General features: G+C 36.9%; 3 protein-coding genes and 1 long non-coding RNA gene across 6 annotated transcripts; 3 read left to right on the forward strand and 1 right to left on the reverse strand.

Moving 5' to 3' along the window:
• Window positions 1-34,356: 34,356 nt before the first annotated feature.
• LOC145169273 (uncharacterized) lies at window positions 34,357-35,491 on the reverse strand. The gene is made up of 2 exons (XM_079087842.1): window positions 35,242-35,491; window positions 34,357-34,663 (listed from the first exon to the last, which is right to left on the reverse strand). The coding sequence occupies exons 1-2, from the start codon at window positions 35,344-35,346 to the stop codon at window positions 34,577-34,579; spliced, it is 192 nt and encodes a 63-aa protein (XP_078943968.1). The 5' UTR covers window positions 35,347-35,491; the 3' UTR covers window positions 34,357-34,576.
• A 458-nt stretch (window positions 35,492-35,949) lies between these two features.
• LOC145109869 (uncharacterized) lies at window positions 35,950-37,819 on the forward strand. 3 transcript variants are annotated; one of them, XR_013709282.1, is made up of 6 exons: window positions 35,950-36,104; window positions 36,306-36,396; window positions 36,474-36,676; window positions 37,150-37,206; window positions 37,292-37,450; window positions 37,526-37,819. It is a non-coding gene; the product is annotated as an uncharacterized LOC145109869 (long non-coding RNA). The 3 variants fall into 3 exon arrangements; XR_013709281.1 differs by having other exon boundaries at window positions 36,306-36,384; XR_013709283.1 differs by having other exon boundaries at window positions 36,306-36,384; window positions 37,347-37,450.
• Window positions 37,820-49,980: 12,161 nt separating this feature from the next.
• Window positions 49,981-54,990, forward strand: LOC145104084 (uncharacterized). Its single transcript, XM_079041366.1, has 8 exons — window positions 49,981-51,295; window positions 51,461-52,396; window positions 52,469-52,555; window positions 52,604-52,721; window positions 52,781-53,027; window positions 53,078-54,406; window positions 54,837-54,893; window positions 54,976-54,990. Exons 1-8 carry the CDS (start codon window positions 49,981-49,983, stop codon window positions 54,988-54,990), a joined length of 4,104 nt encoding a protein of 1,367 aa, XP_078897492.1.
• Window positions 54,991-62,345: 7,355 nt separating this feature from the next.
• Window positions 62,346-64,444, forward strand: LOC145104085 (replication protein A 70 kDa DNA-binding subunit B-like). Its single transcript, XM_079041368.1, has 9 exons — window positions 62,346-62,492; window positions 62,557-62,827; window positions 62,907-63,003; window positions 63,100-63,224; window positions 63,366-63,444; window positions 63,506-63,638; window positions 63,725-63,882; window positions 63,951-64,071; window positions 64,145-64,444. Exons 1-9 carry the CDS (start codon window positions 62,346-62,348, stop codon window positions 64,442-64,444), a joined length of 1,431 nt encoding a protein of 476 aa, XP_078897494.1.
• Window positions 64,445-72,089: the final 7,645 nt, after the last annotated feature.

The following is a 72,089-nucleotide window of genomic DNA, read 5'->3' on the forward strand; positions in this document are numbered from 1 at the left end:
ACATACCATCAACATAGTCAGGGCCGGTCCAAACATATATGGGGCCCGGGGCAAAAAGAAAAAAATGGCCCCTCAAAAACAAATATAATAAAGATACGAAAAAAATATATCATTTATTCTCCATAATTCTCCATTATAGACGTGTAAAATTAGCAATAACAAGCAATCCGAATTGTTTATCTTTTGAGCTAATTTGAGTTTGAACCAACTTTAGGACTTAACAATCATTTAGTTAATATTTTTTTTATATATATACACTATATAGCCCAGAAAATTTGGGCCCCCTGGAGACGTGGGCCTGGGCGGTCGCCCGGGTTGTCCACCGTCTGGACCGGCCCTGAACATAGTCTTCTAAATGTCTACAAGGCTCGTCAATCTCCACACTAGATAACACTGCATGTCTGCTACTAAGATAACCATATATAAAAATTATGTATTAGGCTTGGGAAAGGTGGTGAATAATAACATGGTTAGGTAAATATAAACATTATATAAAATAAAACAATTCTAATTGTACACATGACCTTGGCTAGAGTAGTTGCTTCACTCACGGTAACTTAATATATCCAGGGTTGCTTTTTAACTTATTGACTAACTTTCGTTGCCTAATCCTAGACAGGGACAAGGAATCTTTAAAAGATCATATGGTCTATGAACGTGCATTAAACTCCACATCGGCCAATTTATCTTTCTTCATAGTAAGGAAATCTTGTCCGGATCAATTGAATTCAACAACATTTGGAAAAGAAACTGTTATGGAGACCAATCCTAATTACACGGTGTGTGATAGCTAATGATGCTCATGTACGTATGTTACTTCTATCCACTATATCTGAGGCTTACTTTATACATGTTCAAGGCTCTACATCTCGAGATATGTGGCTTTCTCTTGAGCGTACTTATGCTCCACACACATCCTCAAAGGAATATACATTAAAGACTCAACTCCTGAAACTCGAGATGAAAGGTGACGAAACCTCATATACTTATCTGAACAGGGCTAAAATGTATGCTGATGCCCTTGCCAATATCGGTGAACCTATGAAAGAAAAGGACCTAGTCATGCTTGTTATCTCTGGCCTTCGGGACGAGCATAATGGTCTCAAATCTACCATGGCCTTCTTGGAGATCACGGTTATATGGAACAAAAATCTGTCCCAGAACATGAAGTCTCTCCGGTTCAAGCATTCACAACCACCATCAATACAAGTCGAAATCACACACCACTCTCAGCGCCCTCTTCTGACCAGTTGCAAGCATTATAACAACTCTTGTCTCAACTTGGCATTCAAGCTCAGCCAACCAATAACTTAAATCCTCAAGCTTTCTTTACCAACAGGTCTAGCTGGAAACAACCGTGGCTGAGGACAAAATAATAGATGTGGACGAGGCAACTGCAATCACAACCAATGAGATTTCAACAATAAAAATCAAGGCAAATGTAATCGTAGTCGATTTTCTTGGGCTTCTAATCAGAATACTATTTTTAGGACATGCAATAGGTGTGAAATAGGCCATGTCCCGTCTCAATGCCCAAACCGTGATCCTACCACTTTCAGGAGACCACCACCCTCGGCCAACTATGTTGACTACCGCTCACAAGCATCGACCTCCTGACTCACTGATACAAGATCCAGTCATTATGTTACTCACGATCACTCTGGCTTTGACAATTCCGAGCCCTACTATGGCGAGGATAACCTCCATGTTGGCAATGGTAAAGGCTTACCCATTCTTCACATAGGTTCATCTAAACTTTACTCACCCAATAAATCCTTTTCTTTAACAAATATCCTTCACGTCCTTGATATCAAACAAAATCTTATCTCTGTTCAAAAATTTTGCACTGACAATCATGTTTACTTTGAATTTCACTCTTCTTTCTTTGTTATAAAGGACATGGAAACTCACACTACCCTCCTTACGGGTCCAAGTAATGGAGGGCTCTACTCAATCAAGCTACCCCAGATTCAACCACTTCCAAAACTTGCTTTTTCTGCTGTTCGTGCTTCTTCCCAGACTTGGCATCAACGACTTGGGTATCCTCATCCTCAACTTTTACAGTCTATGATATCTACATATAATTTACCTTTATCAAATAAATATTCTAGTTATGTTTGTGACTCATGTTTTTGTTGGAAAATCATCTAAATTACATTTGTTATCTTCCTCTTATAAAAGTTCACATATTTTGGATCTTGTTTTTTGTGATGTTTGGGGTCCTGCCCCTGTTACCTCTATTGATGGTCATCATTATTTTCTTCTATGTGTTGACCACTATTCTAGTTTTATGTGGTTATTTCCTTTAAAATTGGAATCTGATGTCTTTCCCACTTTAAGCGTTTCCTTTCCATGACAAAACAACGAATTTCAAACAAAACTCAAAATTGTTCAAACCGATTGGGGTGGGGAGTTTCGAAATCTCTCCCCATTTGTATCCTCTCTCGGTATCATTCATAGACTTTCATGTCCACATACGAGTGAACAAAATGGATTTGTTGAACGACGCCATCGCCATGTGGTGGAAACCGGTCTTACCCTTCTCGCCCAATCTCATGTTCCCCAAAGGTTTTGACACTTTGCATTTGAAACTGCAGTATATCTCATTAATCGGATGCCCTCTCGTAATACTCATAACACCTCTCTGTTTGAACATATCTTCCGACACAAACCTGATTTTTCTTTCCTTCATGTTTTTGGCTGTCGGTGTTACCCCCATCTCCGTCCTTACAACAAACATAAAATGGATTTTTGCTCCACTCCATGTGTCTTTTTAGGGTACAACACTTCCCATCATAGATACCGATGCTTTGACCCCTTGACTGAACGTATCTATATCATTCGTCATGTGAGTTTTGATGAAACCACTTTTCCCTTCTATACACACCTAAACACTCAATCCCAACCTATTTTCGAACCCTATATTTCCTCATATCCCAATCCTATCCCACTACTTGACCCTCCTGCTACTCCTACTCCATAACCAGAATCTTCCCTGTAGCCGCAACTTTCTACACAATCTCCACCACTTGTCCAACCACAACCACTTCCTAAACCTCCCCTCATCCATACATACCAACGCCGAAACAAAACAACCTCTGTTTCTAAAGCCGAACCACCACCTCCACTGGTCTCAACCAGACCACCCAACTTGCGACCTCATCCAAAAAAAACCAAACCGTTCAAATCTTTTCATACAACTACCAACTATCATGACACTGAACCTCCAAACTTTACCATTGCTAATGCTCATCCCTAATGGAGGTTAGCCATGTGTGTGGAATATTCCGCGTTGAAGAAAAATGGAACTTGGTCACTTGTGCCATGAACCAAGCATATGAATGTTGTGGACTGCAAACGCGTGTACAAACTAAAAAGAGATCAGATTGGCGCGGTAAAACGATACCAGGCGCGTCGCGTTGCTAAGGGATTTAGACAACAACCGGGTATTGATTACCAGGAAACTTTTAGCCCGGTTGTTAAAGCAACGACAGTTCATGTTGTTTTTTCCTCAGCTGTTGCACAAAAATGACTGTTACAACAACTTGATATTCAAAACACATTTTTACATGGGAATCTAAAAGAAACCGTATACCTACAACAACCGCAAGGCTTTGTTGATCCAACTAAACCAGATCATGTCTGTCTTTTACACAAGTCTCTATACGGCCTCAAACATGCCCCTATGGCCTAGTTTCATCGGCTCTCTACTGTTCTCTTGGCACTTGGTTTTCGAGGATCCTAAACTGACTCATCACTGTTCATTTATTCATCACAAGGTATTCTAATGTACATGCTTGTCTATGTTGATAACATTGTTTTGACAGGTAATAGTTCTCAGGCAATTAATCAGGTGGTACACAACCTTAGTAAATCTTTTGTAGTTCAAAACTTGGGCGCTTTATCGTATTTCTTGGGTATCGAAATTCACCATCAACCTGATTCCATAATCCTGTCTCAACGAAAGTATATTCTCGAGTTACTTCAACGTGCACGTCTCTCTGAGTCCAAACTAGTCCCATCTCCAATGACAACGAATGCTAATCTTGCCATTGGTGACAACAAGGCTTTTGACAAACCTGTTCAATATAGACAGATTGTTGGTGCACTTCAGTATTTTACACTTTCAAGACACGACATCACTTTCGTAGTAAACAAGGTCTGCCAATTTATGTACTCACCAACCGAGAACCATTAGTCAGCAGTCAAGCGTATATTACGTTACCTTATGGGTACAAACTCTTATGGCTTTCGGTTACAACATAATTCTGATCTCAAGTTGCATGCTTATACATACACTACTCCTCCTTCCATTACGGCTTACTCTGATGAGGATTGGGCTGGTTGTCCCGATGACCGTCGATCCACCGGGGGATATGAAATATACCTTGGTTCTAATCTTGTCTCGTGGCCTGCTCGCAAACAACGCACTGTCTCACAATCATCAATAGAGTCTGAATACAAAGCTCTTGCAGATGCGGTAGGTGAACTCACTTGCCTGCAAGCTCTTCTGGGAGAACTTTAAGTTCCTCTCAAAACTGTTCATACTTTATGGTGTGATAACCTAGGCGCCACCTATCTTTCAGAAAATCCAGTCTTTCATGCTCGTATCAAACATGTCGAGGTTGACTTTCACTTTTTTCGTGTAATGGTAGCACAAGGGAAGCTCTCGGTTCAATTTATCTCCACACACGATTAGATTGCAGATGTCTTCACAAAACCCTGCCCTCTTCTCGATTTCTTCTATTACGGTCCAAGCTACGGCTAGCTTCTCGGCCTTAGCTTGCGGGGGAATATTAGACAAATAATAGTATTAGATAGTAATAGTTAATACTATAGGGGTTAGTACGTAAATGTGTAAATGTCTTGGACTATATATATATATATATATATATATATATATATATATATATATATATATATATATATAGTCATTCCCTATACACTTTGGACTTAGGGCCCATATTAGGCATGGAATGTATTTTTGACTTTGGGCTAGTTTAGAGTTGGGCCTTGGTATGTTAGGCCCAATTAGGAAAGGGTTAAGCAGCCTTTTACCCTGGAAGCTGGGTTTGGGATTTAGACTTTCAGGTAGGGTTAATGACCTAATTGCTAATTAGGGTTTTATTATTTGTGATTTAGTGAGAGGACTTCACGATTCAGCAACCTGAGTGTGATTTGATATCTTCAGACTGAAGTGAGTTTCCTTTACTATACCTGTAGGTCGAAGGCACCAATGTCGATCCACTAGACTATGTTGGTAGGATGATAATTGTCTTCGTGACAATTTCCTGTATTGCCTGTATATGCTAGTTGTCTCTGTGACTCTTACTGTTATGATTATGTGTTAGATGTAGGGGTGAAATAGACCCAATACCAGTTGAAAGAGACCGCAGGCGTTGAAATATACCCAATACCGGTTGAAAGAGACAAAAAGGGTTGAAATATACGCAATACTGGTTGAAAGAGATTGACGGGGTTGAAATAGACCCAATACCGGTTGAAAGAGACCGAATGGTTGAAATAGAACCAGTTATGTTTTGCCTGTTATGTATGTATGGTATGTGGTATTTTGGGGAGCTCAAGAAGCTTTGTGTTTACGGTTTTCAGTTTGTGTTTCAAGTACTTTCAAGTCGAAAGGAAGGGACCCGATTTGATCGCACTGCATCTGCCCGTGTTTTTCCGCATTATGTGTTTTTGGGATTTGTACTATGATATTATTTTCATTATGATACACTTTCGGTTGTTTGGACATGATTATGAAATGTTTTGAAATGAATTAAAAACAAAAATTTTGTCTGAAATTTCGAGATGTTACAACTGAACCCTATTTTTAGATGACCATGTTCTCCATATCTAATGCACAAATTGAGAAGCTCAAACGCCTCACTATTAAGATCCTCAAAGCATCCAAAAGGAACTACTGACCATAACAAATCCCATACCTAACAGCTCATACCGAGAGAGCAATATATGCATTTTTTGGAGACATAAGCCTAATGGCAACTTACTCTGCACCACGACCTGATCAATTCTTAAAGTCTTTGCGTCCATGGAGAAATCTGTCGGGTCCCTACGAAATGCCACTAGTAACTAGTTGATTACCTCATGGGTAACCTAGTTTCCTTCCCGATGCCTTAATAAACGTGAACTAAAACCTTACATACTTGAACCGCGGATAACTTGACCCCTTGCACTGCAACCATAAGGTCATACAGTATGACATCCTTCTAATTAGAATACTCAGTTCTCAAATGGAGACCTCAGAGCCCAGAGGCTTACCTCATTTTTAACCTCGGAAGACTAGATACCATCATTTCTTGAAGGTGCCACTCCCGAATCGTGTGACATTGGTCCTTTCCTGCCATTCACTAATACCACACTTACTGCTCACAATGGAGAATCGACACTGATGTGTCCCACCTGATTACAACGATAGCATATCAACATATCATGTTTACAATCTCTATGGTAGTGCCTCTCCATGCCGCATCTGCACCATCCTAATATTGGAAACACTCCATCGTGGGCCTTCCCGTACTTGTCACACTTTGAGAACCTCTGGATTTTTGATTCCGGGCTAGAAACCTTGAGTCATTTAGTTATCGACTAAGTAGGGACCTGGTACCGAACTCGTTTCTCCATATCTTCCTTGATTCCCAGTTCCACTTCTAGAGTCACACTGTTGGTATCCACAAAAAACGTTTTCTCCTCCCGGAACCGGGTCGTAAACTCATCCCATGTCATGGTCTCCATTTCCGCGATCAAAATAGACTACACTATCAACTCCCAACAAATCTTTGCTACGCGAAACGAAAGGTTTAAGGCGAACCGAACCCTTGCTTCTATGGGGGCAGATATTGGTGCGGAAGGCAACTTGGATTTCTTCAATCGAATGTATGCTAAGAATCCTAACATTCCTTCCATCTATGATAAGAGGTTGATAAATGGAAATGTTGAGGCAAGTAACATCACTACCCGACGACTTTTTCGATGCACTTAAGGATTCCAATTTCTTATCGATCATCTCATTTACTTCTTTCTTGATACTTGCAAACACAACTAGTACCACCTCACAAATGACCTTGAGATTTCTAAACTAACTAACTCGAGCAAGTCTGCATCACTTGAACTCGATTCATCATGATCGTAAGGTACCGAACCACTCCCCACTTGCTCGATCATCACCATGCTGAAAACAGGCAGGAGATATGTCAAGAAAATCAATTTTCAGTGCTAAACGATAATACAATTAACTACCTATTTCTTAGAGTCATGTGCTTCTAGTAGTACGTGTCCATACTACCTTCCGCACCTACTTGTATTTTTCTCAAGGATTACCACGAAGTTCCAAGGTCGTTAGGCCTAAAGCAACTAGGGTACTCATACGCCCTATACCTACTCTCTCAAGAGTAACTATTAATTCCTTACTTTTGTTGGCACTCTCACAACCACATCTAACTCATGAAACATTCACTAATTTTGCGGTCATCATGTGTATGCTAATTATACATAACACTCGATTCGATAAACAGTCGAATAATTGATTCTACCCCAAAGCCACAACCAAACAAGGAACAAGAAATAAGGCTAAATCAAACATTCCTAGGCATAAAATCTTAGTTATGTACAACCATGATGCATACACTTAACAACTACAGTAATAATGGAATTTTCATATAGCATATTACGAAATCCCCTAGGTTATCAGGCATCATAAATCAGACAATTTTGTCATATAATTCCAAAAGATCTCTAGCCTATGAACCAACATTCAGTTCTAACATAAAAAGTGTGGGTATCTTGGGGAATAACTTTTACTTGAGCTTGGCTGGTTGTACACATCGCATCCTTTCCTTTAGTTATTTAGAAATTATTAAAATCTTTTTGCAGATCCATAGTTTGAGCCTGGAATCACACAAGTGTTCATCCAAATCCCATAAACCAGGGCTTTGATACGAACTTGTAATATCCCAAAAACCATGACAAAAATTTTCATTTTTCAAAAGACATTTTCATATAACCATAAAGAAATTAACCAATGTTTCAAAACAAAACCATAAAAATCAAAGTATCAATATTATCTCTCAAACATAAATCAACAAGAGGATGTGTACAATCACGCCTTCGCCTTGTTTCGATTATCTAAAGTACCTGAAAAAATTTAAATCCATAACTGTAAGCCAAAGCTTAGTGAGTTCCCCCAAGATACCCCACACAACAATACACATAGAATGCATGCACACATGAGCCTACAGTATGCCTATACCGCATCGCAAGGCCTACATGATGCCTGGACCGTTCTACCGAGCCTAGAGTCTACTACCCCGCCTCGCAAGGCATATAGTAGCATGACCACTCCCTTGGGCCTATAGTCTGACTGGACTGCCACGCGAGACCTACTGTACACCTGACCCCTGGGTAACTTGGCCTACAACACAAAGTAAGACCGCCTCAACCCAACCAACCACAATATGTCGACATATGCATATAAACAAGAAAACAGATAATAGCTGGCCATATAGGTAATCATAACAAATCTACCAATCTAACAGACCACTACAACATACCAACATCCTACTCTCAAGGATACATACTGCAGTACAAAGTATAGTGAGAAAACTCACCTCCCAGTCTACTAGGTAACAACACAACTCTCGCAAATCCAAAAACTGGTGCCATATGTTAGCTACAATAAAACCTCTATAAATTACTATTGTTGGGACTGGGATATTTTCTTAATTTAGCAAGATATTATTATATCGATAAATTAATAAATTATTAATTTAAAGAGTTGTCTTATGAGAATACAACTCTTCACAACTTTTTGGTGCAATACGAGAATACAACGCCTCAACTCTTAAGTGCAATTGGGAGATTTAAAGATGAAATCAATATAGATTTGAAGTTCACAAAAAAACAAGTGACTATAGATTCAATTTTTACTAGACAATTCTAGAATTTTGGAATATTTTAGTAATTATTAATTTATAGTTTCGGTAAGACCAATATATTTACATTGGTATTTCAAAAAATTGTTATTTTATTATTTTATCGATTGGGGTCCAACTTTGTACTGGTCCCAAGTTGGAACCTGTGAGAACAATAAAGATCGATAGATTCTATATTTTCAAGATGAATTAAAGACAAGAAACGAAAATGACCAAAAAGGTGCCGAATGATTATTAATCACAGCAATAGAATAGTTCTTGAGGTGGAACTACTCTGTACATGCTTCAAAAAAGGCGTAACCCTAAAAGTTACATGCATGCTATTTATAGACTAAGACTATGATACTAATTCCAATCATGGATAGGCCCATTTCGAAATAAACAAAACTCTAATAGCATACATTTGATACAACACAATATTAGACCTAACAATCTCCCCTTTTGTGTCAAATTGGAAGAGAGTCTTATTGTTGTCTTTGCGCGTCAAAAATCTTTTGGCATCATCTTCAGAAGTGTGCCTCGAACTGACAAATACCAACATATCATATCCGAAACACATTTTACGTCAGCATCAGAATTGGCTTTGTGAGCTTCATCAGAGAACAAGATTGTTTTGAGAGCTGAAGACAAGTAAAGGTGTTTGTCCCTTAAAAAGACCATGCAGTTCTCAACCACTTCACCTTCCTTTCTCTTGTAAATAATACTCCAATGCTTCTTGCGAATAATCCATGCCTTCAAGTGCCGAATATCTTTTGGTTGTTCTCCTGGCTTCAAAATGGGCTTCTTCTTCAGAACTGATGCGATCTCAACATCCATCTTCGCAATTTCAAGGATGTAACATTTGATCATCCTTTTCAAGTGCCCAATAACGGGTTCATATTTCTGAACATCCTTCACCATAATGTAAAATAGAGATAACCAACCATAGGGGTTCATGAATGGAAAGTTAGCCAATGTAAACTCATGAAGCACGTGATTGGCACCTCGAAATCCTTTAAACTGGATATTCAAGAAATGTTCAATCTGAATCGGCAACCCAACCTTCAATGCCATGATTCTCTCAAAGCTCCATGTCTCATACTGCAGTTTCGCGTTATTCAAGTAAAACGAAAAGAGATTTCGGTTTACTGCACTATCAGAGATCAATATTTCTCAATCTTTTCGAAACACCAAAAGAGAAATGCTCTTGGAGTGATGGGAAAATCGAACTGACATTCCACATCAGTGTTTAAATCAAAAGAGATTGTGGGCTCTAGCCAGTAGAGATTCGGATCATCTATGGCTTCTTTCTGAATGTGCTCATGAGACCAAGCTGGAAATAAAGATTTCTGAGTTTCAAGGACAACTTTCGCATTCTTGGCCTCAACTTATTCTGCCTCGAATTTCTTTCGAAGACCATTGAGCTCGTCAGGCTCTGTCTCTTTTCTCCATAGTAATCCTTTCTGATTCAGTCATTATCGAATTTTCATCATTGTCATCTTCAGAAATCCCTTTTCCTTTGTCTTTGCCTAAACCGGAAGCTTCATTATCCTTCCGATCAGTTTCAGTCTTTATCTTTTCTTCCTCGTCTCCCCCTTATTTTGCTGAAGCCCTGCTTCCCGAAACACCCTGTATCTGATTTAGCATGGCGAATACAGGTTGAAGCTTTTCAGAGAGATTTTATCTAGCAGAGACAGTGAACAAGGAATCACGAGTTTCAACGATTCACATCAAGTATTGGTTGATGTCACAAATGCACCCTTTAACTAAAGATCTTTCTTCTTTAATTTGGGTAATGTTTTGGGTAGCATTCTTCAGCTTCACAATAAGAACCTTGGATTTCTGAGTTTACTCAGCCAATTCATCCATGATCTTATTTTCTATGGCCAAATCTGTTTGTAGTTTTTCAAGCTTGGTGGTAATGCTTGAATTTAGTTCGGCATTGTCAACCTTGATGTCAACACAAATTTTATATAGAGCCTCTTTCTCAACTTTCAAGAAAGAACGAAATCCCTCGATCACTTTGTTCATATCGGCAATGTTCTTGTCTGAAGAAGTTCTGAAGTGACCCATAAATTCCTTTACTTCTTGATGTAGTTTTTGGACTTTTTAGATCGCTTCATATATTTTATGTTCATAAGCTTTGGCTGCCTTGGATGACTCTTCAATAACTTTGGTATTGGCAGAGGTGAGCATTTCCACAGTTGCTCGGTGAGTAGTCAAAAGATTTTCCCACTTCGTAGAAGAGAAGGCTTGGGAATACTCTAAAATAGAGTCAAGCTTTTCGTTCAACTGCTTGAATTGTCCCTTTTTCATGGGAGCTTCATCTTCATGACTATTGATATTGATAGTGAATGGGCTGAAGACAAAATTAGTAAACGTTTCTTGATCGTCTCCGAACATGATTTCTTCATCCTCGTTGAAAGGAGGAGCAGTTGATGTGGCTTGTTCGGAAGTCACACCGATATTGACATTTTCCCCCGCATCAGATGCGTTGACAGGAATGCCTGAAGTTTGTCTCCTCCAAAACGGATTTGAATACAGAGACTTCCGATGGAGTTAAGACAGTTGAGGTTGTGGGTATCGTGGAATCGGTAAAGATTGTTGAAGAAAGAGGAACTGAAAGCGTAGGTAGTAAGGTTGGAAAAGAGGTTGTTGTTGGGGCATTTGAGGGTAAGGGTGGAATGGATGGGATCGGAATTGTTGTGGGGATGGGTGATGTTGTCATTGGTACGGTTAGTGGATTAACAGGTGGTGGTGGTGAAGTAGTTGTGAGGTTCAGAAATGGTTCTCGAAGAATAGTATCAAAAATATCAGAAGTGGGAACGGAGGAAGTTGGTGGAGAAGATACCTTCAGAATACTTTCTGTAGGAGCAGGTTCTGAATTTGCAGCTGTATCTTCCTCCTCATTTCGGAGTGTGTCATCCTCTTCAACTTTAGTAAGAGTTATTTCTTCTGATTCATATTGAAGAACCAGAGATGGAGATGTCGGTTTCTTTACTGGTTTCCTTGTTTTCTTGGGAACTTTGACACTTTCCGAAGGAGCAGCCTTTGCCTTCCTCTTGCCTCCCCTTTTCGGTTTGTTTCCATCATCAATCATCTTCCTTAGTGCGTCAGGCATCAGACGAACACCAGAAGAGGGTAACATTCGATACTCCCTCAGGATGACATTGTCAAGTGGAACCCTTTCCAACATTGTGTCTGGAATTGAACCAATAAAATCAAATCTTTTGGGCTCCGACATCACTAATGTAGATGTTTGGTGTGTCATAATTTCTGCCATTACGAAATCTTGCATCGAAGGGACTTTGAAATGACCTAGGGCTCTGTTGACCACTATCGACCAGAAACGGGCACACGAGATTTCTTTGTGGCGAGAAGGGGAAATGGTGCTTTGAATCATTTGAGCCCAAATAATAGCCCCATAGTCAAGATTGATATCGTGGTATAATCCATATATTAGGGTGTAGAACAACTTGCATGCGTTATCAGAACAAGAAACCCGTTCTGACAAAATCTTGAACAATAAAGTGAATAACCCATTCCACATCGGAGGAAGGAAGGATTTCTTGAACTTGGATAGCAGTGAGATGTCGCCAGTGTAGCACATTTGGTAAAATATCTCAATCAGGGAAGTGGTTGGAATCAACTCAGGATCAACATGGACTTCAGGCATAGCAACCCCTAGAAGTTTGCAGAAATTGGGCTTTGTGATAGAGGTCTTGTGATTCGAAACTTCAAAGTTAATCAAGTCTTCAGTTTTGTTGTAGATAGCTGTGGAGAAGGATTTAGAAAGATTAACCAGAGGAACTTCTTCAACCGTTGTTAACGCCTTCACCAGTGGCGAGAACTTGAGACACTCAATCATAGGCTTGATTAGGGCATTGTAATGTGAAGCATCGAGATCGAAGATCAGGTTCTGGTTGGGCTTAACTGCAAGCATGATGACTGAAGTAGATTTATCAGCGAATGAAACTTGCTCAGATGATCCAACCATTGATGTTGTGAGAGAGACAATGAACACTAGAGAACAAGAGTAGTTTTTGCTTTGAGACTTTGAGAATTGTGTTTGCGGTGAAGGAAAATAAACTATTTGGTGGCCTTTTATATGGTATGTGATGAGTGGAGAGAGAAACCACCGTTCCATATTCCTATAGCGTTGAATAATTTCATTATGAATTGAAACCAGACTTGGTAAAATCACAATGATTTTAGTGCAAGAGTGTGCCAAAGAAAAAGAAATAAAGCAAATATAATATGTAGATCTCTGTGATATCAAATAACTTTGATATGAAAAGCTGGTTGATCCCGGGCAACGATCTCTTCCTTCTGAGTCAAGAGTGAATCCGAAGTGGTTGTGTAGTTTCCCGTTGAATTACGATGATCAGTGTGTTGAGAAACTGTGAAAGACTTCTTTTATTAAGGCTTAAAGGGTGGTTTCAGCTTCAACCAAATTCCGAAACTTAACATAAGTTTGAAGATCTGAAAGAAGTACTTGTTTGACCAATGTAGCCATAAAACAAGTAAGCTTGGGATATTCTTTTAAAGTAGCTGGATATAATTGAAATCTCAAAGAAAATAAAAACTAGATCTTGTTGGGAATAAATGTCTTAGGTCGAGAACATTTCATTAAGATCACTCAAAAAGAAAAAAGAGATTTCAAACACTCAAAGGTGCAAACCAAAAGGTTTTATCCGTCAATTCATTGGGTAGATACCTAGAATAAAAGAGTGTTCACCGTCAATTCAGAAAAGGAATTCGGATTTTTGGGTTTCACTCAAAATCATGGTGACAACAATTTCAAGATCATAAACACATATGTTTTTTTAACCTAAACCTCAGTAGTAAAACCTGAGAGTCTTAAGGGTTATGATACAAAATTAATAGAATGGTAGTAGAAAGGTTTGTAGTTTCACAAAAATCATGTTGACAATGATTTTGCGATCATTAACAAGAGTTTTGTAGCCGTATACCGAAACTAGTTTTGTTTCGATAGTCAAGGAAACTACATGAAGGTTGTGATAAGATATGGTAGAAAGAAGTGATAAAGTCGACCGTCAATTCATAGTTGTAGACTAAAATTCACTTGTAAATTTACCATCAAGACTTAGAAAATAAAGTGTTTTTGGTGTTTTTAATTTTTCAGAACACAAACAACAATTTTTTTTTTGAGATTTTTGAATTTTTGAAAAGAAAATACAGAAACAAATAAAATATTTTTGGAATTTTGATTTTCTGAAAAGAACGAAGATAAACAATAACCTCATAATGAAAACAAAGAAGTAAACAAAAGAAAATAACAAAAGACTTACAATGATACAAGGTACCAGAATCATAATCAACAGTAACTTCAGAACCATTCTGCCGATCAGAGAAAGTCGGAAGTAGACAGAGAATTTCGCACCATTCTGAAGCTCGGAACATGTCGGAATATGAACAGTGAATTCCGAACCATTCTGAAGCTCGGAACCATTCGGAATGTGAACAGTAACTTCCGAACGATGATGATTACGAAGAGGATTTCGGAACTGAGTCGGCTTCAGTCATTCATAACCCTTGTAAAATACGATTGAATGATGCTTCAGGTAAGGCCTTTGTGAAGATATCAGCTAACTGATCTATTCATGCTTATTATAATGGTGTATTTTATTTTGAAGCATTACCTTGTGATGACGTGTATGAAACTGTGATGGTTGTAGAGAATTTAGGAAATAGTGTGTTGTAAATTGATTCGTCTAATGGTTTAGACAAAGCGTGCTTGTGGAATTGTTGTCTTGGACATGTCAACAAGAAACACATTGCCCAACTCCAAAAGGATGGAGTGTTGGAATCATTTGACTTAAGGTCAGATGATACATGCGAGTCTTGTTTACTTGGAAAGATGACTAAATCACCTTTCACGGGTTCTTGTGAAAAAGGTGAGTGATTGTTGGATCTCATACACACGGATGTATGTCAGCCCTTCAGATCCACCACAAGGGATGCAAATCGATTTTATGTGACTTTTATCGATGATTATAGCAGATATGGATATATCTACTTAATCAAGCATAAGTCAGAAACCTTTGAAAAGTTTAAAGAGTTCAAACATGAAGTCAAGAATCATTTGGGCAGGAAGATCAAGATGCTCAAATCTGATATGGGAGGTGAGTATCTTAGTATCGATTTCCACGACTACCTCAAGGAATGTGGAATTGTTTCACAATTGACACCTCCTAGGACACCACAACTTAATGGTGTGGCTGTGAGGCGTAATCGAACCTTCTTAGACATGGTCCGTTCCATGATGAGTCGAGCCTCACTTCTAATTTCATTCTGGGGGTATGCCTTAGAGACTGCCGCCCACATTCTTAATCTTTTTCCAACAAAGAAGGTTGCCAAAACACCTCACGAGATGTGGACAGGGAATGTTCCATCGTTGACACATATCAAGGTTTGGGGTTGTGAAGCTTTCGATAGATGAGAGACTCATGACAAGCTTGAACCTCGAAGTGAGCGATGTATTTTCATCGGCTATACAAAAAAGTCCTTTGGATACTTGTTCTACAGACCTAGTGAGAACGTGGTTTTCATAACACGAATGGGAGTCTTTTGAGAGAGAGAACTCATATGCAAAAAGGACAGTGGGAGTGCAATTGATATTGAAGAAATTCAAGAGCCAAGCGATGAAGGAACCTCTAACACTAGCAATCAACCTAAGGAAGAAATTCATGTTGACCTGTTGATGAGTCATTACCTCTTAGACGTTCCACTCGAGTTAGAATGACACCAAAGTTTTGTGGTTTCCATATAACTACATATGGTGATACGTTTATCAGTGATAGTACACTGGTAAATTTGGATGAGCCTTCTAACTACAAGGAAGCCATGGCAGGCCCTGAGTCTGCTAAATGGAAAGAGGCAATGGACAACGAGATCCAGTCCATGTATGACAATCAAGTTTGGAACTTGGTTGAAAATGTTTCAGGCCGTAAGACAGTTGGGGGCAAATAGATCTTCAAGAAGAAGAACAATATGGATGGAAAGGTGCACACCTTTAAGGCTCGACTGGTTTCGAAGGGATTTACTTAAACCCCAGGGATTGACTATGATGAGACCTTCTCACCAGTGGCTAAGATTAAATCTATTAGGGTTATGTTAGCCATAGCTGCGTTTCATGACTATGAAAGTTGGAAGATGGATGTCAAAACCGCTTTCCTTAATGGAAAGCTAGCTAAAGATGTTCACATGAGTCAGCCAGAGGGTTTTGTGGATGCTAAATACCCCAATAGAGTGTGTAATCTTGAGAAATCAATCTATGGATTGAAACAAGCTTCTCGCAGATGGAATCTTTGTTTTGATGAGAAAGTCAAAGAGTTTGGTTTCTCTAGAAGTGAGGATGAATCTTGTGTATATGTCAAAGCTAGTGGGAGTATAGTCACTTTCCTGGCATTGTATGTTGATGACATACTACTTATAGGAAACAAAATTCCAACCTTGCAGGAAGTTAAGTCTTGGCTTGGAAAGTGTTTCGCTATGAAGGATCTGGGAGAGGCTGGTTATATTCTAGGAATAAGGATTTTGAGAAATATGAGTAGAAGACTAATTGGACATAGTCAAAGTATGTATTTGGATAAGGTGTTAAAGCGTTTTAACATGGAGAATTCAAAGAAAGGGGAGTTACCTATCCAAATTAATACCAAGCTGAATAAGACTCAGAGTCTAAGTACCGATGCAGAAATAGCAAAAATGAGTCGAGTTCCATATGCTTCCGCCATTGGATCGATCATGTATGTTATGACATGTACTCGCCCTGACGTGGCTTTTGCTTTGAGCATGGTTAGTCGATATCAAGGAAATCAAAGTAAAGCTCGTTGGATAGCGGTTAAGAACATACTTAAGTATCTGCGAAGGACTAAGGACTGGTCCTTGTGCTTGGTGGGAGTGATGACTTAAGAGTTATCGGGTATAGTGACGCCAACTTTCAGACAGACAGAAACAACTTCTTTTCTCAGTTAGGTTGGGTGTTTACCTTTAATGGAGGAGCAGTAACTTGGAAAAATTCCAAGCAGGAGACCGTGGCTGATTCTACTTGTGAATCAAAGTACATTGCCACGAGCGAAGTATCGAAGGAGGCTATATGGTTGAAGAACTTCATTGGAGATCTTGGAGTAGTACCAGCTATTAAGGAGCCGATGAAAATTTTCTGCGATAATGAAGGAGCGGCTGCCTTGACCAAGGAACCGAGAGATCATGGTAGATCAAGACATATAGACAGAAAGTATCACTTTATCAGACATCATTTAGAAGAAGGAAGCTTCGTTGTTAAGAGGGTATCATCAGAAGAGAATCCTTCCGATCCCCTCACAAAGGGGTGTGAGGGGTATGAGTAAGATCAAGCACGTTCAACATGCAAGGAGCATTGGTCTGAAGGATGATATTAGTTTTAGTGATTAGATAGATATATAGAAACTTGTAACAAATAAATGTAATTGACATTTGATGATTAAATAATAGAGATTTATTTATGAGTATCGTTTACTATCTTTTGTCAATTATTTATCGTTGTGTTTCGTTTGCATGTTTTACTTCTCGAATAATTAGATTATTCAAATATCCACAGTCAATTATACTTTGGAAGTAAGTAATGAATTAAGGTTGTCATGAATTGGATTATAGATTGTCTAAGTGTTTAGACATAGCAATAGTTTGCTGCAACATTCATGAGTACTTTTGAAATGGGGATTTAGGTATTGGATTAAACCCACGCTCAGTGAATTATTTCATGGAATTTATCACGAGTAATTCTGAGACGATAATATCGTATAATGTTTAAATCGAGATATATGAGTTGTTGTTTACGAGTTGGTTGTGCATTGATAATGGTAAACGCATCAGTAACTTGGTGTTATAAAACGTATTGTCGTGCATGATTTGATGAGTAAATAGTACAAGTATACGAGTCAAATTTTACGTGTTCCCTTTTTCCTAAGGGGAAAAAGCGATATCTTGGGCCCCACGATGATTTGGCGTTGACTTATGTGACGGGCCCGGTCAGGACTGAATTGATGTGTTCAATTAAGTTCTTCGTCATTACAAACTAGAAATTGGGAAACAAACCGTTGGACAATGAGAATGATTTTGTTCCATGTCATTTGTTCATATGATATCTTGCAGAATGGAGGATTATATGATCTCTTATCTTAGGACACGCAACTGACTAGGTCAAAGTTCGACAAAAGCTTTGAGAGCTACGATTGCTTACCAGTTTTTGAAGTCATACTTGCAGTTATAGTTATTAGACTTATCCAAGTGGGAGATTGTTGGATTAGGTGTCTAAGCCCATAACTATAATTGGTACGTACTTGAATTGATAATGACATGGTCCTTTTGGGTTGCCTTCACACTTGCAACTAGACAGGATGATCAATTGAGAAAGAGGAAGAATTTATTAATTTGATTAATAAATTGGAATAAATGATTTATTAATATGTTATGGCAATAATATATTAATTAGTAATCATATTATTAATTAATATTTAATCTGAAATTAATTTGGAATTAATTTTGGGATTAAAGGAATTAATTAAAAGTGAAGGGACTAAAAGTGAAATTGTTCAATAGTTGAGCAAAAGGGTCTAGAACCTTCCTAGGGAAGGTAGTGGATGAAGTTGATGTGTATGAATAAGATTATTCTAGAATTTCTAGAATATCTTATCATATATGGATAATCAAAGGAGGTGGATAATTACCATAATTGAGATTAGGGTTATCCATATCATCCTTGGTGCACTATATAAAGGGTTCTAAACCCTTGGAATTTCCGCCACTCTTTAGAAGAAGCAAGAACTAAAATTTTGATCTCTTCCTCCCCTCTCATATCATTCTCTTGCATTGTGTGTTTGTGAGCCATTCGAGGTGTTACACTTGTGACACTACGTTCTCAAGTTTCAAGATCTACAAGGGAATCATTGTTATTACAATATAACAATCAAGGTATGTAACCAAACCCTAGTTTTATATAGATTTCGAATATTGCAGACACTTCCTAGGGTTTTCCCTTTTGTGTTCAAGTTTGCATGTTCAATTAGATAAAACCTAGATCCAAAGCATTAGGGTTGCATGCACACATATGAATTGATGTTATGCTCAAAACCCATCAGCAACGTGGCACGCTCTTGGGCAACCACGTCAGCGTACACAAGTATTTTCGTAAATCTTTACAAAAACCATAACTTTCACATGCGAGCTCCATCTTCGATGTTCTTTATATGCATGCATAGGTATTTCTGAGTACTGTAACTTTCTTTTAGATATCAATTGATAATTCTCAATCTATTTTACATTCATATTGTTCTAGAGATTACACTATTAAAATCCATGCGAAAATAATAACTCTTTCATACGAACTCCGTTCTTGACTATCTTTATATCGACAAATTTGTATTTATGATATCTTCAACTCTCGTTTGCATTTTTTGGCTAACACCCCAATTTCCAGAGGTGCTATTGACGGACTTAAAGTGTAAACTAAGGAAATGGACTCGACGAGTAGGCACGTTTACTCGCTGAGTCGGAGCGGGAATCTGTCGCGGGTTAAGTGGCCAACTCGCCGAGTCGGCGGCTTGGACTCGACGAGTTGGTGCTGAAGAGAGAAAACCCTAATTCCGGGGGTTGTGCCCTATATAAAGCACATTATAACCCACTCTCAGCCTCTTTACTACCCTTTTGAGATCCAGAAACCCTAATTTTCGTGTGAGACTCCATTGTTGAGGAGATTGGAGCTTGGAAGAGGAAATTGGTGGAAGGAGCTTGAGAAATTAGAGGCTAACATCAAGGGGCTTATGTAGATCTGGAATCTACATCAGTTTGGGGACATCTCAGAGGTAAGGATCCATTATCTTAAGCTATTTCCTTTTTGGGTTCATCCTTGGTGGTTGATTTGGAGTTCCTTAGCTTGTTTGAGATCTATTTCGGGTTTGGAGCTTAAATCTGAGGTTGCTACTCCAGATCTAAGCTTGTGATGGTCCTTAATGTCATAAAGCTCATGTCTAAGAGTTATTGGTGAAGCCCCTTTGTCATAAACCCTAGCCCTAGAGTGTTTTGGGCTTATATCTCCTTGGTTTCACGTAAAGGTTGCAACTTTATGTGAGGGTTAGGCTGTAGAAGAGTGGATCTATGGATTGGAGCCCCTGCATGGCTCGAAAAGCCTCTGTATGGATTGGGAACTGAAGAGACTCGGCGAGTCACATGGGTGTACTCGACGAGTTGTATGAACATGTGCATGGACTCGACGAGTTGAAGAACAACTCGGCGAGTCTGTTGAAGATTGCCTTGGACTCGGCGAGTCTGTTCTTGGACTCGGCGAGTCTGGTCACAGAACCCAACCTCTTGTGGTTAAAGCTTTGGATTAGTGAGTCGGTTGGCGACTCAGTGAGTTGGACAGGATGGGACTCGGAGATCGTTGGACTCGACGAGTCTTGGGGCGACTGGGCGAGCTGAGTCGTGTTATGGGAGTTTCTGAGTATAGGGAATCGACGAGTCGATGGGTTGACTCGGCGAGTAGAGGCAACCAGGAAGGTTGACTTTGACTGAGGACTTTGACTTTGACCAAGAGTTGACCAGTTTGACTTCCAAGGGTATTTTGGTAATTTTAGTATTGACTCTTTGGTAGTGTGCTGTGGTGAAGTTCGTGTCGGTGGTCGGAGCAGCTTGGTCGTATCTCTTCAGTCGGCAATTGCAGGTGAGTTATCCTCACTATATCTACAGGGTCTACGGCACCAAGGCCGGCCCTTTATCGGATGGAAATCCAGGTATTGTTTGTTATGTTATGGATTGCTAGATTTGCATCCTGGTATTTAGGGTGGTGTTATGTTAGTGACCTGGTTAAGGTCGGTACCCGTTATATAGGGTAATGTTATGCTAGTGACCGGATAGGTCGGAATCCTGGTTAGGATGTTGATATGCTATGTGATCTGTTAGACTGTTGTCTGGTTAAGGATTTGTTATGTGATTAAATGTTTTATGTGCACATGGTTGTTTGACGGGGGTTGGGTTGAGGCGGGTCCTGCTTTGTGCTGTAGGCCAACATACCCAGGGCGGACCGGATAATTCCGAAGGCCCAGCGAGCGGTCCGGATAGGCTGAAGGCCCCAAGAGGGCGGACCAGACGTACCGAGGCTCGGAGAGTGGACCAGGCCGACTGAAGGCCGTTGAGGGCGGACCAGTCATACTGTATACTCAGAGAGTGGACCAGGTGGATTGAAGGTCCGGTGCGGGCGGACCAATCACATTGTAGACTCGATGTACATGGCTAGACTCGGATGGTGGACCAGGTGGACTGAAGGCCCGGTGCGGGCGGACCAGTCACACAGTAGACCCGATGTGCATGGTTGTTCTATTTGTGATATGTTATGAGTATGTTATGTGTGGTTGGTATTTTGGGGGTAACTCACTAAGCTTTCGGGCTTACAGTTTCAGTGTATTGTTTCAGGTACTTCAGGAGATCGTGGCAAGGCGAAGGCGTGATCGTACCGCTCCTCATGCTTTATGATTTACGTGATATGGTTATGGTGGATACTCTGATGTTTAAACTATTTTGAAAACGATATGTATGAACTTAATGGTTTTTGAATGAATTAAAATGTTTTAATTTGGCTCAATTTTTATGGGTGTTACAAGTTGGTATCAGAGCCTTGGTTTGAGCGAATTGGAGGAACATTCGTGTGAATCCAGTCTCAAATCAAGGAGGGGTTTTCAAAAGGTTTTTGAAATAAGTAAAGGAGGATGCAGAGGGTACGATCACCCAGAGCCAGTAAGTATACCCCAAAATACCATACAAGTTATTTGATTATGTGATATGTTAGAACAACATGCTAGTACTAGGCTAGGGAATTTCAGGAATTGCATGATAGAATTGCCTGATTATGTGATGCCTACTAGCCTAGGGTTTTCCTTATATGAGATATTCAACTTTCCTCTAGGAGTGACGATTGAGCGCTTACCGTGTGGGTGTTTATAGTTAGAGTGTTGTGGTGATACTTGAGACAAATATGGGTAGGTGTGGAAGGTAGTATGGGCCCGTACTACTGAAAGCACAGGACCCATACGCGTATCAAGGAAGTCACAACTCTCTAGGGTATCGGTTATGAGATAGTTCCCCGGGTGGATATGTGATGTGTCTAAGGGTCTCGTCGGTGTATTGCAGTATGGCGATTACGAGACGTGTCGGGGCAGGATCCGGTTCGGGATCGGGATCAGGAGGGGGTGGTCAGGATGGACCAGTACCACCCGAGGTCATTGGTCAGATGAGTACGTACGAGTTGGACGCCAGGATTCGTGAGATCCTGCATGAAGAGGTGGCTGCCATGTTCCGGGCTGAGTTGCCAGAGATGTTTGGGTCGATCAAGACTGCCATGGTTGAGTACTTTAATGAGCGCTATGCAGCTCTTGCGGAGACGGCTGCCGAGGCAGCTACATCGGCTGTAGCAGCGGCAGGGGGAGGAACCGGTCGAGGTTTTCATTATCGGGACTTCGATAATACGAAGCCCCCTACTTTCGATGGAGTTCAGGATCCGATCGTTGCTATGAGATGGTTGTCAGACGTGGAGGGATGTTTCTTCACGTGTTCATGCCCTGCTGATCAAAGGGTGAGGTGTGCTCTGAACCTTTTGGCGAAGGATTGGTGGAGGTTGACTACGGGATCTTATTCTGATGCGCAGCGGGCTGCAGTTACTTGGGATCAGTTCCGGGAGATGTTCAGTACTCGTTATGTTCCGCAGGTTGAGAGAGAGAGGTTGGCTCAGGAGTTCCTGGAGCTGAAGCAGGATTCAGAGTCGGTGACGGAGATCACCAGGATGTTTACTGAGAGGGCGATGTTTTGCCCGGAGTTTGCTTCGGAGCAGGCTCAGATGTCCCGATATCTGAGTATGCTCAAGAGGGACATCAGGCAGTTTGTGTCCACACAGAGGTGTGATACCTTGTTAGAGTTGCAGGAGGCCGCCAGGCGGCGGGACTTAGAGATGGAGTTGCAGTTGCGAGAGCAGAGGCAGGCCCCGGTGCAGTTGCAGTCGGCGCCGAAACGGTCCAAAACTGTTGACTCCAGGATTGGGGGTCAGAGTAGCCACACTTGTGAGAAGTGTGGGAAGGGTCATACCGGAGTTTGTAGGTCCGGTGGTGCATGCCGCAAGTGCGGGAGAGAGGGACATTATGCGAGGGATTGCCGTCAGTCAGCCCCGGTACATGATATAAGGATTTGTTATCACTGCCATCAGGTTGGACACTTGAGGGCCAACTGCCCACAGTTTGCTGCAGGATCGGTGCAGGCTCCAGCACCGGCCACTTTGACGATTACTGGCGGGAGTCAGGGTGGAGCGGAGCCTCCGTGGGCTCAGGGACACGCATTCCAGCTTACAGCAGAGGAGGTCAGGGCAGAGCCGGATGCAGCTGCGGGTATGTTTCCATTTTGATATCCTGTTATCTTGTTATTTGTGTGGTATTGTAAATCTGTCTGTATCGTTCCGCATGTTTCATAGTATGATTGAGGATCTTAGTAGTTAGGAGTTGTAGTTAGCGTTCAGGAGGACTCTTGGTCGAAGGATAAGGTCTATGATCTCGTTGCTAGGAATAGAAACTGCGATGGGAGAAGTGTTCAGTTGAGATTCGAACTTCCTTGGAGTTCGGGTGTACGATGGCGGAAGGGTTATTCGGTGAAGGTTACTCACTCCCGAGGGAGTCAGTTCATGGTTAAGAGGGAATATATGGAGTAAGGGCGATTGAGCTATGCCGCTTTTGGGCATCGGTGGTTAGTAATCGGTGCACTAAGTGGGGGAGAGTTGGAAAATTCTCTGGTGAAAACAACATGCATCCAAGGATGGTTAGCTGTTTGGATTTCAGCAGTGTTTTGCTGAAGGTGTAGATCGGTGAGAGCAAGTGGTAGACAAGTGGGGCGGAGCACAGACCATGGTTTTCGGAAAAGGTGACTGATTGTTGTAAGGCCTAGGGTTAGGCCGGGAATTTAGTATATGGAATGGAGCTGGAGTTCGGAACCCCAAGAGGGCTAGAACAGACTGCATGGGAGAGATTCCCGGGAAGGATGGTTCAGGGTGACGTACGATAGTTTTGAGCGGTCCGGATAGACTGAAGGCCAGAAGGCGTACCAATTAGACCGAAGGCTCGGGGAACGGTCCAGACAGGCTGAAGGCCCAGGAGGGCGGTCCAGACATGCTGAAGGTTCTGAGAGTGGTCCAGATAGTCTGAAGGCCTGGTAAGGCGGTCCAGTCATGCTGGAGACTCTGGATGTGTTAGTAGATCGGTATGCAGAGAATGAGTGCATACGTCGCCATGCAATAGTAATCGATATGGTCTAGCCCCAAGTATTGATCATGATGATAGAGTTGGATGGAGGTCGTACGTGGGCCTTGTTAAACATGTGATCGGATTCGGAGTATATGGGAGTTCGAGAATAGCGTTTGCTCTATATGGATAGTGTAGAGTGGAGTTTAGCTCAGTGGAACCTATAGGTGCGGTAAGGATTGTTGAGTAGACTTCCTGGAAAGGGAAGGTATGTAGCTCCGGAAGGAGTTTGGGCCCTCTGAAGGGAAGGCAGTGGAGTAAATGGATGATCGAAAGTGCTTGGTAGTAAGCACTAGGATTGTACCAGATATATGGAAGCACATACGGGTTGGATGCCCGTTGAGGTTCTGGCAACGTTGGATGACGCGCATGCATGTTTTCAGTCTCCTTGGAATAGGAGGAGGAAAGTGGTTCCGGATTGGAGATTGGGACAGAGGAAGGTGAGATAGCAGGTTAACAGACTCGGGAGTAGTCTGGACCGGTGCTGAGGACTGTATAAGGATATTACAGTCGGAGGTCAAGGACCTAGAGATCGTGATAGGGAGTTGTGAGCGGGTTACACTCCGTTGTGTCGAACCGAAGGGTTCGAGGGTAACAAAAGGACAAGGTCCTTAGTTCCGAGTATGGTTGTAGGCTTGAGTTATGTATGTGGAGGTATTCCAATATGGGGTATTCCATCATGAGGATTCGTTCCAGGTTGCAAGTTATCAGGGTTATCGCCAATCTTGGGCAAAGGAAGATGGATTAGTGTCTTGGCAGAGCTCAGTGGGTGTTGTGGTATCCTGTGTTCGCAGGGCGCGAAGGTGTGTTCCTAATGTGAAGGGATGGTATCATCGGGTAATACGTGGTTAATATGTAGTGCTATTGAGTTGAAAGGCCGATGGTCGACTTGGAGTAGTGGCAAGGATGCCACGTGAGAATGAGCCATATTAAGAGAGATGCGGAAGTAGGGTTTGTAAGAGCATGAGTTGATTGAGAAATCAGAGTCTGCAGTGCGAGGGGTTTGTTCTGAAGCGTATACTGTAGTAGGCTTCGAGGACGAAGCCTAATTTAAGTGGGGGAGAGTTGTAACATGCCAATTTCCAGAGGTGCTATTGACGGACTTAAAGTGTAAACTAAGGAAAGGGACTCGACGAGTAGGCACGTTTACTCGCTGAGTCGGAGCGGGAATCTGTCGCGGGTTAAGTGGCCAACTCGCCGAGTCGGCGGCTTGGACTCGACGAGTTGGTGCTGAAGAGAGAAAACCCTAATTCCGGGGGTTGTGCCCTATATAAAGCACATTATAACCCACCCTCAGCCTCTTTACTACCCTTTTGAGATCCAGAAACCCTAATTTTCGTGTGAGACTCCATTGTTGAGGAGATTGGAGCTTGGAAGAGGAAATTGGTGGAAGGAGCTTGAGAAATTAGAGGCTAACATCAAGGGGCTTCTGTAGATCTGGAATCTACATCCGTTTGGGGACATCTCAGAGGTAAGGATCCATTATCTTAAGCTATTTCCTTTTTGGGTTCATCCTTGGTGGTTGATTTGGAGTTCCTTAGCTTGTTTGAGATCTATTTCGGGTTTGGAGCTTAGATCTGAGGTTGCTACTCCAGATCTAAGCTTGTGATGGTCCTTAATGTCATAAAGCTCATGTCTAAGAGTTATTGGTGAAGCCCCTTTGTCATAAACCCTAGCCCTAGAGTGTTTTGGGCTTATATCTCCTTGGTTTCACGTAAAGGTTGCAACTTTATGTGAGGGTTAGGTTGTAGAAGAGTGGATCTATGGATTGGAGCCCCTGCATGGCTCGAAAAGCCTCTGTATGGATTGGGAACTGAAGAGACTCGGCGAGTCACATGGGTGTACTCGACGAGTTGTATGAACATGTGCATGGACTCGACGAGTTGAAGAACAACTCGGCGAGTCTGTTGAAGATTGCCTTGGACTCGGCGAGTCTGGTCGCAGAACCCAACCTCTTGTGGTTAAAGCTTTGGATTAGTGAGTCGGTTGGCGACTCAGTGAGTTGGACAGGATGGGACTCGGAGATCGTTGGACTCGACGAGTCTTGGGGCGACTCGGCGAGCTGAGTCGTGTTATGGGAGTTTCTGAGTATAGGGAATCGACGAGTCGACGGGTTGACTCGGCGAGTAGAGACAACCAGGAAGGTTGACTTTGACTGAGGACTTTGACTTTGACCAAGAGTTGACCAGTTTGACTTCCAAGGGTATTTTGGTAATTTTGGTATTGACTCTTTGGTAGTGTGCTGTGGTGAAGTTCGTGTCGGTGTTCGGAGCAGCTTGGTCGTATCTCTTCAGTCGGCAATTATAGGTGAGTTATCCTCACTATATCGACAGGGTCTACGGATGGAAATCCGGGTATTGTTTGTTATGTTATGGCTTGCTAGATTTGCATCCTGGTATTTAGGGTGGTGTTATGTTAGTGACCTGGTTAAGGTCGGTACCCGATATATAGGGTAATGTTATGCTAGTGACCGGATAGGTCGGAATCCTGGTTAGGATGTTGATATGCTATGTGATCTGTTAGACTGTTGTCTGGTTAAGGATTTGTTATGTGATTAAATGTTTTATGTGTACATGGTTGTTTGACGGGGGTTGGGTTGAGGCGGGTCTTGCTTTGTGCTGTAGGCCAACATACCCAGGGCGGACCGGATCATTCCGAAGGCCCAGCGAGCGGCCCGGATAGTCTGAAGGCCCCAAGAGGGCGGACCAGACGTACCGAGGCTCGGAGAGTGGACCAGGCTGACTGAAGGCCGGTGAGGGCGGACCAGTCATACTGTAGACTCAGAGAGTGGACCAGGTGGATTGAAGGCCCGGTACGGGCGGACCAATCATACTGTAGACTCGATGTACATGGCTAGACTCGGAGGGTGGACCAGGTGGACTGAAGGCTCGGTGCGGGCGGACCAGTCACACAGTAGACCCGATATGCATGGCTATTCTATTTGTGATATGTTATGAGTATGTTATGTGTGGTTGGTATTTTGGGGGTAACTCACTAAGCTTTCGGGCTTACAGTTTCAGTGTATTGTTTCAGGTACTTCAGGAGATCGTGGCAAGGCGAAGGCGTGATCGTACCGCTCCTCATGCTTTATGATTTACGTGATATGGTTCTGGGGGATACTCTGATGTTTAAACTATTTTGAAAACGAGATGTATGAACTTAATGGTTTTTGAATGAATTAAAATGTTTTAATTTGGCTCAATTTTTATGGGTGTTACATAGCTCATATTGCGTTTGAAGGATTCTTATTTATTTACGATTATCCTATTTGATATTTAATTATTTGTTACAAAGAATATTTATATTTTATAATCCTTAAAATGTCTATCCCGAATTCGTGGGGCGTTACAAGTGTGTTCTAATGGCTTCTTACATCATTAACTAATTACATTCAAGAGTAACTGAAAACAAAACACAATACGAAATCATCTTTGAACGAAAATCGAACTATGGTTTCATGAAGGTGTTCGGTTGCTTGGTCTACTATAGAAGCACCGAGACCATAAGAGACAAGTTCGAAACGTGAGGGAGGCCCGAGTTATTTTTAGGTTACCCTCGAGGGACCAAAGGATATAAAATTTTTGCCTGAAAATAAGAAAATAATGGTCTCCTGGGACGTGAAATTTCATGAAGATAAATTCCTTTTTTGACCACTTATCCCTTGAAACCACCGAGTTGTTTGAACCTCAGGATGGGCCCATCCATGATGAAAGCACAAACAATGAAGAAGCTAGTAATGTTGGGGTCTTGACTGGAACCGAAACACAAAGGGAGGAGGTTGACTTAAATCAAAGTGAAGACAATGAAGCCCAAACAGAAGGACCAAGTGAACAATCCGAGTTAAACGCAGATCAACGAGCAACAAGGCCCACATGTTGATCCATTACATGAGAAAAGGAGAAAGTCACAACCAAAACGTTTCAATGATTATTTTGTCCAATTTCCCCCATCAGTTAACCACTTACAAGCAACACCAAATCAAGTATCCTCCACGGTACATCCCTTAACTAACTTTGTCTCATAAAAACATTTATCTGATACTCATAAAACTTGCTTTGCTGCCTATGATTCCAACAGTAAGCCACAACATTTCTTCAGGCTGTCAAAAGTGAAAAATGGAAGGAAGCCATGAAAAAGGAATACACGCTCTAGAAAAGAATGACACATGAAATCTAGAAGAATTGCCCAAAGGAAAGCACACCAATGATTTGAAATGGGTATAAGAAGTGAAATATGAACCTAATGGACAAGTTGAAAGATAAAAGGCGTAGTTAGTTGCTAAGGGGTTACACAATTAGAAGGAGTTGACTATCATGATACTTTTGCCACGGTAGCAAAGCTAGTCACTGTGAGGACTCTCCTAGTAGTGGCCGTCAAGAAAAATTAGGCCATCCACCAAATCGATATCAACAACACGTTACTTCACGATGATATAAATGAAGACGTTTATATGAAGGTCCCTTAAGGCTTTGCTAAGGAAGGAGAGACAAGAGTTTGTAGGCTAAGAAACTCGTTGTACGGTTTGACGTAAGCGTCTCACAATTGGTATTAAAAATTCAACAATGCTCTACTCGACCTCGACTTCAAACAATCTAAGGCTGACCATTTTCTTTTCATTTACAAACAAGAAAAGGTTTCGTGGCAACCCTTATTTATGTCGATGATGTCGTCATGGTAGGGAATAACATGATAAGGATACAAGAAACAAAGGACGGGCTCAATAAAAGATTTAGCATAAAGGACCTTGGTAATGTCAAGTATATTTGTGGGATTGAAACAGACTGGACCTCGAAGGGGTTGGTTCTGAGTCAAAGAAAGTACATCCTTGACATTCTAGAAGATTGTGGTCTACAAGGTTATAAGACAAGCCCCTTTCCTATCGAGCTGAATCTCAATTTAGACAAAGCCGAGAATGAACCAAAGGTAGACACTGGGCAATACCGTCAAATATTTGGGAGGTTGCTATATTTGCACGCCACAAGACCAGATATCACTTACTGGATTAATGTTTTGAGTCAGTTTGTTGCAGATCCAAGAAAATCCCACATGAACGCAGTTCACAAAGTTCTTAGGTATATGAAGGCAACCCTGGGGCAAGGCATTATTTTCCCACGTGAAGGAGGTTGTACTCTTACTTCGTATTGTGACTCTCACTAGACATCCACCAGAAAATCTCGAACATGATACCTACTTCTTCTAGGAGGGGCACCTATGTAACGCCCGGGTTTCGGGGCTAAGCATTTTTAGACGATGTAATAGTCTACGTCAACTATTGTAACTCTTTTTGATGTAATAAAGATGAAATATTTGAGTATTTTGTGAATTATGTGAATTTATATGCTTATTGTCTAATTATAAATATATAATTAATAAAGAATGAAAATAAGCGTCAAAATTAAAGTGCGAGATAAGCCCGATATCTTTACATAAACTTGTAGTGGTCGAAACAAGGATTCCGGAGATACAAAGAACGCCGAAATCCGAGTTATAACGAAGAAGTTATGACCCGTCGAAGTTTCGCGACGGAACCGACACGCCACCAGGAAGCGTAAATAGTGAATTTACGATAGAGCGAATTTTAGCCTTAGCGGTCTAAACAAAAGTCGTAGAAAACGTTAAACCGAGAGCGTCCATAAAAAGAACGCCCAAATCTGACTTCGTATGAGGAAGTTATGATTTTTCGAAGTTTCGGCTTAGCAGTGTACAGCCCGAAGTTCGAATATTAGATCGAGCGGTTTTTATCCGACACAACCTAAACGAGAATCGAATATCTCATTAATAGTAGCGTAATGATAAAAAGACAGACAAAAACGGACTTCGGATGAAGAAGTTATGAGATTTTAACGGACCAACCCTGTCTCGGCCTGTTAAAAATATAACTTTTAAAATAAATTCAAAATTAGCCAACGGAGTCTAAACAAAAGTTGTAGAGTACGTTCCCGCCTTCGCGTGGATATAAAGAACGTCAAAAACGGAGCTCGTATGTGAAAGTTATGAATTTTAGAAGCCGAGTGTGCAATTTGCAAAACCTGATGCGAACTAGATGACGTGGCAGCATCTGGGCCGTCGCTTGCTGATCACGGCTCAACCTTCGGATTCGGACACCTGGCTTGCAAGCGCAGCATGTACAAGAAGAACGCAGAGCGTCCGATGAACGCCTCGCGTCCGAAGGAAACGTTGCGCGTACTTCGTATCTTTCATGCGGTCCGAGAGATAGCCACGTCGCCCCAGCAGCCTTGCAACATGCGTCTCTACGCCCCGCGTAGATCAACCGAACGCAGCGCGTTCAACGAGGGGTCGCAGCTATAAATAGAAGGGCGAGGCCATCCGATTTTCCACACCTTTCTCACTTCTCTCTCTAGTTTCTTTCTCTCTCTAGCCTGTCCTAACCCCCCTAAACCCTAGGAAAAACCCCTAGCACCCGAGGGAAGCCCCGAGGCTCCCGGAGTCCCGAGAAAAAGGGTCTTTCGGTTTGGAAACGCTGCTCCGAGCAAAGCCCGGTTTTCTTTAAAATCCGCTATAAGTGAGCTACGCCTATGAAATTTTTAATATAGCTTTAAAATAATTATAGTAATGTTATTAGGTCCTTAAAATAATTATTTGGGCTATTATTATGAGTTATATTGAGTGTTATTTAACGCTTATATAATAGTAATAATAGCTAGACTATTAATTAGTCGCGGTTAACGTTAAAACTAAACCCTAGTGGTATTGATACTAGGTTTTGGTCAAGGAAAAATTGTTTTGAGATAACGAAGCGCTGTCCAAGTACCGAGTCACCACCTAATCAGGTGAGTGCATAGTTACTTTCATCTTACACATAGATATGAAGTATTTTATATAAATTACGTGCTATGTGTGCATATTATCTGAATACTTGTTGTCTATGCTGATGAAAGATTTTTATACGTGTTTTAAATGATTTAAACGATATATGTATTTTATATCTACAAAAATGTTGGGGTAATACATGGGTAGATGTAATAAGACGATGTATGATAAAATGATGAGAGGCCTCGATGTTGTTGGTGATCTAGTCATCTAGCGGAGTATAGATGACGACCACGGACTCTTCTAGACAGTCTAGTGGAACGCTAGCAGGCTCGCAACATGTAGGTGTTTGTGAACGATTATTGCTGAGGAACCCCCTTAGCAGTAGTGTCCAGGTCCCTTATGATAGGTGTTTAGGGACGTAAAGTGAGGATAAAAGGGAACGGGTAATCGGGTTATTGTTGGTTGATGAAATTAATAAACTTATTTATTGTGGGTTGAAAACCCTATGTGCTCACCAGGCTCCCAAGCCTGACCCACTCAGTTTCATGTATTACACGTAGTGGCGCTCGAGCATAAATGTGATGTTTTGGATGAGGGATTACGGATATAGGCCTGTAGATATGAAATAATGTAGTAAGGCTTATATTGTACTGTTTATGCTTTTGATCTGTATCGAACATGACATCCCGAGTCTTTTAATGAAATACATTTCTTTGGAAATGCTTTTGATAAATCTTTATCATATTTTGTTTTGGGACAAATTCCGCAACACTTTTATTTAAAATGTTACTCTGATTTCCAAACAAGCATAAACAAAATCGGTCTTTTCTGGCCGTGAAAATGGGGATGTCACAACCTATCTCTTGGAAGACCAAGAAACAATCGGTTGTATCTTGCTCCTCTGCCGAAGCAGGATATTGGTCCATGGCATCCACCGTTAGTGAAGTCCTTTGGGTTAGATAGCTCCTAACCAGGCTGGACATCTTCTCCACAAAACCGACCCCCTTATTTTGTGACAACCAGACAACCCGTCACATTGCAAACAACCCAGTTTTCACGAACGAATTACACATGTAGAGATGAACTGCTATTTTATATGGGAAAGGGTCGAGTCACAAGAAGTTGAACCTCTTCAAATTGCCACCTCCATGCAAATCGTCGATCTTCTAACGAAAGAATTAGGGACACAACAACTTAGATTTTTACTTGACAAGTCGGTCACTAAATATCTCCACACTCAAACTTGAGGGGGAAGTATTGGAATATTATTTTATTTATATATACTCTAATTTGCTTCCCATACATATTGTTGTGTACGAATCAGTTCTCTGTATGAAGAGTTTCAATGAAAAACATACAATAACTTTGAGACCATCAATTTTATGACATAAACATTCTCCTTCCGACAATGCATTGAAGAATCTCCCACAATCACATTAACAAATGATTTTGATCTCATACAAAACTTATTACGAATGAGATTTTTTTTCATTCATATCCCTCTAGGTTTTTTTTCATCAAATCTAGCAGTAGTAGCATATATTTTGTGGTTCCTGATTCAAACAGTGCAAATGTTACGTGCAAGATCATCAAAGTTTGCAAATATTTCAAGTTTAAAATTTTTATTTATTTACATTTGTCAAATTAACAATAATGTATTTATAACTCGTTTGTTTTAAAATATAAAAAGTTATCTAGCAACTAACTTTGTTGTAATTTTTTTATATATTTAATCTAATATCATCTTGGTATTAATATTAATACATTAAGTGGGTGTTTGAGAGTTCTTTTTAAAAAAAAATAACTTATTAACTTATTAATTATTCAAAATCAGTAAGTTAAAAAAATTTTGAAACTACCAGCTTTTTAAACAAAAAAAATGATTTTCACAAACCAGAAATTATTGGCTCTTTAATACACCCAATAAAATGAAAAGAATTCCCAAACAATTAAAGTTTAAACTCCCATCTACATGGGCTTGTCGAAAGGAGATGGCCCATTCATGGAATCATTGTTGAGAATTTTGATCTGGCAGAAGAATAAACAATTTTACGAATCTATATACAAGCGAGAGTTAATACTCTCTTCTAACATATTAAAAATAATAAAATATAACCTAAGCGAAAACCTGTCGAAAATGTTACGAATGTATACAAACTCTTGTATAACCTTACTAATAAATTATTATTAATTAATAGTTGATCATCGGTTTTTTGATGGAAATTATGAAAGAGTTCTATTAATAGTCCCTACCACAAAATATTTTATAATTTTTTTTGAAAATTCCATATTTTGCAATGAAAATGAAGTTTTTACAGTATTATATTACCTTTTTTTTTTCCTGCAGCCTCTGGTCAGTGAAAATAATTTTGCAATTTAGTGGAATTTCGAATATTCCTAGTAATTTCTAACTACAATTTATCACTTTTAACCCATTAACATACAAAGGTTTTTACCAATTTGATCAATTACAAGTTTAGAAGAAAAATATCAAAACATACCTCTATGATCCAAATTAGGTCTGTCAAATCGGGCCGTCGTGTCGTGTTTTTGTCTGACACGACACGATACGACAAGGTTTTTTGTAACACGAACACGACACGACACGATGTCGTGTTTTTTTTCACTAACACGAAAACGAACCAATTAAAAAACGACAACACGACACGACAAAGATAATATTACATAACTATTATTTTATTTAATTCATATTTAATCATATATAACACGATAAAAACGACAAACACGAAAAACACGACAAACACATGCTCAGTCATGTCAATTTCGTGTGGATTTGTAAACACGAACACGACACGACACGACATCGTCTTTTTTATACTTGACACGAACACGACACGAAAACGAATTCGAATTTTTATTTCGTCCCGATTTCGTTTCGTGTCGTGTATTTTTGTCGTGTCGTGTCATAAATTGACACCCCTAATCCAAATGATCCATTAACAAATTATTTTGCTATTAGTGTTAGTGGTTGATTCCTCCATGAAATTTCTTCCAAAGTCACATTTCAGTCGTGTCTTCGTGATGTTTGATAGGGGTAAAATGGTAAACTTATATGTGTCTTTGGCCATGTAAAAAGAAACACAATGATACATTCCACATATAATATGGTTAACTGATTTCAAGATATAATAAGTTATAAACATTTTCTTGTAAGTTGGAAGAAAACAACTTATCAAAACACTAAAAAAAAGCTTATTGCCAAACACACCCTACTTACTCCCTTAACCCCCACATGTGTCAAAAGACTATTTTACCCCTCCTTCCCATAGATCTTCCAAAAAAGCTTATTGCCAAACATATAATCTTAACAGGTGAGGAGCATTCATATGATAATCATAGAGAGTGAGAGTTGAAAAACTTGTTGCTATGCTCCTTTAGCAGGAGTTACCAGTGCAACAAGTAACAAACATATCAATTGTTGAGAGCACAAAGCAAGAGAAACTTATTCAACAACAATCATTGGTGTGTATCTGCTTAATACATAAAGTTTTGAGGAAAAATCATAAATGATTTGGAAACTTAAGCAAGAGGATCTCTTTCCTTGTTCTCTTGTAGCAGCTGTTCCCTCACTCTCCTGATCTCTGCTTCCTTCTCCATTCTTTCTTGCTGCAAAACATATATCATATCATTCTGTTATCAAATGTATCAAAGAATACATCTCTTCTCAAGAAAGTAATATAGGTGTAAAAGAGCTCCTCCAAAGTTCAAACAATTCATTAACATCTTACTAAGAGCTATTGAGTAGTATCAGATTCATGAAAATACTATTTGCAAGTACCCAATTCTAGGTCTAGAGTTGACAGGTAAATCGGTATATATTTTGAACTAATTATACTCTGATCCATGGAATCGGAGCAGAAAAAAATAATTCAATCGTTAAACTAAATTACAAGTTTACAACCAATTCCAATTCATAATCTAAATCCAAACCTTGAAGCTTCACAATAAGTTGATATTACTGATATTTACTGATCAGATACACAAATGAATGAATTATCTAGCTGGATATCCATGATTTTTTCGAGCTAAAATACAATTTATACAATCACCACCCACGACATATAATCGGAACCCTAACTTAGAAAATCATGCCAGTACATTCCAAGTATGATTAAAATCAAATCACATAGCTAGATAAGCAAAAATGTATAGATAAATATATGTAGATATATAGATTGTAAGACCTTCTCGTCCTGATGAAGAGCGATCCAGACATGAACTTTATCCATTGATTGCCAGAACACAAAAGCGCCAAGCGACATCCCGAAAAAAGTCGTCATGTTCACCATTTTCGCTACACTCTCGATCTTATCGATGCTTCTTCTTCGTCTTCGACCAGATCAAGCTCCCCTTGATTTTTTATCCCCAAAATTTTCGATCGATACGGAAACAGCAATGGAAACGCAAAAGGCCGCATACGATGTCGTTATAAGAAAAGTAAATAACGATAAGAGAAATTGCAAAAATGGTCCTTGGGATTGTATAAAAACTAGAGATGAGCAGCGGAAGCGGTACCTGCTTTTGGAATTGGAACCGTCTCGGAACTGCCGGTTCTGGAACCGGAACTACCTTAGGCGGTTCCGGTTCCGGTTCCTAAAGTCTAGGAACCGCCTTAAGCGGTTCCGGTTCCAATTCTCATTTTTACAAAACCGATACCTGCTGGATACCCGCCGGTTCCAGTTCCAATACTGGGTACCCGGAACCGACGGTTAACCGGAACCGATACCGGCGGGTACCCGCCCTTTTTATAAAAAGAATATATATTAAATTTTTATATTTTGATAATTCTATTTCTACAAAATAGGGAAAAAGAACTTATACCTGATTACCTTATACCTCAGCGTTTTTAGGGTTTTTGATATCCATACTTACAAAAAAAAAATGCCGACACCATACCCTCTCTTCTTCTCGTCACTCTCCCTTCTCAATCGAAGCTTCAAATACCCTCAGCAAATACGAATTCAAAGGAGAACCCCAATGTAACCGGTGACCCTATTGCATCCGTCGCTTCCCAGTTCTCATCAACATCGCTCCAACTAAGAATCAGGTAATCAACTCATCATCTGTAGCTTCATTTGTATATTTTCTTGTTTTTGATGTAAATGACCAAGGATGTTGAGTGAATCGGCGGAATTTCTTTTGGATTTGGCTTTATAAAGTAACAAATTGTTAGATTAGATTTTTGGTAGGTCTTGGTTTATTTCTTGTTCTGTTCTCGTGAATCTCTAATCTTTGTTTTTGCCTTTAGAGATGTTGAGTGAATCGACTGCCGCTCACGCCGACGATCGCCGCAACTACAAGTCTTTATCTTAAAGTCTTCATCGAAGGTTTAATCGAAGGTTCATCCGTTATGTAAGTTCTTTTTTTGTGGTTAGAACAAGGTTTAATCAAATCAATTGTTTTTTTGTGTACTCAGAACTCAGAAGACTGCAGACGCGGGTGAAGGCGGAGAGAGAGAGACTTCTATTCTCCATCGACGACGTCCGACGAAACCGAGTAAGTCTTACGTCTTGTATTCTCCATCGACGACGTCCGACGAAACTGGGTGACGACGTCCGACGAAGGTTCATCTGTTAGGGTTTGTGATTCTTCTGTTTGGATTACCAGGTCATACCTGAAGTGAGTAACTCATACATCTAGTTTAGATTACCCGTTCATTTTTATTTTTATATGCTTTTCAGGTGGATTACCAGTTCATACCTGAACTGAGTAAGTCTTACATATTGTTATGCTCTTTCTTTAGCTTCATCCACTAGCAAATCCTACAAAACATATACCAGGGGCAAAACTGGAAATTTAAATATGATCAGATCAACACTTACAATACAGATTCTAGGGGCAAATATATGTCATTTTAACTAGTAAAACATCACAATAGAGATACACCCTCCTACCCATTAAGTCAAAATGAATGAGCTAATAAGTCCTACTTCGAAAAATTTGTTCAAAAGCTCTGTTTCATAGGAATCATATTTCCAGATTCGATTTTGATTGAATGAGTTAACAATCTTTTGGTGAAATCTGTCATAGAACTTGTCCTATTGATTTGAAGGAAAGTTATATATACCAACTCTTGTACTTGTATTTTACAGGTAAAAGGACATCCGTTCTTTAATGGTGTAAACTGGGATACCCTTGCCATTTAAAAGGTGGGTGATGTCATTTCCATTTTCCACAGAATTGGCGTTAATAATTTTTTTTTTATGTTTTCTAAATTTGAATATTTATATATAGGTTGCTTTTATACCACAACCAGATGGCATAGATGATACTAGTTATTTTATTTCAGGACATAATTGTAGTTCAACTGGAATGCCTGATGATCAAGACTGTAGTGATGCAGCTTCAGACACTACTGAATTCTGTTCAGACTACTAGAGAGACACTAGAGAGGTACACATTTATTTTCTGTTTATTTATTATACTAAATTTGTTTGGTAAGACATTTATATTTATTTATTTTTTCAGAAGACAAATGTATTTTTCAGACACTGCTGCTGTTATGTGTTGTTGCTGATTTGCGCCGGTTCTTAAGTTGTTGTTTTTGTTGTTTGTAGTTTGCTGATTTGTTGTTGCTGATTTGTGATGTTGTTGATTTGTTGTTGCTATTTTATAGTTTGTAGTTTGTTGTTTTTATTGTTGTTGTTTATAGTTTGTAGTTTGCTATTTTTATTGTTGCTGTTTTGGCTCTTGCTATTGTGTTATTTAAAAGTGGGAAATGTTTTTAGTAGCTTGTTATTTAAAAGATCAAATTTTTGTAAATGTTTTGGTTTTATATTTTGTACTTATATTGTTTGTATAGGTTAATGTACATAATTTACATGGCATGTATAAAATAACAAGTTTTAATACTCAAGAAGCCGGGTACCCGGAACCAGAACCGGTTCCGGCGGTTCCGGGAACAGTTCCAATTTTTTAGGAACCGATGTAGGCGGTTCCGGTTCCAATTCCAAAAACTTAAGAACCGCCGGTTCCGGGAGCGATTCCGTTTCTAGCTAAAATAGGCGGGTACCCGGTTATGCTCATCCCTAATAAAAACCGTGGTTTGAAGTCATTTTTTAAGATAACGAGGGGATAAAGTAATCAATTTTAACTTTGGTACATACTTTGTTATTTTTTTTTATTTTTTTTATATTTTTTTTAATGTGTATTGTTAACCCTTATATATGTTTTTTTGTATAAAACATACCATTATGATCAGTAATATAGAGTTTTTCCGGTTTCCGACATCTTTTCCGGCCAAGTATGATTTTTCCGGTCATCTTCTCTAGCCATAATCGATTTTCCAGCGAGATGAGTTCTTGACATATTTTTTCAGATTTCTTCTTCTTCTTCTCTCTCTCTTATCTTTTGTCTATTCTCTAAAACAAACCCATAAATCAGGGTTTAGATACACAATGTAACACCCCGAATCCTGGATGTGAAACTTGAGAGTTATAATGCACATTGCATGACCAACTCGACGAGTTGGTTGGTCCCGACTCGTCGTGTAGGAGCTGAGCTGGCCGCGCGAGTTATGAAGCCTACTCGTCGAGTCGAAGGGCTGGACTCGACGAGTTGAGTCTGTGTTGAGAAAACCCTAATTTTAGGGCTTGCATCCTATTTAAAGGACCTTAAGCCCTCATTTCCGCCTCCTTAATCATTTAGACACGCTGAGAGAAACCCTAGACGAGCTGTAGTCGTTGTGAGAGAGAGAAAGGCTAAAGATCTTGTGTTCAATTGCATTTTTAGAAGAAGAGTGAAGAGCATCAAGCCTTGGAACAAGAAGAGGCTTGTGGATCAAGTGTTTCTCTGTGTTAGCTTCATTTTGGAGGTAAAAAGCTACCATCTTGAGCATCTCTTGTGATAGAACTCTTCCTAGGGAGTTTTAGGGCTTATTTCCATCCACTTGAACACAAGATATTTAGCCTTTCTCTCTCTCTCTCTCTCTCTCTCAATGACTACAGCTCGTCTAGGGTTTCTCTCAGCGTGTCTAAATGATCAAGGAGGCGGAAATAAGGGCTTAAGGTCCTTTAAATAGGGTGCAAGCCTTAAAATTAGGGTTTTCTCAACACAGACTCAACTCGTCGAGTCCAACCCTTCGACTCGACGAGTAGGCTTCATAACTCGCGCGGCCAGCTCAACTCCTACATGACGAGTCGGGACCAACCAACTCGTCGAGTAGGTCATGCAATGTGCATTATAACTCTCAAGTTTCACATCCAGGATTCGGGGTGTTACATTTCTTCCCCACGTGAATTAGATTTCGTCCTCGAAATCGCTCTGTAACAACACATTGATCTAAACCAATAACTCGAGTGTCCCAAATCCCGATCCCGTACCGGTACCGTACCGGAACCAGTACCGAACCGTACCGAATTTGAAAATATGGGACGATACTTGGTACTCCAAATACATGAAATTCGGGATTCGGTACCACCGGTACCGATACTAGTACAGAAAACCGGTACCATTCCCGGTACCGGTACCGGTGATGTTAATTCGGTTAGGTATTCGGGATTGACTTTCAATAAAATTCGGTTTTCGAGAAATCGGGAACGGTACGGGTCGGTACCGGTTCCGTACCACGCTCATCCCTATCGACGAGTTTATGAGCTGTACTCGGCGAGTTGAGTCAACATGGACTGTTGACTTGAGTGTTGACCTCCGTTGACTTTTAGAGTTGGGTCAGCTTTGACTGTTGACTTCTGTTGACTTTAGGGTTTTGGTCAACTGTGGATTTTGGAGGCCATGGAGGGGCGGAGATTAGAACAGCAACTCGAGCGTGGGATACATTGCTTTACTCTGCGAGGTGAGTCTTCTCACTATACTTACCTGAGTGGTAATACTGTGTGACCGGAGGGTCTTATCTGAGTTATCGACCGGAGTGTCTTGTGATTTATGCTGTATATTATTTTGTGCTTTATTGAGTTAGGACCGGAGGGTCCACCCCGAGTTGTGAGACCGGAGGGTCTTCGCTGAGACACATTGACCGAAGGGTCTTTATCGAGATATAGCCATGAGAGGCTAATGATATGTGTGCGGTATTTTGGGGAACTCACTAAGCTTCGTGCTTACCGTGTTGTGTGATATGTGTTTCAGGTACTTCTCTGGATCGCGGGAAGGCGCCGACTTGATTGTACACACCAGTTATAGATCATGATTTTGAGGATTTTGGGATTTTATCAAACATTTGTTGACTTGGGTTTTGACAACTTGTGCATTTTGTGGTTTTGGGAAATGTGATGTTGAGTATATGTGATTTTAAAAATGAAAATTTTATTTGAAAATTTACAGTGTTATACACAATCACAGATCAAGAAATCGAACTGAAAAGCAACGATTTCAACCTTGAAACTTCAATTTGGTTACAGATTCGTGGGTTCTTGTATGTGTTCACGGCTGGAGAACACACAAACACACACAAAATGATTCAAATATTTGATTCTTGTTAGAGTTTATTCATCGTCAGAAATGATTTAGGGTTCAACTTAGGATTTCTTCAAAAACAAAATTGTTCATCAAATGCGTGTTTGAAATTGATTTCGTTTTCAAATATGTATTTGAAATTGTCTGTAGGAAACAAAACCCATTCCATATGTGTTTTTGAAATCAATCATCAGTATCGTAATTGTTCTTCAACCTCGAAACCAATTCGAAATGAGTGTTTGAAGGGTTTTAATTCGATGAAGATGAATGGGTTTAGAAACGAGAACTGAAATCTACCATATGCGAACTCGATATGAGTTTGATTCTTGTTAGGATTTCTTCATCAGAAACAAAATCGATTCCAAATATGTTTTGAAGGGTTTAAACTCGAGGAAGATGAAGGGTTCCATAAATGAGAGCTGAAAAATCTACCATGGATGAACTCGAAATCTTCCTTAGATGAACTTGATTTCACATGTGTTTTAGTTTTGTTCCAAAACCATGTATGAACTTGATTTTACATGTGTTTCAGATGCGTATGTTCGAAAAATCTGCCATAGATGAACTCAAAATTTGTCATGGCCGGAAAACTCATGCTTGGCCAGAGAAGATAACCGAAAAATATGATCGGAGAAGTCGTCAGAGGTAAGGAACGCCGGAAATGTTGCCGGAGGTGGAACTCAACTGAATTGTGTTTCATGATTGGTTGTTGCCAATAAGAGGGTCTGTAGTACGTGGTTGGTTTTACATGTGTGTTTCGGTCTGTGTGTGGATTATAGTAATATGGATCCTATGATACTGAGTAGGCAACACATATAACCCCAATTAAATTGTGTTTCATGATTGGGATGCAATTGATGACCATGATGGTTGGAGAAGTTGTGATAAGAAGATACTAAGGAATCCCTAGCCTACATCTAAATGGATTGACAAACACTATTAGAGAAATCGAGACCAAAAGCATGAGGAAACTCCATATATAAGGGCTGATCATTATGAAATCCCTCATACATCACAACCTTTTGTATGAGAAGCTGCAATGACATGATGCGATCCAGGAGGATGTCGATAGCTGATCAGGCTTATATATCAACTATCAAGTGTAGAATCCTTTCTAATGGGAGGAGGTACAAAATATATTGAAGGTGGTTCATGCATGAGTATATGTGAGTGGGAGAACATGAAGGTGGTTCTATCTATTTTTAATCCTAAACTAAAAATGGGATTTTGATTGCTCTAATCAATTATTAATAGAACATAAACTAAGAACGAAGTTGTGATATACCTTATTTTAGTTCTATTGCTACGTCTAAACTAGATATAGCTAGAATAATAGTGTTAAGTGTAATTAAAACTTATTTTAGTTCTATTGCTACGTTCTAATTAATTATTCATCATTGCCGACTTCATTGTAAACTCATTTAATTGTATTCGAGAATATGAGTCAAATTATAAGTTACACATTGAAACCGTCAATTCTACGTTCCTTTGGTGTGGTTTTGGTTTTTAATCTTATTTTCTATGTTGATTGTAATTTGATGAGCTGATTAAAGTAGTCCATATCCTTGAAATTCATATTTTCCTAAATATCATTGCTCTTTTAAAGGAGGAAATTGTTATTCGTACTATGTAATGTCAAAAATGTTTCAACCGATTTTTTGTGATGTTTTGATCCATACCAATCTATCAAGAAGTATACAACAATAGCTTGTCGGGGTTGTATTTTCAAATAATAACGTTGAGTTTATTTTGAAAAAAAAAATAGGTTTAAAATGGAAAAAGTACAAAATATAAGGTCTTTCATGAACAAAATAAATTATATTTACCGGTTGGTGACATATTGAGTCTGAAATAACAAGTAACTAATAAAGTTTACGTCTTTTTGAAAAAGAAAAGACTTTTAGCTCTCAAAAAGGCAAAAGATAGGATATTTTATGGAAATAACCCTTAAGAAATAGGGCCCATACCTATATTAACTTACCCCACCTCCCTCCCACTCCCCTTGTGAAATACATAAAATTTTTCTTCTCTTTATCATTAGGGCTGAACATATATCATCATTCGGTGATACCATTGTCGCTACCATCGATCTTATTGCTGCAACCACCGCATCTGACCAGCAACTCCCATCACTAGATTTCTCTTACTTCTCCCATCCCACCACTCCCATTGCTTTTATTTTGGGTATGCCGATCTCTTCCTCCCTTATCACCAACGAATTCCTCATCCATTCTCTCGACCATAATATTGTCACTGCAATCCCTCATCTCTTATTATATCTTCTTTTTTGTTTATTTTAGATCTGTTAAATGGTGAAGAAAAGAAAACCCCTATTCATATATTCAATATGGTTTTTTTTGTTTGTTATTTTATTGACTTTTTCAGAGGTTGAATTGTATAAAAAAATATAAACGTTATCAGTAGCTAACACATGGTACTTTCAAAGGTATATGGATTTCAACACCGATTATGAGTTTTGGTGTTTGGTGTTTATTATCTGGAAATTTTATCTTTTAAAATGATTAGATATTGGTGTTAGATGGTGATTGGTAATTTGAACATAATGTCGTGAATAGAAAAAAGTGTGGAGATCCGAATTCAATGATCAATCTGGAAAATAAAAAACAACTTGAGTTTTTCGTTTTTGTCTTTCTAGAATCATCTCTCTTTGTCAAAATCATTATTCTTTTTGAAACATTGTTGAATGTTATTTTTGAATTCATAGATTATATATATATATATATATATATATATATATATATATATATATATATATATATATATATATATATATATATATATATATCATACATACTTATAAAGCTAACATTTTTTCTTCAATCTCATGCATTTGAAACCCCATAAAAATTTGCCAACACCTCATGCATTTGAAACCCCCACACCCTTTCACCTTCAAAGTAATTAATCACACATAATGCCATTGCAAGAAAATCACACACTCTATAAGTTCAACACCTCATGCATTTGAAACCCCCACACCCTTTCACCTTCATTATATATGTAGTTATATTAGTACATTTTTCTTACAAAAAGTCGTCGTTTGGTTGAAGATATTATGATTCAAAAGTTTTCATATAGTTGAAGCATTCACGATCCAAATATGATGATTTGAAGAAATGAGTTATGTCGCATCGATGTTAATTGTAATATGATTTTTTCTTTCAACCAAAACAAATTAAGCTTTTCTATTCTTTCTTTATATTCAATTTCTCATTTGATCTTTATATGTGATTTGTATGTATTACTCAATCTTAAATGTGACTCTCCAAACATCAATGTTTTGCTTGAAATATCTTTCTCATTCTTCTTTTTCAAGAAAAACATTTTGATTGCAGGTTAGTGAAGAATTGTCATCAAGTTTCTATGGTTGAATGGTGTTAAATAAAGAAAAAAGATTCAGAAAACGGATATAAGTTTTTTTTTGTTTGAGCAAAGTAGACGAATGTTAGTTTTTTCTTTTGATTTAAACGTATATTTATGTAACATTTTTATTTATATATTCAACCACCCAATGTTCTTATTTATTTGATTGTAGTTTTTCTATTTTGATTATGTTTATTTTCTATTATTTTTTTGTTGGGTTATCATACACAACATATTTACAAGACAATATTTAAAAGATAACATAATTTTTAACATTTGATATGTAATTATGACGACTTATCATGATATGTTCTTCATATGAAAGTAATTTATCAATATTACTACGACAAGAATTACATATTACATTTACGAAAATATATATTATATGTGATTTGTTTAACATATATATGTACCTATGTATGTTATAAATTTATAATTAAATATCTTTATGTTTAATAATTGAAGGAATTAAAATGATGCATCAAAACCTAGGGATGAGCAAAAGGACCGAACCGGCCGGAACCGGACCCGACCCGGGAACCGGCTTCGGCCAAAATCAAGAACCGAACCGGCCCGGCGGTTCTACCGGTTCCCGGTTCCTACCGGTTCTTGTCGTGTCTTCAAATGTTGGAACCGGTCCTCGAAAAATAGCATCATACGGTTCCGGTTTTTGCCGATTCTACCGGTTCCCGGTTCCAAAAATCCACAAAAATAACGTCTCGTTCCAGGCCCGACAGGTTCCATCGGGTTCCGGTTCCGGTACCGGTTCCGGACGGTTCCCCGGTCCATATGCTCATCCCTATCAAAACCAATTATTTAGGCGAATATAATAATAATAATAATAATAATAATAATAATAATAATAAATACACATTTCCAAGTACCGTATTCATTTGAAACTCACATTACAACTTAAGAGTTTTCTAATTTATGTATATTTATTAGTTACAACTCAAGAGTTTTTAACTTATGATTATTAATTAGTAATCACTAATAACTTTTTATTTTCCTTTTATTTTATAAGGTTGTAAAGTTTTGCTCATTAAAAACATTAACGTATTTGAAGAGATTTGTGATTTAAATATGAAAAGTTAATATAAATCTTATAATAAATGTTTTAGTGTTTTTATGTTATTAAAAGTTGTAGTGTTTATTTTTCATATTTTTTATTATTCTTTGTATATATATATTTTTTAATACAAATGTTATAATAGATGTTTTTGTATTTTTATGTTACTAAAAGTTGTAATTCATATTTTTGTTCATACATTTTGTTACCCGTTATATATAGATTATCATACGTTTGATATATAATTTACACAATTTTAAACAGTTTATAAAATTATCACAATAATTGTATATATCACAATGACTTAAAAATTAAAACTATAATCATCATATCATATCATACTATATTATAAAGGAAACATTTTTTCTTTCACCACATTCATTTGAAACTCCCAATTTTTCATATTTCCATACAATATGTTTAATTTATTAACTTAAATATGCTTTTAGTTGTAAACATTATCATAAATGGAAGAATTTGTGACTTATCAGTATGGTATACTTACTTTGTTAACTTCAATATATAGTTAAATAAATAATCTACATTAATATATCAAATAAGCTTAAAAATTTAGTGTAAAATTTAAAACCTAAAGTAAAATATCAAATAATGTTTAAAAAAATTCAATATATATTTTTTAACATAGTTAAAAGGAAAACATTAAATATAATAATAATAAAAGAACCTAAATTGATGAATCGAATTAACTAAAAGGTGTCTGAAAACTATATTCTAACAATATATTTTTAACGTGCGTCGCGCAACGCGAGAGAATTCGTCTAGTATACTTATAAAGGAAGCATTTTTCCTTTCACCACATTCATTTGAAACTCCCATGCATTTTTCCTTTCACCATATTCATTTGAAACTGCCATGACTTTTCAATTTTTTTTCTAATAATGATTATAAGTTGGTTAATAATGTTAAATAAATATCAAACCTAAAGTGTAATTATATATAAGCTAAATTTTAATATTAAAAAATATATTTACTTCTACTTATAAAGTTATGTTTTTTTAAACTTTTAACATATTATACTTAATTTATTAGTTTTAATATATTGTTGGATGTAAACCATTATCATTTTAAAGCTACAACTTTTGAACAATTTGTATAAAATACTTAAATTATTAATTTAAATATAACATTACATGGTCAACTTAGATATAAATTTTAGTTTAATTTAAACAACCCAAAGAATATTTTGTAAATAGTTAAAAGTGATAAATTGTAGTGTCTTTCTAATAATGATTCTAAGTTGGTTAATAAGGTTAAATAAATATGAACCATAAAGTGTAATAATAAATAAACTAAATTTCAATATTAAAATAATATCTTTACTTCTACTTATAAAGTTATGTCTTTAACTTTTAACATATTATACTTAATTTATTAGATTTAATATGTTGTTATATGTAAACCATTATCAGTTTAAAGCTATAACTTTTGAACAGTTTGGACAAAATACTTAAATTGGTAATTTAAATATAACATTACAGTGTCAACTTAAATATAAATTTCAGTTCCACTTAAAAAACTCAAAGAATATTTTGTGAATAGTTAAAAGTGATAAATTGTAGTGCTAAATGCAAAACCTAAATTGTAATCTCAATTTAACTAAAATATTTCTTAAAGATATTTTTATAGTCGCTAAAAGTTTTCAAATAAGTAGCTTAAAATAACTTACAATAACAATAGTTAAAAATAACTCTATATGAATGATTATATTGTTACCTTTAAAATAAAAAAACAATTAAATAATTATAATGATAGAAATTAAAATGATAAGCAAATAAATTAAAAAAAAAATAATTAACAATAAAAACAACTATAAATAACATTAAACCATATATTATATTTAATTTTATTCATGAGTAACTCGCGGGTAGAAGTTATTCAAACGATTGAGATTATGCAGTTATAATAGATATATATTATCATATAATCCAAAATAATCAATATATTATATCAATTTAATATACGGATTATTATATCAAATTGAACAATAACATTATTATTATATTTAAAAAACATATATTTGTAAAGATTTCAACTATATAGGTGTTTCTGCGCAACGTGCAGACATTCGTCTACTATACTTATAAAAGAGGCATATATCAAAGCACCACATTCATTTGAAACTCTCACGAATTTTCAGTTTCTTTCTAATAATGATTATAAATTAGTTAATAATTTTAAATAAGAGCAAAACCTAAATTTTAATCTTAAATTAACTAAACTTGAATATTAAACTAACATTTTTTACTTCTACTTATAAAATTATATATTTAACTATTAACATATTATACTCAACTTATTAGTTTTGATATGTTGTTGAATGTGAATTATTGTTATTTTAAAGTCACAACTTTGAATAATATAAAATGTTTCAATTATTAATTTAAATATATGGTTAAAGGGTTCAGTTATGTTGAAATTTCAATTAAAATTAAAATAAAATCCAAATATTATTTTATAAATAGTTAAAATATGCAAATTGTAGTGTTAAATGCAAAACTTAGTTTGTAATTGCAAAATAAGTAAAAAAAATTAAAACTATTTTTATAATCATTAAGAGTTTCTAAATAAATAGTTTAAAAATAACTTACAACAACAATAGTCAAAAGTAATATTATGTAAAAAAAATTATATTGTTACCTTTAAAAAGAAAAGCAATGTTTGATGTTTTTAAATAATTACAATGATATAAATTAAAATGTTAACCAAAAAATTTTTAAAAAATTAATTAACAATGACAACAATTACAAATAACATTAAACCATATATTATTTTTAATTTTATTTATGAGTAACCCGCAAGTAGAACTCATTGAGACGATAAATATTATATAGTTTTAATAGATGTATACATTGTAATATCATTCAAAATAATCAATGTTTAATAACAACTTAGTATAAGAATTATTATATCAAAGTTAACAACAACATCATTGTTATAATTAACAAAAACATATATATTTTATAAATATTTCAACTATATACTAATATTCCGCGCAACGTGCGGATAGTCGCCTAGTATATATATATATATATATATATATATATATATATATATATATATATATCATTACTATATATAAAGACCCTTTCACTGAGATGTCGCAAAAAAAAAACCCGGCTCGATAATCGCCACGTAACCCATCCTCAGCGATCGACGCAATTTATCAGTAGCTCGTCACGTCGATTCAATCCATCTCCTGATCTCTTCAACTTCTACGACTCCCTTCTACCCATTGACTTATCCACCAATTCATCCATCTGTTTCTCACCACGTCCGACTGTATCCCCAACTGGAATCCGAAATATAATGCACCAAAAAAAAAGTAATTCGTTGTGTAAATATTCCACCAAGTCAATTCTGCCGACGGTGGGTTGATGGTTAATTCTTGAATCATCAAAAGAGGTAACATTCATTCGGTTTTCACTTAAATTACATGATCCCCAAAAAGTCATAATTTTTACCATTTGAAATTATCCCTGAAAGTGTAATGTTGTTGAATACGGAGCCAAAGAGGGACAACACAATCCTTCCATTTGCTGTCAACATGTTTGCTACATGTATATTATCTTCACGAACCCTAATTTGATCTTGATCTTATCTATTTCTTAGTGTTAACCCAATAGTTGGATTTTCCTGCCCCGTTCAGGTTTCTATTAACAATTTTGCCCTAATTCTTATTAACATTCTCTCCTGTGTCACCAAGTATTGAAATCATGTTCTGATTTTGTGTTTTGTTTAAATTAGAATGCAATTTTTATTGTTTAATTGTCGTTAATTTTTAATATAGTGAATGTTAATGATTTGCATTGGGTCATCACCGTAGTCCTTCAATTGAAGAGTTTATGTTACTTTTTACTTTGAGGGTAAAATTGACAATTGCTACTAACATGCTTCAAAGGCAATCAATCAACAGTTTATGCTCTAATATGCGTTTTCAAGTAAATAACCCTACATCCCTCTCTGAAGCTTAGCTTCTAATACAGAACCTTTCAATAAGAACAGAAAATTAATGGTAGAAGATATGTTTACAATTTGTTTTACATTTTCTATTTCTATTTTTAGGCTATTATTAGAATTTAGTTTTAATATTTCAATTTTTCCCGAGGTTTGACTAAATGGGATTTATTTTTCCTACCCTGATCAGGTTTGAACTGATATTTCAATCCTTTTTCATTTTTATAATTCCTTCGTCCTGTAAAGAATTTAGTAATTCCATCCATTTTTTAGTCAATTTGTTCGTTTATTATAGTTTTAATTATAAATTCACAATGCTTAACATCCAATAAATTGTAAAGATAAAGATATAGGAAATTTATAATGTATATAAATTTTATAAAGAAATTAGACTCTTTTACTTAAAAAGATGTCAACAAATAGACCTGAAAGATCAACAGGTCATTTCCAGCATTCCAAATGACATCATATGTTTGCATACTGCCTTCGATTAAAGCAGACCAGGCTTTGACTAGACGTCTTTATAATGTGTTGTTAACAATTAGTTAATGTAAATATAATATAATGTGCTATCAATAAAGTTTATGTTAGTTTTTAATGGTTTTTAGTGTTTTTTAGAACAGGTTTTTACAACAATATTATCTTTTTTGTTTATTGATGTGTGTTCTTGTTTGATATTAACAGGTTATTCACATGCTGATCAAAGGAATTCAAAATTTATGTATTAATGTACTTGCATTTAGGTATAATCATAATCTTTTTTTAATGAAATTACAATCATAATTTATTTGTTAATTGAAATTGATGAACTAACTATTTGTAATGAACCAGATCAGATCATCAACTACTCAAATGTACCAGATTTACAATTGAAAAGTGATTCCAACCAAAACAACCCACACATGTGTCATGTATGTCATTACTTACAAAGTATCTCAATTTTTTTCATGCACAATATTATAATCTTTATCAGAAGTGACAATAAAGTGACAATTACAAGTCTCAGATAAGAATAACACATCCATCAGTATAGTTATATGATATACCAATTAAAATTATTAAACAATTATCATCAAATTTCAATACAATGATTGGTAATCATCAACCATCAACAGATCACACAAATATTACAATTGGTGGTTGTTCGAAGCTAGATAAGAAACTATATAGGAGGATAGCTATCATAAATTGGAAAAAAAAATTTGATAAATGTGATGAGATAATAGAGAAGTTGGATATGCTTAATGCTGCTCCTGCTTATAAGAAACAATTAAGAAAGGAAGCTGTTATAAAATGGAAAAAGAAAAAATTAAAAATGACCTGCAATACAAATGTTACAATAAACAAGTCAAACGAACAATTAATTGATACCATACACACAAGTATATGCAATTTAAATGAAAACATCACTGAAGAAAGCAAAAGACATAACAAAAGAATACTTAAAGATTTAGGTCCATCAAATGAGAAATCTACAAATCTAGGCAAAAAAAATAGCAACAGAAAAGGAAAGCATCTCTTACAACAAGTAATTTTTTCTGCCGATGTTCTTCCAGAAGTAAGGTGTTGTGTCTATTGTCATGCTGTGAAATTTTTTTCCGAAACATCAAATTTTTGTTGTTCAGAAGGTCGTATTGTTTTATCCAGTAATGAACTCCCACCCGTCATGCGAGATTTATTGACATCTAACTCTGATGATGCGAAATCATTTAGAACATATATAAGAACATATAATAATCATTTCGCATTCACTTCATTGGGTGTTAAAGCTGATAAAAAACTTACAAGACGAAATAAGGGTATTTACACTTTTAGAGTGCAAGGTCAAGTATATCACTTCATGAACGATCTACAACCTAAAGATGAAAGTGCAAAAAACCTTCAATTATATTTTCACGATACAAACAATGAAATAGAAAATCGACAAATATCTTCTCCACGATTATCCAAAGGCATAATTGCAACGTGTATAACTTATCTACAACATAATCCATATGCACGTTTTTTTAGAAATTTAAGAGACATTCCATCTTTGAGTGAATATAAGATTATTCTTAAGACTATTCCGGGACAAGATCAACGAGTATACAACAAACCAGAAGTTTCACAAGTTGCGGCACTATGGGTTGAAGGGGAAGAGAACGGAGAACATGGTCGTAGAAATATACAAGTAAGAACACATAGTGACCTTCAAAGGACTGTTGAGTACTATTATGGTTGTTATGATCCTTTACAGTACCCTTTAATGTTTCCATTTGGAGAACTTGGCTGGCATCAACACATTCCCAAAAAAAATTCCAATAAACAAGGTAATAGTGGAATAGGAACAAGCTCTGCAGAAAGGCTTATTTCGCCATTTGATGTTATAGATGCTGATGAATTATTAAATATGGAACAAACAGGTAAACATGTTCCATTAACTTTTTTTTTCTACAACGTAGTATTAAGAAACTAATTAATATTTTTTGGCAGTTATGAACAAATCAATAGAGAACTCAAATTATGTCTCTGTTTGCTTTTCGGTCGCTTATTACAACAATATATAGTTGATAGTTATGTAAAATTAGAGACACAAAGATTAGCATTTTATAGAAATCAACAACAAGAGTTACGACAAGAGTTACTTCAAGGAGTTGTAGATGCTATGGCAAGTGGTGAGACAAATGCATCAACAATGGGTCAGCGAGTGGTTTTACCAGCAAATTTTATAGGTGGTCCAAGGAACATGAGACGAAAATACATTGATGTTATGGCATTAGTCCAAAAGTTTGGTAAGCCAGACATTTTTTTAACCTTAACATGTAATCCTAATTGGCCAGAAATCAAACAACACATGATGCACCATGAGGAAGCACAAAATAGGGCGGATTTAATTGTTAGAGTATTCCATGCAAAACTTGACCAATTTAAAAAAGAGATTTTCAAAAATGAAATATTTGGAAAGGTTGTTGCATACACTTATGTTGTGGAGTTTCAAAAAAGAGGTCTTCCACATGCTCATTTTTTGCTAATACTTGGAACTCCTTATAAGATGTACCATGCTGAAGAATATGATGAAATAGTTTCAGCAGAAATATCAAATGAAAGATCAAATCCTCATCTATTTCGCATGGTAGTGAAACATATGCTTCATGGTCCCTGTGGTGATCTTAATCCCAAAAATGTTTGTATGAAAAAAAAAGGATATTGTAAGAATTTTTATCCAAAAGCATTTTGTGATGTAACAACACAAAATACTGATGCATATCCAGCATATCGAAGACGTGACAATGGAGTTAAAGTTATAGTTCGAGGTGCCAAGCTAGATAACAGATGGGTTGTTCCCTACAATCCCTATTTACTTTGTAAGTTTGACTGTCATGTAAATATAGAAATATGCTCTACAATTAAAGCTGTCAAATACATTTATAAGTACATATGCAAGGGATGTGACAAAATAAGTTTTTCTGTAACACAAGATGATCACTCATCTAGCATAAATGAAATAGATCAATTTCAAGCAGGTAGGTGGATATCACCCCCATAGGCAGCTTAGAGAATTTTTAGATTTTCATTGGGTGAAATCAAACCTGCAGTTATTCATTTGCCTCTACATTTGGAAAATTACCAACCAATAACATTCAAAAAGAAAGAACGGTTGACTAATATTGTAGATAATATAGGTAAAAGAAAAACAATGCTAACTGAATTTTTTGTTAAAAATAGTACAGATAGATATGCACAACATCTTAATTTAACATATGTTGAGTTTCCTGACCATTTTGTATGGAAACCGGATAACAAAGTCTGGTTACCTAGACAAACTGAAGATTCAATAGGACGAATAGTGTTAGCACACCCAAGTGAAGGCGAAAGATATTTTTTAAGAATACTATTATCAAAAAAAGATGTCCAAAGTCATACGATGACCTTAAGCTTTGTAAAGGACAAAGAGTTGACACCTTTCGAGAATCTGCATTACTACATGGATACCTACTTGATGATAACAGCCAACACTTATGTTTGGAAGAGGCATTAAACTACCACATGCCATATGAATTACGAAGACTTTTTGCTACCTTACTTGTGTATACAAATCCTAACAATCCAAGAAAATTATGGGAATCATTTGAAGATGTCATGCTTGAAGACTTTGTACACTACAAATTCTTTCACTAACTGAAGCAAAGCGATGCGCATTTCAGCAAATTAATACATTGCTACAGTCTAATGGAAGAAAACTTCATGAGTTTGATATATTGCCAAACGATTTATCATATGCTGATGTAGAAGATGACACAAGAGAAGTAGCAACAGAAAAAAGTATCATTGTATCAGAAATAGATCAAAGAGCAATACAAAATCTCAACAAAAAACAAAAACTTGCATTTGATACAATAATTAGAAAAGTAGAAAGTAACAATGGTGGGGCATTTTTTATTGATGGTCCAGGTGGTACAGGGAAAACTTTCCTATATAGAGCATTATTAGCATATATCAGATTAAAGGGACAAATAGCTTTAGCAACTGCAACATCAGGTATAGCTACCTCATTACTACCAGGAGGTAGGACAGCACATTCTAGATTTAAGATTCCATTAGATTTGACAGATATGTCAAATTGTAGGATCAGTAAACAAAGTTCATTGGGTATATTGATTAAGACTTGTACGATAATTATTTGGGATGAAGCTCCAATGGCAAAAAGACAAGCAATAGAAGCCCTAGATGAACTTTTACAAGATCTTATGGAATCAACTGAAATCTTCGGAGGGAAAGTAGTTGTACTTGGTGGTGATTTTAGGCAAACATTTCCAGTTGTTCGAAATGGAAGCAAACATGATACAATTGCTGCTTGTATAACTAACTCACACATATGGCCATCACTATGTGTACTACAACTAAATGAAAACATGAGGGCATTACTAGATCCAATTTTTACTGAATTTCTTCTAAGATTAGGTGATGGTAGAGAAAATTTAGAAGATGATGATGTTGTTACTCTTCCATCACAAATTGTCATAGCAGATAATGATGAATCACAAGGGTTAAATGTTCTAATTAAGTATGTTTACCCACATATATTTGAAAATTCTATAAATAACCCAGCATCCTTCAATCGAGCTATTTTGACAACTAAAAATACTTTTGTTGATGAGCTAAATGATATCTTAATACACAAATTCCAAGGAGAAGAGAAAGAGTATATTAGTTTTGATGAAACACTTGATCAAAATGACCAAGCTCATTATGAGGATCTTCTACATTCTTTAACTCCACATGGTATGCCACCACATAAATTGATTTTAAAGGTAGATGCACCTATTATATTATTAAGAAACATGAATCCAGCAAAAGGATTATGTAATGGTACAAGACTTTTTTGCAAGGACTTTGATAGAAATGTTATTCGAGCACAGATAGCATTCAATGATTTTGCTGGAAAAGAGGTATTTATACATAGAATACCTTTACAACCACCTACAGGTGAAGAATACACAGTGCCATTCAAAAGAACACAATTTCCAATCAAGGTCTGTTTTGCAATGACAATTAATAAATCACAAGGCCAAACATTAGACAGAGTGGGCATATACCTTAAGGAACCTATTTTTTCACATGGACAATTGTATGTTGCCCTCTCTCGTGCTAGAAGTATTGAAAATGTTAAAGTTGTTATCAAAAAATTTCACAAAAATCAAGAAATACATAACACAAAAAATATAGTATATCAAGAAGTATTACAATGTTCCAAACTCAACTAAAGGTATGTATTACTATTAAACTTAATATCTGGTATGATGAAACAAAAACTAAAATCAAACACATTGTTGCACATTGATTAGATAAGATAGCAGGTCATTTTATTTTTCCAATTTTCATCCACTTTAATGAATTGAAAGTCCATTTGTGCAATACCCCTTATATGATAAATTTTCATGCAGTAATTCAATTGAATTTCAGGTATGCATTCCAGCGATGGTAGTTCCTTTCTTTGCCAAACAAATTACAACCATCAACGTAAGTGTTTTTGCAATATCATGGTTGCTTGACAGATTACATGCTTTTTTATATAAATTTAGACCATGAATATTTCCAACAGGTAAACAACTACTAAACCAAAAATAATGATTTCGGATCATCACAGGAATACACTATTCAGTGATCTGGTAAGTGCACTTTGTTTTCTGCATTACATTCCAAATTTCATTCTTTTCATTTAATATTACTTGATTTAAATGATATGTCAATGGACTATCCAAAGAAATCCATTTAATTTCTATATTAGCAATTAATTTTTATTACATACTGTAATAAGCAATATTTCAATAGTACATGCAAACATTCACAACCCTTCTGGAGATCCATCTCTTTCATTAATATTGGTATGATTGCATTACTTACAAAAATTATATTATCCTGATTAAAGTGTTTATTTTCATATTTGCACTCTGTTTTAAAATTAATGATATCCACATTTATTAATTTTGCCAAAGTAATTCTTAATCCTGATGCAAGATACCTTCATGCAGAAACAACTTTACTGCAACATCATATGGCAGTACAAAAGGAAAGGGACAAGTTCAATTCATCACGCCAAAGGACAACATGCAACATCTGCAATTGCTTTATTACATACACATTGCAACCATAATTTGTATTGTCATACAGTTTCATTTATGATTTTATTTCAAATTTATTTATATGTATATGGTGAATCAGATCATTTGCCCTCGATTGGTCATTTGAGACCTAAATAGTTAATTTTTAAATTCACTCAACTGTATAGGAAATTACTAATGATCATCATTGCCGCAATTTTGATCATCTTCATGATGCCATTTTTTGAGTTAAATATAAAATACATCAAATACAATTGTATTGTTTAAAATCATAAAGCGGCAACACTTCTTAAGTTATTATGCTGTTTAATATATTTTAAATTTTATCATATAAGAAACAAATAAATATTTGAAGGTTTTAGATAGGCTAATTATCGGCAAAATACATTTCGATTTTAATCATAAAAGATCAATATAAATGGCCCAGCCCAAAGGTATGTCGTGTACCCTAAATATTAAATAACCGGCCCTAACAAACTTCGCCGTTAACCACACTCATTCTCCGTCCCTTACATATCGTTATATACAACTATATACAGGCCGCCGCAATCACCATCAACTCTTACTATAGATTCCACAACTTTCAACAAGAACCGACAATTTTAACTGCAAATCGGTTATTAGAAACTTCTTCTAACCGACAATTGACTAATACGATTCGTACTCTGTTTCAACTGCAATAACAAAACTACGATATCTTACATCAGAATCCTCTTTCCACTTCTCTGCACTAACAGGTATGTTCAATGTCCTTTCCAATTTTGCATCGTCACATACACACAAATTTACTTTTCGGAAGACATTCTTAACTTTCACTATAAATCTTCAATGCATTCCATCTATTTGCAAACACAATTTACAACACCAATTCAGCACAAACCGTGTTGGGGTCGGAAAACTCTTCTATTAAACACGAAAATAGAATTACAATAGGAGGAGCAACTCTCACACTCAACTATTACAAAAAACCAACCCTTTCACTAACACTCTCACTCTAAGTGTTATACTATCTGTTTCTCTGTGTTTTTGGGATGCATACAACTGAAGAATGAAGTCTCTATTTATAGTCTTGGCAGCCACCATTGTAGTTGCGTCTATTAATTGTGTTCATCCTAGGGTGGGAAGAAAAACTTGTCCCGTATGTTTCATTTTGTCAACAATGATGGCTACTGTAGATTTGGAGGCTTTGGAGGCTGGAACACAACAAATCTCCCCCTCCAGTCTCCGTCCAACAATCTTCATCCCAACTATGTCAGCACATAGTCTGTGTTTCTCTTGTGTCACCACCTTTGTCAACATGTCTGCAGGATTGTTATTGGTGTTGATCTTTAACAACTTCAATTCTCGTCCCTCAATTGCTTCTCTAAGCCAGTGATAACGTATATCAATATGTTTTGTACGGGAATGGTACATCGAGTTCTTACTCAGGTCCATAGCACTCTGACTATTGCAATGAATGATGTGCTCTTCTTGTGGAAAGCCTAATTCTTGAAGAAACCGTTTCATCCATATAAGCTCCTTCCCAGCTTCAACGGCAGCAATATACTCGGCTTCTGTTGTTGACAGTGCGACACACTTCTGTAACTTGGATTGCCACGAGATAGCTCCCCCTGCCAAAGTAAAAATGTAACTTGATGTAGATTTCCTACTATCAAGATCTCCTGCCATATCGGCATATATATAACCTTCCACGATTGGCTTTGCTCCCCCGTAGCATAAACATAGTTTCGAACTACCCTTCAGGTATCGAAGTATCCATTTGACTGCTTCCCAATGTTGTTTTCCCGGATTAGCTAGATATCTACTCACAACACCGACAGCATGAGCAATATCTGGTCTTGTACACACCATTGCATACATAAGACTTCCTACGGCTGAGGAATAGGGGACTGCCTTCATATCTTCTTTTTCTTTCTCAGAAGATGGATAATTTTTCTTACTCAACTTGAAGTGGTTAGCCAAGGGCGTACCAACGGGTTTGGCATTTTCCATGTTGAACCTTTTGATCACACGTTCAACATACTCTTCCTGTGATAAGAACAATTTTCTTGATTTTCTATCACGGATAATTTTCATGCCCAATATCTGTTGTGCTTGGCCTAAGTCTTTCATATCAAAGAACTTAGACAAATCCTTCTTCAAGTTGTTGATCATCATTGCATCTTGGCCCACTATCAACATATCATCCACGTAGAGCAAAAGGATGACAAATTTCCCATCTGGAAACTTCTTCAGATAGACACAATGGTCTGCAACAGTTCTCTTGTACTCATGATTCATCATAAATGAATCAAACTTCTTGTACCACTGCCTTGGGGCTTGCTTAAGACCATAAAGGCTCTTCTTTAATTTACAGACGAGATGCTATTTCTTTGGGACTTTAAAGCCATCAGGTTGCTCCATGTATATTTCTTCATCCAAATCACCATGGAGAAAGGCTGTTTTCACATCCATCTGCTCAAGTTCAAGATCTAGACTGGCAACTAATCCGAGTACAACTCGGATAGACATCATCTTCACAACTGGCGAAAAAATTTCATCAAAGTCGATTCCTTCTTTTTGTTGGAAACCTTTGACAAAGAGTCTCGCCTTATACTTCATAGTATTTCCCTTGCCGTCTTTCTTCAACTTGAAAACCCACTTGTTTTTCAAGGCTTTCTTTCCTTTGGGAAGGTTTACCAACTCATATGTTTGATTCTTCTGCAAAGAATTTATTTCTTCTTCCATGGCCTTCTGCCAATTTGCTTTGTCAATATGAGATTGAGCTTCTTGAAAACTCTCTGGCTCCCCCTCACTAGTAAGAATGATGTAGTTTGAAGTCGGATATCTTGTTGATGGAGCACGTACTCGTTCGGATCGTCTAACTTGAGTTCCTTCGTTTGCAACTTCTAGCAGTGGATCTGAATTATCCAGGGGTGGAATCTCCCCCTCATCAACACCTTCTTGATATGCATCATCGACTTCTTCATCCACTTCTTCAGCGGAAACATCTTCTTTATTTTCAGATATTATATCTGAAACTTTGGAGCTTTGTTGCTTGTTAACCGGTGCCTTGAAATCATAATACTGGTTTTCATAGAAAACCACATCTCTACTTCGAATAACCTTCTTTAGTTCTGGGTCCCATAGCATGTACCCGAACTCTTCATCTCCATATCCAATAAAGATGCATGGAGTGGATTTGAGGTCCAACTTCTTCCGCAGTTCACTTGATACATGTGCAAACGTCTTGCACCCAAATACTCTCAAGTGAGAATATGATATGTCTTTACCCGTCCATATCTTCTCCAGAACTTCAAAATTCAATGGAACGGAAGGTGACCTATTTATTAGATAGCAAGATGTCAATACAGCTTCACCCCAGAATGGCTTTGGGAGTTTAGTCATGCTGAGCATGCATCGAACTTTCTCAACAATGGTGCGATTCATCCATTCTGCTACACCATTGTGTTGTGGGGTTCGTGGGACAGTCTTTTCATGTCTGATACCATGTTCCGTGCAGTATTTAGAGAACTCACGGGAATAGTATTCGTCTCCATTATCTGATCGGAGACATTTTAGCTTCTTGCATGTTTGTCTTTCCACCATTGCATGAAAAGCTTTGAAGCGGTCCAATACTTGGTCCTTCGTTCTCAAACAGTATGCCCATACCTTTCGTGACGCATCGTCAATGAATGTCACAAAATACCGGCTTCCACCAAGAGATTCTACTTCAATGGGTCCACATACGTCGGAGTGGACAAGGCTCAGCAACTCAGAGCGGTTCTTTCTTGTGGAGCTAAAGGAAACTCTGTGTTGTTTCCCGAATAGGCAGTATTTACAAGGATCCAAGGCAACATCTTTTGCCATTGAAATGGACTCCTTCTTTGCAAGAGTCGTCAATCCCTTCTCGCTCATGTGGCCTAGTCTTCTATGCCACAAGTTTGGTGATGTCTCTTCTTTAACAACATTGATACTTGGTTGAAGCAACTTTGCATGACTTTTATAAAGAGTACCATCAAGTTTTCCCCTTGTAACAACCATAACACCTTTCAACAACTTCCAGGTGCCATTTTTGAATTGATTATCATATCCTTGGATGTCAAGAGCTCCAACTGAGATAAGATTCATTCTCAGCTCTGGGACATGCCGAACATCTTTCAACACCAATGTACATCCAACATTGGTCTTTAAATGCACATCACCAATACCAGCAATGCTTGAGAAACTGGTGTTTCCCATCTTCACGGTACCATGGTCTCCGAGTTTATAAGTACTGAATAAATCCCGGTTTGGAGTCGAATGATATGATGCAGCGCTATCAATCACCCACTCATCATCATGAGTTTCAACATGTAGGCATGCTTCCTCCTCGTATGTAACAAAGGCAACGTCTTGTGTTATGGTGACCATGGTTTCACCATTCTCCCTGCTTGGATTCTGGCTTGTCTCGGGCTGCTCTCGTAAGAACCTTCGGCAATCACTCCTTTTGTGGCCATAATAATTACAATGATTGCAATAGCCTTCGAACCATGTATTTGAAGATTTACCTCGCTATCGCGATTTCCCTCGATCTCGTGATTTCCCACGATTTTGGGATCTTCCTCTACTTTGACCATGTCTACCTCTGCCTCTACCTCGACCTCGGCCTCCAGTTCTGCCTCCGCCTCTTTCTTTGTTTTCTGACACGAGGGCAAAAGACTGGTCTGTACCAGCTTCTTTCCTTCTGGCTTCCTCGTTCATTAGGGCATCTGTGACCATCTCCATTGTCACTTTACCACCGGGGGCAGAATTGCTGAGAGTCACAACAAGCGTCTCCCAATTATCTGGTAGAGAACTCAAGAGCAATATGGCTTGTTCCTCGTCTTTGAGAACCCAATCAGCAGCACCGAGCTGGTTTACGAGATCCTGGAACTGACTCGTATGCTCGGTTATGGACGTACCACTTCGTAACTTGTGGTTTACAAGGCACCTCATCAGCAAGGTCTTGTTGCGTGCCGTCTTTGCCTGATACATATTCTCGAGCTTCTCCCAAAGTTTGTACGCGTCTGTCTCTTGAGAGACATGATGAAAAACACTGTGGTCGATCCACTGTCGAATTTGTGCCACCGTTTTCCTGTTTATTCTCGTCCAAACTTCGTTCGTCTTCGTGTTGGGTTTGACGCCTTGCTTTTCTATAGGCTCTGCTAAATCTTTCAGATTAAGCAAATCTTGCATCCTTGGCTTCCACACGTTGTAATTTGTGGGCGTAAGTCGAACCATCGTAATTGTACTTGTATTCCATTGAAAATAATTGCAAATTTATTTTACAAATATTTCGAGGAAAAATTAGATAAAACCGAGCTCTCGGTTGGATTCGGAAGCGTCAAAAATGGTGGGGTAGAATTTTTCGGGCTCAAAATATACTTTCTTGAAAAGTTATGTGCTAGTTTGTAACTTTTCAGAACTATAGGGGCTAAACTGTAATTTTCAGAACTTACAGGGGCCAATTTGAAATATTTCTGCCAACCAGGGATTTTTCTGAAACTTTTCAGAACTCCAGGGATCAAAACAGATGTTTTCAGAATAATAGGGACCGAACTGCAGTTTTTCAGAAATAGAGGGACCTTTCTGCAATTTTCTAGAACTTCAGGGGCTAAACTGCAACTTCCTGAAATTCTGGTCAATGATGACCTCACTGATGACGTCACTCCTTCTTCCCCGGCAGTCTTCTCCGGCCACCTGGTTTTTCCGGCGACTTTTCCGGCGAGATTTGACCAACTTTGACCAACGATTTGAGGGCCTTCTAGTGGTCAAAAAATTACGAAAAATATATTTTCGGAATCCTTGAAACAAGCCTTTTCCAACGGTGTACTCAAAAACGGATTTTGAGACAAAAAAATTTTGACGAAAAAAACAGAGAAATTCGTAAAGAATTCCCTGGACACCGAACCAAGCTCTGATACCAGTTGTTGGGGTCGGAAAACTCTTCTATTAAACACGAAAATAGAATTACAATAGGAGGAGCAACTCTCACACTCAACTATTACAAAAAACCAACCCTTTCACTAACACTCTCACTCTAAGTGTTATACTATCCGTTTCTCTGTGTTTTTGGGATGCATACAACTGAAGAATGAAGTCTCTATTTATAGTCTTGGCAGCCACCATTGTAGTTGTGTCTATTAATTGTGTTCATCATAGGGTGGGAAGAAAAACTTGTCCCGTATGTTTCATTTTGTCAACAATGATGGCTACTGTAGCTTTGGAGGCTGGAACACAACAAACCGCACATACGTCTTGGATGAAATACGAATGTATTATAATATACAATTTAACATACAATTATTAGAATATATGTAACTCCTACAGAATTCTTCAGCGATTTATGGAAATTTGTAAGAATATAATCAACAAAACAATAGACCACTTCCATATACAATTCTAAATAGTCATCATCCAAATTTTGGGAGAAGACGTTATTAAAAACCATATATATAATATGATCAATTTGCCTACCATAGCCCAACATCTGTTTCGGTAAGAGACACTTCTGTTTTAGAAGAAAACATGCTACTATATTATTTATATACATTTAATTTCGATATTGTCAATGTATGTTTATTGTTTTTTTTAACTAATGTTACCTTCATAGCATTTTAATACATGTTATACGCATCAAATAATTATATATACAATGTAATTAAAATGAACAACATTAATAAATATAAATCTTAGATACTTAAAGCTATGTAAAGATTTTGTACATATGTCATGAACATTAATATACCAAAAGTACTTAATGCATTCCAGAACCAATTCATTACTGTTTATTAAGAAACAAGCAGACATAACGTGACTATTTTCACAACACAGTACGCAGCAAACACCAATGTCGAGAGACCAATACAACATTCATGACATAATTCCAAATATGAAGAAAAATTGGACTGTCTTGATTCAAGTTTTGGAATGTGGACACATACAACTGAGTAGGGAAAAGAAAAAATTTAGAAGGCTCATGTTTGCTGACACACAGGTATACAATAAATCCTTGCATATCTCACAACATCTGCATTAATCTAATCACGTTTTCAAAACAGGGAACAAGGGTGGCAGCATTAATCTGGAGCAACGACCTTGACTTTTATGAAAATACTTTCGAACCCTACAAGCGCTATCAAATATCAAATGCTAATTTGATATACACTGAACCACGTTTTCAACTCGATTCATATGAATATTCATGGACACTCAGCAAACTGACACTCATTGAACCTTTTCAAGATGAAACCCCACCAACACTCACATGCAAGTTCACCTTTACTCCCTTTAGTGACCTATACAAATATGCAGATGAGGAAAAAGATTTAAGTATGCAAAAAATTACTTGTTCCATACTTATCACTCAATTTTAATTTGTCCTTTACTAACTTTGATGTTCAAATTGCAGATGTAAGGGGTATTGTAATAAAATGTTTTCCAAGTCAGAAGATGAAACCATGCCAAGAGCCATCATCGAAAAGAGATGTAATCATTGTTAACGAAGAGTATGTGGACAATTGCCCAATAACATAAACGATGACATTTTTATTTTGTAAAATTAAAAAATTATTCATCATATTATTCCTACCTTTTAAGTTCAGGAAAAAACTTTTAATATTAACATTATGGAATTACATCAATGAAAATGAAGGCAATACCTTAGACCAAATAGTGGAAACCAGGCCAATGATATTCGCAATGAGAGTAAAGGTGACAACTTTCTACGGTAAGATAATGTTGCTTAAAACACAAACACTATATATATATATATATATATATATATATATATATATATATATATATATATATATATATATATAGCAAAATTTTTAAAAAACATCTTATCTTATGTCTTATAATCACACAGGACAATCACTCTCAACAAGTAGTAGCTCTGCAATTCTTATAAATCCACCAGTGACAGATGATCTACAGCTAAAAATTTGGTATAATCCAAAAACCCATTAACCAAAATTCAATTTAATTAATTCTATTTGTATTTGACAGGTATACAAATAGCAGAACAGGAATTAAAGAACTACTACGAAAACAAACATATAAGGATACCGATATTCTGTTGCCCCCTCCCCAAGAGAGAGACATACTTCCGATAGCCAAAGCAATTACAAGAATGAAAAATGTTAGTAATAACAACATTTTTCATGACCTTTTGCACAATATTCTATACTATATGTTATCTATATAATTTTTTTTCACCTAAAACAGGGTAAACCAACATGGATAAAAGGAACTCTTATATTGCCTCGTCAAGATAGAAGTTTCACACAAACAGGATGTGACAACTGTTTAAAACCAGTTGTGGCTGATGTAAAGTGGATCATCACATGCTCTGCCTGCAAAAAACAATCTAAAGTACAACTCATGTAAGTGTATTCCATCATTCAAATATTTAAACCATATTTTTTATACTAAATGATAATTCTATGTGAAGGTCAAGGGCAATAATTGAAATCGATGATGGTACCAGCTCAATTGCAGCAAGCATTTCAACGCCGAAAATTGAAAAGTTCATTAAATTGGACCCCAATGAAATCAAAGATGCGGAAGAAAATGTAAGCCTATTATTTTAAATATACCAATTGTAATTTAACAATCGATTATTTATGTTATCATTTTACAAACCAGGAACAAAGTGTACAAGATATAATTGCAAAATCAATTGGATCATTACCACTTCTAGCATATGTACGATCATATCAGACATCGAATCAAGAAAACCCTATTACAAGATTCGTCGTTTTGAAGGCACATAGACTCCCAGATCATCAAAACGAAAACAAACAACAACTCCAACTATCAAATGAAGATGAAACTTTGTCAACAACAAAACCACGCTCTCCTAAACAAACACAAAAGCGAAACCAAACAGACGATGGGAAAGCAAAACTAACTGAAACATCAACAGCTGGAACATCAAGACCATAAAAAAAAATGAAATAGATATTCACACCTATCAAATTTAAATAAATATTCTAAACTATTATTATATTTGATACCGCTACTTCCATTAGATATTATATTCATCAATTTCGTATGATGTTTTGCATATGTAATTAACACCAAGAATGATATATAATTATATTTTAAGTTTGTATATAAATATTTTTAAACTCTTATTAATTATTGTTGCTTCTAAACATAGTTCATATTATAACATTCCATTACATTAGTAATTGTATAATAGTTTACATCTCTTTAGAGCATCCCATGCATCTCTTATATCATTGTCACACCCCGATCCTTGTCGGAATCGATCGAGGCGTGATATATTGTTCAAAGTCTCATGACAACTATGTTATAATATGATTAGATTCAATTAAGTACTAAGTATGCAAACAAGATCCACAACATACAAATACAAATCCAAATATGAACAACATTTATTACATCAAATTTAAATAGTCTTGTGGATTTCTAAGGCACAACCTATTTTTCATCAACTTCATTCTTCAAATCTGCATCATGGGTAAAAACAGGTCAACTACGAGAGTTGGTGAGTAATCTAATTTTAGTAGAGAAAATTGTGAAGTTGAAACCTTTATAATTGGAAATTTGTTTTCTTTTGAAGTCGGCAAACAATTGTATTTGAGATAACGGTTTATAAATCAAAAATTGATTAACAAATGATAACAACAACAATAAGTCCTCACCCTATATATACATATGTATATATATATAAATATATATAGGATGGAGCATCTAATCATCATACACACTCAACCACGTGCGATCAATCACCTTAGCGTCCCAAGGCGGGGTGGTCAACCCAATAGCGCTATTATTGTCCATAACGTACCTCAAGAATACGGGCATAGTCATGGAGATTAGACTAAAAATGGTAATGCACTACAAGTACATGTAGCGTAAACAAACAATAGTTATACAATTAATGACTCACGTATAAATGTCCCAACAATGTCTCAATTGTGATAAAACAATAAAATGAAGTTGGAACATATTATAACCACATGATACACCCCAAAAGTATTGAAAATTATAAAGTATGGGGTAGATTACTCACATTAGTCCCAAAACGAAATGCGTGTGTCGTACGATAGACGATTCGGGTCAAAATGGCGTAGAACCTAATATAATTAATAGTTTTGGTTTAGGAACTGCTAAACGAGAATGGAGTATTAATACAAATAATTAGACACATATTCTTATATTAGATGAATTAACAATAATTCATTTTGATTATAATATTAATGTATTTATTTGTTAAATGAATTTTAAATTGAATTACTTACTTTGCATAATTAATTTATATTTTCAATTTAGGTCAGATTTTAATAATTTCATATTAAAATAATAACTTGCCCAATTATAATTATTTACAGATTTTAACAATTATTTATATGAAATAATCATTAAAATGCATTTTTACATGCTTAAATACTTAGGAAAATAGTTTTAAATAGTAAACAGTATTGAAAAATTATGAAATTATTAGGAAATCATTATTTCATACAATATGAATTACTGTAAAATTTGTATATTTTTCTGAACTGTTTTAGTATTTATTTAATATTTTAATGTTTAAACAACATAAAATTCGGGAAAATAGTAAATGATTCTCAAAAAATCTGTAAAATTAACCATAGTTTTATAACATGATGTAGAGCTCAGTGTATAAGTTTCAGATATTTGTGACTATGGGAAGTATTTTTTATATATTTCATTATTAATTAATCAATAAAATCATAATTAACAGTAAAAAAGTAATATAAATGCATGAAACTTCATATTTCATGTTTAATCAGTATACAGGTCATCCCAGAATTTTCTCAGAATTTATTGAATGCAAAAAGTATTTTATGTGAATTATTGCCCTACTTTATTGCAATAATTATAGTAATTCAATAAAAATAAGTTATTTTCTGAAAATTTCCAGAACTTCTTATTTTATTGATGGGATTCTGAGAAAAATCAGGTTTATGCATAAAATGAGTTTTAGATATTTTGGTGGATTTAATTTGTTTCTTGTATGAATATGAAACTTTTAACCACATACCTTGATGAATGCTTCAAGAGGGATGAAGATTTGAGTATAATAGATTGTTCTTGGCTGGAATATGAGTATTTCTTGGATGAATTTCGAGATTGAGAGTGAGAGAAAGAATAGAGAAGGTTTAAGTGGTGAAGAGAATAATGTGTTGGGAGAAAAATGAAAGGAAAGTGGATGGGAGGTGTGAGTGGGAGACCATTGGAATAATCTTTTTGCTTTTGGTGGTCTTCATAATTTCCCACTAACACAAGCATCTTTTACATAATTAATATAAGAGTTTTATAAAATTTAAAGTAAAGTTTATAAAAATAGAGTTTTATAAAATTTAATGTAAAGTTTATAAAAATGGAGTTTTATAAAAGATAGATTATGATTTGATTATAACAATCTACTTTGATTTGAAGTTTAATTATAGCATTCAAGTTTGATTCTTTTAATTTAATTAGAGCATTATACTTTGATTTGATTTTAATATGGTATCATAATTTAATTTGATTATAGTTATAACGTTGTACTATACTATGTTGCTATTAACGTCAATTTATATCGTAGTGTACGGGTGTTGATCCTATTAGCGTCAAGTAATCTTGAGTAGGGTTTGAATGAGATTGAGAGAGGTTTCGTTTGTGATCTTTTTGAGTGTCCGGCTTCGCAACGCAAGGTCCATAGACCCCGTTAAGCCATGATTTAGTGTCCTACACAATCCCGATGATTGTGCAATAGTGTTTTATCGCTTTGGTTCATTGTTTAGCACTGTTAAGGCTAAGGAAAATCAAACACATGAACTTTCCAAATGATATTTTCTCATTAAAATAGCGAATTGTACAGTGATTACATAACGTAAACCCTATCATACAAGGGTTAATGGAGTTGACCGGTTTGACTAGTTGACTTTGTTTGACTTTGACTTGACCGAAATTTGATGGTTGTCACATCATCCCCCCGTTAGAGGGAATTTCGTCCCGAAATTTGCATTTTGATTGGGACTTCAAGAGTTTGGAAAAAGATGTGGAAAACTTTGCGTAGTACAAGAAATTGATTATGGTGAGGAACAACCCTCCTGATGTCACATGACGACCTTGGAAATTTCTTATTGTAACTTGAACTGAGTCAATTTAAAAGGAGTTTATTGTTTTGGGATGATAGAGTATTCTATGTGTGCTTTTATACTCCCTGTTTTATCCTTGGTATTACCACTATGAATATTTTATAACGTAGTTAGCGAGTTCCATCATTACGAATGTTTCAACAAATTTTGACGAAATTTGCATTATAAGTCCTACTAGTTCTTTTATAGTCGATTGGCGTAAACTAGTCGTATATCATTAAGATTGCAAGGGCATTTTGGATGGGTGACCCCGCCTTAAGCCCACAACCAAACAAGGAACAAGGAATGAGGCGGAATCACACATTCTAAGTCCATAGAATCTTAATGATATATGACCATAACGTTTACACTAGCCATCATAGATTCCAGGGGCGTAGTATTATTGGGGCCAGGAGTAGGAATTGTAGTTCAAAATAAAATTGTTATAAGCCTGCTATCTTCAAACTTGGGCTTTGGCCCCTCCCGATTCCTAATCAGAATGGTCCAATACTCTTGCCCGATCCAAGTCGAGAGTTGATTCATGTGGCTTGAGCTTAGGCTTGGGTCTTAGAGAAAGAGGCAATGCGTCAGGCTGGCTTCACAGAGCTGCAAAAACTCTTCTCTCTCGACAGTGGATAGATAACATGCCTCGGCTCTTCAGGCCCACATTGCCTACTGGGCCAACTCAAATGAACATCCACTTTGTTACCCCACTTGGGTTATAGGCAAGTGTTACCAAGCCCGGTATCAAGAAATCAAAATCGATTCATCCCTATTTGCCCAATTCGCTGCCTATCTCGCCTGCTGTTCGTTTCTCGCTGTCTCGCCAAGTCAGTCGCCTGGTCTCACTCTCGCCAATCGCCATCGCCTAATGCCCAAATCCCTATTCACACTTCACAGAAATCAGGTATGTAATCCCGAGACCCATATCCTGTTCAGCTGTTCTTTCTTTTCTGATTGTAAGATTGTTGATTGTTGGTGTTGGCGTATTGCACTGCTGCTGCTGTTTTCAGTCAATCCGTTGCCTATTTATGCGTTACTACTGTCTTACTGAGTTTCTTTTTAATTTGGCTGTCATTTGTGATTTGGCGATTTTCCAATTTGATTTATAAGTTATGAACTTATAGATTTGGTTATTGTTAAATGAGTTATTGGTTATTGTTCAAATTTTGATTTTGATTTTTTTTTTGTTAATTTCATTTTATAATATTTTCGGCCCCCCTCCCCCAAGTTAATTATTCAAGCTCCGCTACTGATAGATTCACTGGTAAAAACCCTGAGTTTTTACATAAATGATAAGACTTATTTGGGTTTTGCCGTGTTCCCAAGATTCATGGTTTATAGACTTGAATAGATGCTAGTTTTAGTAATAAAAAGAAATTTAGAATTTAAATGTCGATGTTAGATGCTTGTACTGATATTTAAGGGGTTAAAAAAAATAAAGTTTTATTAGTTACCTATAGCGACACTCAAGTCATAATTTGCATGTGTGAAGACTTGGAGTACTTTCTAATGAAAAGTATGCTACTGGGGAAATTCGAAACTGGTACGTAGCTTCAAAGTCAAGAATATGCAGTAGGCATGTGATGCATTAAATGCATGAGGCACAAAAGTCCTAATTTGTAGCAACATATACGTATATGTGTGTGAATTGAAGAAGAAGGTTACGGCTCAAAGACCATTCATTTCCTCTTTATTTTTTATTTATTACTCCTCCCACTTACCTTATATAAATCATCACAGAAGAAGGTAACGGCTCAAAGACCATTCATTTCCTCTTTATTTGTTATTTATTACTTCTCCCACTTCCCTTATATAAATCATCACAGAATAAGGTTACGACTCAAAGACCATTCATTTCCTCTTTATTTGTTATTCGTTACTTCTCCCACTTCCCTTATATAAATCAGCACATTCTTACCGCGACTCTTTAACTTCTCCCTCACAAATGGATCCGCCTGCAGATCATCAAAACCCCATAGATGACCTCGATCGGTTTCAGTACTTTGATCATCAGGATCTGTTCAGGTATATATAAATGTCACTCATTACACCATCTTTCGCACAGAAAAGTGATTTTGTTTATATTGATCAAAACATGGTTTGATTTTTGCAGTGGTGACCTGCTCAACCATCAGGATTTCAAGTTGTCGGAAAAATCGCATGAAGTGCTCGATCAGAATGTTTCCACAGTACTTAACAAAGATCAAAACATCATTTCTAGAAATGAGTTTCATGATCTTGATCCCCTTGAAGACATAAGCTTATGGGATTGTTGGGAGGATGGTAATTTACCATTGGTTAGTTTCAGTGAAGACTGTAAATCCGGTGGTGAGGCTACAGGTAGTTCTAGTGCTGCCACCACTGATCACGGTGGCCGGAAGGTGGCAAATAGATTGAGACCATTGGAGTTTGAAGAGATAGCGAAGTACTTTGAGATGCCGATAATCATGGCAACAAATGAACTAGGGATAGGGTTAACATTGTTGAAGAAAAGATGCAGAGAGCTAAACATAAACAGATGGCCTCATAGAAAACTTAAGAGCCTTCAATCCCTCATTCAAAATGCCAAGGTAAACTACGATAATAACCTTCTATACATTACTCATGCATGTATGCATGCACTTGGTAACCAAAGTAGTTTTGGTATTTCTAAAATTTTAATTATTAGTTTCTTTATAACATAAACATAGGCCCTAGGCATATGCCACATCGAATCAATTGTTTTACTACGATTTCTGATTTATATTTACATAAACTTAACTCATTGTAAATTTTATGAACTCACACGAAAAATATATTGCATCTACCTAAAAAAACTAGGAGTTGGGATTAAAGGAGGAGGTAGAGACGTTAGCAGGGCACAAGAAGATGATGGAGAAATTGCCAGGTATGGAATTGACAGAAAGAACAAAGAAGCTTAGGCAAGCTTGCTTCAAAGCTATTTATAAGAAGAGAGGACTTAACAATCCTTAGTCCTTACCTTTTCTTTTAGCCATTTTGTTATAATTAGTGGATTTTAATCTACATTGTATGTGTTTTTCTCTTGATAGATTGATACCCTTTTTAGTTTCATTGTGTTTGTCTATTGATTTTTTATGCAGAAAATTTTGTATAATTTGGGTATTATAGTTTGTATTATGTATTTAGCTATATTCTAGATTGCCGACACGACTACGCTGACGACTCTATACCAGAGGTATATATAAATAGACTTATGAATTTAGTAGGAATAACTTGATTATAATATTGTGATTTGTTCCATGTCTGATCCACTCCTAAGATTCACTCGACATGCCCCCAGTTATGTGTAATTAAAATTTTATTAGACTGTTGATCCTAATGAGTCTACCCTAAGTCCACAACCAAACAAGGAACATGTCAACTATGAGAAACACGCATATGGACTTGTGAGTTATTTGTAAATTGATTAGGGAAATAAAGTTTTTTTTTAGACATTGTTGGGTAAAATAATTGTAAAACACTTGTTGGGCCATGGTTAGGAGTGTTGGGCACCTTTTGGGCTTTCCATGGTTACTAAATGTGAAACATGTAGCACTTGCGTGGGCCCCCACAAAACTAAGTTTTCACATTTCTTTCCCACTTCTAGGCCCATTAGGGAACTTAATAGTCCAATGAGTTGGCCATTTTGGAGTGTATTCTTTCGGATACGTTTGATAAGGTCGGGTATTTTGATGGCTCAAAAGTAATGTGAATGACGCGCTTTGGCCTATAGGTTTGGGAACTCTCGCCTTTGGTCCCCAGATAAGCAAACTGGTCCCTCGGTTGATTGGGATGTATACGAATGCTTACCTAGTCAGGACTTTCGGGCTACCGGCACCTCCCCCTTCCAGTTACTACGCGTCCATTACTATGATCCTACCCAACTAGAGTGGATGACTTTGAATTTCCTATGAGCTCTAAGGAATACATATATGTATATACATTTTGTTAAACAACTTGAGTATGTGTGTGATTTTCAGAGAAAGTGGAGAATATTCACAAGTGTATGCACACATATAAGTGTCAGGAGTAATACGTATGCACATAAGGGAGCAATTAACACACAAAGGTATTCCTAGGATTTTCTAAGTGTGAATTACATGCAGTTGTGTGTGCATTTTATAAACTAGCATACGAGAGGACCCTAGAGGCTATAGACTAGGTCAAGGCAATTAACCTAATTCCCTATAGTCAAGGGCTCTGATACCAATCTGTCACACCCCGATCCTTGTCGGAATCGATCGAGGCGTGATATATTGTTCAAAGTCTCATAACAACTATGTTATAATATGATTAGATTCAATTAAGTACTAAGTATGCAAACAAGATCCACAACATACAAATACAAATCCAAATATGAACAACATTTATTACATCAAATTTAAATAGTCTTGTGGATTTCTAAGGCACAACCTATTTTTCATCAACTTCATTCTTCAAATCTGCATCATGGGTAAAAACATGTCAACTAC

The sequence above is a fragment of the Lactuca virosa genome, chromosome 4, assembly GCF_052849685.1.
Source record: "Lactuca virosa cultivar CGN04683 chromosome 4, Lactuca_virosa_CGN04683_v6, whole genome shotgun sequence".
Classification (NCBI taxonomy): domain Eukaryota; kingdom Viridiplantae; phylum Streptophyta; class Magnoliopsida; order Asterales; family Asteraceae; genus Lactuca; species Lactuca virosa.

What these genes read in the sequence shown, in the direction of transcription:
- LOC145104085 (XM_079041368.1), top strand. Translation starts at nt 62,346, where the DNA reads ATGTCGAGAGACCAATACAACATTCATGACATAATTCCAAATATGAAG. An exon ending in GTAATCATTGTTAACGAAGA is followed by an intron (nt 63,004 to 63,099) that starts GTATGTGGACAA and finishes TTTTAAGTTCAG; the next exon opens with GAAAAAACTTTTAATATTAA. An exon ending in AAAGGTGACAACTTTCTACG is followed by an intron (nt 63,225 to 63,365) that starts GTAAGATAATGT and finishes ATAATCACACAG; the next exon opens with GACAATCACTCTCAACAAGT.
- LOC145169273 (XM_079087842.1), bottom strand. Translation starts at nt 35,346, where the DNA reads ATGGTGAACATGACGACTTTTTTCGGGATGTCGCTTGGCGCTTTTGTG. An exon ending in CTCTTCATCAGGACGAGAAG is followed by an intron (nt 34,664 to 35,241) that starts GTCTTACAATCT and finishes TATGTTTTGCAG; the next exon opens with CAAGAAAGAATGGAGAAGGA.
- LOC145104084 (XM_079041366.1), top strand. Translation starts at nt 49,981, where the DNA reads ATGATTGGTAATCATCAACCATCAACAGATCACACAAATATTACAATT. An exon ending in ATTAAATATGGAACAAACAG is followed by an intron (nt 51,296 to 51,460) that starts GTAAACATGTTC and finishes ATGTAAAATTAG; the next exon opens with AGACACAAAGATTAGCATTT. An exon ending in AATAGATCAATTTCAAGCAG is followed by an intron (nt 52,397 to 52,468) that starts GTAGGTGGATAT and finishes TCAAACCTGCAG; the next exon opens with TTATTCATTTGCCTCTACAT.